The 65451-nt window shown below is 38.6% G+C and overlaps 5 protein-coding genes across 8 annotated transcripts in view; 3 read left to right on the forward strand and 2 right to left on the reverse strand.

The window, feature by feature from the left end:
* Positions 1 to 970: 970 nt before the first annotated feature.
* On the reverse strand, positions 971 to 20904 carry LOC116263382 (ABC transporter G family member 45-like). Of its 2 annotated transcripts, XM_031643106.2 has the most exons (22): positions 20795 to 20904; positions 17109 to 17319; positions 16874 to 16997; positions 15722 to 15813; positions 14686 to 14933; positions 14380 to 14456; positions 14229 to 14276; positions 13788 to 13878; positions 11868 to 12169; positions 10532 to 11124; positions 8584 to 8744; positions 7659 to 7762; positions 6689 to 6854; positions 6355 to 6533; positions 5836 to 6168; positions 4806 to 5096; positions 3809 to 3892; positions 3588 to 3721; positions 3258 to 3485; positions 2990 to 3161; positions 2659 to 2913; positions 971 to 1495 (listed from the first exon to the last, which is right to left on the reverse strand). In XM_031643106.2, exons 2-22 carry the CDS (start codon positions 17237 to 17239, stop codon positions 1226 to 1228), a joined length of 4083 nt encoding a protein of 1360 aa, XP_031498966.1. In that variant the 5' UTR covers positions 17240 to 17319; positions 20795 to 20904; the 3' UTR covers positions 971 to 1225. The 2 variants fall into 2 exon arrangements, with proteins under 2 accessions (XP_031498966.1, XP_031498967.1); XM_031643107.2 differs by lacking the exon at positions 20795 to 20904 and having other exon boundaries at positions 17109 to 17356.
* Positions 20905 to 36294: 15390 nt separating this feature from the next.
* Positions 36295 to 43197, forward strand: LOC116261723 (uncharacterized). 3 transcript variants are annotated; one of them, XM_031640541.2, is made up of 12 exons: positions 36295 to 36377; positions 37127 to 37253; positions 38998 to 39143; positions 39303 to 39359; positions 39472 to 39531; positions 39651 to 39719; positions 39810 to 39902; positions 40246 to 40350; positions 40493 to 40570; positions 41876 to 42004; positions 42448 to 42553; positions 42640 to 43197. In XM_031640541.2, the coding sequence occupies exons 3-12, from the start codon at positions 39039 to 39041 to the stop codon at positions 42828 to 42830; spliced, it is 993 nt and encodes a 330-aa protein (XP_031496401.1). In that variant the 5' UTR covers positions 36295 to 36377; positions 37127 to 37253; positions 38998 to 39038; the 3' UTR covers positions 42831 to 43197. The 3 variants fall into 3 exon arrangements, with proteins under 3 accessions (XP_031496401.1, XP_031496400.1, XP_031496402.1); XM_031640540.2 differs by lacking the exons at positions 36295 to 36377; positions 37127 to 37253 and adding an exon at positions 38087 to 38744; XM_031640542.2 differs by lacking the exons at positions 36295 to 36377; positions 37127 to 37253 and having other exon boundaries at positions 39122 to 39143; positions 39472 to 39533.
* Positions 43198 to 51771: 8574 nt separating this feature from the next.
* Positions 51772 to 57358, forward strand: LOC116263172 (DEAD-box ATP-dependent RNA helicase 7). Its single transcript, XM_031642794.2, has 14 exons — positions 51772 to 52450; positions 52662 to 52796; positions 53962 to 54102; positions 54230 to 54341; positions 54630 to 54700; positions 54842 to 54996; positions 55078 to 55189; positions 55377 to 55478; positions 55568 to 55628; positions 55702 to 55873; positions 55967 to 56063; positions 56261 to 56355; positions 56440 to 56573; positions 56669 to 57358. Exons 1-14 carry the CDS (start codon positions 51917 to 51919, stop codon positions 56980 to 56982), a joined length of 2235 nt encoding a protein of 744 aa, XP_031498654.1. The 5' UTR covers positions 51772 to 51916; the 3' UTR covers positions 56983 to 57358.
* Positions 57359 to 58973: 1615 nt separating this feature from the next.
* LOC116262355 (uncharacterized) lies at positions 58974 to 64825 on the forward strand. The gene is made up of 6 exons (XM_031641652.2): positions 58974 to 60845; positions 60977 to 61115; positions 61212 to 61359; positions 61435 to 61665; positions 62975 to 64230; positions 64310 to 64825. Exons 1-5 carry the CDS (start codon positions 59189 to 59191, stop codon positions 63290 to 63292), a joined length of 2493 nt encoding a protein of 830 aa, XP_031497512.1. The 5' UTR covers positions 58974 to 59188; the 3' UTR covers positions 63293 to 64230; positions 64310 to 64825.
* LOC116262356 (serine/threonine-protein kinase Aurora-2-like) overlaps positions 63753 to 65451 on the reverse strand; it is a 2278-nt gene continuing 579 nt past the window's right edge. The window contains exons 4-9 of the mRNA XM_031641655.2: positions 65341 to 65451; positions 65133 to 65228; positions 64950 to 65045; positions 64428 to 64642; positions 64281 to 64353; positions 63753 to 64147 (exon numbers count right to left, since the gene is read on the reverse strand). The exon at positions 65341 to 65451 is cut by the window's right edge and continues 36 nt beyond it. Coding sequence (XP_031497515.1) covers positions 64049 to 64147; positions 64281 to 64353; positions 64428 to 64642; positions 64950 to 65045; positions 65133 to 65228; positions 65341 to 65451 — 690 coding nt within the window. The 3' untranslated portion in view covers positions 63753 to 64048. The remainder of the gene's footprint in view (positions 64148 to 64280; positions 64354 to 64427; positions 64643 to 64949; positions 65046 to 65132; positions 65229 to 65340) is intronic.

Raw genomic sequence — 65451 nt, forward strand, 5'->3', positions numbered from 1 at the left:
CCAAAGGGGTGCAAGTTTTTCACTTCTTTTCCGAGAAATAAGGTTTTGTCAAAACTGGGTTGCCTTAATTCAATTTTGATGACACTCAAAAACTGGGTTGCCTTAAATTCTTCCCAGCGTCCCTGCGTTTTAATCCCACATAGCTGCTTCCATAACCATCATAGAGAGGCCAAGGGGACACAGGGCCTCCTTCCTTCAAGCGTCTCCTACTCCAGCCCTCTCCATCATTTATAAGGATTGATGGAGGAGTTGTTCTCACATAACGGATCCCTTTACTAATCCAGGACCCCAACATCCTTGCTTTTTCCAAAAAATCTCAAAGATACTCCATCTTATGCCTTCGATAAGTCCATCTTGAGATGCACAACCTATTAGATCATAGGCCAACAAAAAATTGGTCATGAATTTATCCATCCTTTAGTAGAAGCCCTTGGTTCCGGTCAGTTCTCCTTGCATGGATCCCTTGCATCCTAAGCACCATCACCTTCGAGATGGTTTTATAGATTAGATTGCATGAAGCAATGAGTCTAAAATACTCAAGTCTCTTCACAGTTAAACTTCGAAATCAGCATTACTAACATTTTTTCTAATCACTCCTCACATTTATTGGAAAAAGTAGTTCAAGAGTCCACTGAAACGAACTCCACTCTCCTGATCAAGACTGAAAGCGTATCTTCTAGTTTCACTATTATTAGCACCTGAATTACAAGCCAAATATGAGCAAATGCACCGACATCCTGACTCCCTTTCACTTCCCCAACAAAGTTTATAGCAGTCTGTCATCGGAATCAGTGAGGGATAATCCATTGACATTTCTTACTCTGATTATAAAGAAGAAGAATTTGTTCGTGTTAGGGGTCTGTCTCACATGTAAGAAAAAATTAGATAGTTTTAAACAAGAAATCTGAAACAAGATATGGAAAAGAATTCCTTCCATCTTTGCAGATATCCACCAGCAACAGTGCTCAAATTTACTAAATGGATATTGATGAATCAATTGAATCTTTACATTTGTACACATATGAAGGGCAGGAAATTACTAAAAATTTCCGGCGAAAAATGGGGATCACCATTAAGGCTTAATGACGGTGACTAACGAAGCAGAAATGCTCTTTCCAGATCTTCCTATGTACAGTGTGGCCGGAAACCAAAAATACATAACAGGGACCCCAACTATCATTTTAATACACTTGCGAACACAAGATTTAAGCACGATATTGGTGCCTCATCTCCTTTGGAAATTGAGGTACTTGATGCTGAAGGCAAAAACAAAGAGGAACGTAAAGATGGCTGCAAAATGAAGTCCAAGAATGGGAAAGATGAAATCGCCCTTCAATCCCAGGTAGTCCCCCATGAACTCTCTAGCTGTCTGCCCTTGCTGGTCAAACATCTGCACAATCTCTGGCCGATCTTTCAATTGGGTCACCATGAGGCCATAAACAGTCCATGCAGCAGGGTCCAACCAATAGTACCATCTGGTCCAGGAACGCATAATCTGCAGCACCAAAACTATCTCGTATTACTTCACCATGAACCAGTCATCTAACTCATCTTCCTTACAAACCGATAGGAGCATAATGAACTACTGAAACTAGGCTGATAAGTTAACTACTCACTCAGTTTTTATAGCATTTGATATACCAATTTTCCGGTGCTCAGAACACAAACTTTAGTATTTAATAATTCTTTCTACACAATTGAACTCAACTAAAAATAATGTTGGTACCATTGTCACATATATCGTGTATGAATTTCTCGAGTATAATATAGCAAAGTTATATATCTCAGGAAAATATTGGAAAATTAAAAAAAAATTTAAACATTTCAAAATCCTGAAAATTTATAAAAAAAAATAAAAAAACACATATCATACGTTGTATAATTGCGTTTTTTTATTTTCCGATGTTTTTTTAAAAAAGATGTGTCTAATTGCCATTTTATACGGCTGACTTATTTTTCACGTATTTAACGCGTTTTTTTAGATTAATACGTGTTTTCTGTTAGAGTAAGTCTCTTTAGTTCCCATGTAGAGTCTAACCTGAATATGTGAGTGAGCCATCTTATTTCGTCGTCAATATCTTCAAACAAAATATGCCTTGCCAAGATAAGGAGTCCTAACAAACAAGGTCCATCAGACGTCACAGGCTGGACCTTCATTTATCTCAGCAGGGGGAATTTTGTGATGTTTTGGAAAAGCAATTTTTTTTTTGTAGAAAATCTGACAATCATCAATGTTTTAAAAAACACAAACAATTCATAGAGCCAACAATAATAGAAAACTACAAAGAAACTGCTCATTGTAGCATACTAAAATTTGACCATTTTGGGAAAGGAGACCTTGATAATATCTAGGCAGGGAAATATTGTGTTAGAAAAGGGAACTTTCCTCGTGGAAAATTCAAGAAAACATTACAATTGAAAAACACAAAAACTATTAATACAGCTGAGAATAACAAGAAACTACAAGAAGCTGTTCATTACAGCATACTAAAAACATGATGATTTTAGGAAAGAAGACATAACATAAAAACTCCGTAAACGGTCACCTTTTTTTAATATTTGGTAAAACAACACAACATTGGTTAAATATGGGTAATATTTATGACATAAAGGTCAATACTTCCATTACACACAGGAAGAGGGAGAGAGATATCATACCGGCATGGGGATGAAGAAACCTGAGAAAAGGTTCCACAATACGAAGAAGAAGAAAGAGAGAGCTCCTGCCAACTCAAGGCTAGGCATACAAGATACCAGCATCATCCCAAGAAGAGTGAAGTATATGAAGCCCAAGAAGATGAAGGATATGAACCAACTAAACTTTATAAGTGTCCACTGGAACCCAACCATCGAGTATACAATAAAAGAAAAAAGTATCACTTGAACTATGATATAAGGGATCTCTGCGCCTACCTGCAAATCATTTCATGATCTGTAAAATTTTGCTGACAATGAGGACTGCATCTATATATGAAAAGTGCCTTGTTACCTGAGCAATGGCATAGGGCATGGCTGAGTACATCCCAGACGACCTTTCTCTATAAAAAACACTTCTCTCAAGCCACACAATCGGTTGGACTGAAGAGCAGTTGACGAACCCCAAGAACAGAGCAGATACATACAGTACGCCAAGTATGTCAAACAAATCCTGCTCTTTTTGTCTGCAAAAAGACAGTTAAGTTTGTGGTCATAGTCACATTCTTGTGTGTGTTTGTGTGTAAGTGTGTACGAGAGCGAGAGAGAGAGAGAGAGATTACAGCTTTAAACCAATGTTCCAAAACATGGTGCCAAAGAGAAGAGAAATGATAAGCGTGATAAGAATTCGGTTGAGGTTTTGTTCAGAGTTCCTCCAGTAAGACCACTGTTGTTTTAGGTAACAAGCAATGCATTGGGTCTTAAAACTCTGTGCATATTTTGATGTGAACTTAAGCTCTTCTGAACCTGGTGAAGCTAAGCTCAATTCCTGAATCAGTTGCATGTTTTCCCTGTGGAGTTCAAATTATCTAATAAGAACAAGATAATACTTTCTTAAAAAAACAAAGGAAAATGGTAGCTCAGATAAAGTCATTGCATATAATTGCCATTACTTGTGCAGAGAGGAATGGCAATAATGTTCAGAAAAATCTATTCCAAGATCAAATTCCATATCAGTAGATGTAACATCCAACATCCATGCAGCAGGATTGGATCCATTTCTCATACTGGGGACTCCTGGAATTGACTGCCAATAAATGTATACAAATTCAAAATAAGTAATCAAGTTTTAATCACGTAAACGAATTAGTATCTAAAATACAAATCTTCTTACTTCAAAATATTTAATCATATTCTGTGCTGAACTACCCAGAGGTCCGCTGTAAATGAGCTGCCCTCCTCTTTTCATAAGCAAGAGCTGTAAACATATGCAAAGAATGTTCTGAAAACCTAGTTCAAGAAATAAAATGAGAAATACATAAATGAAAACCTTGGGACTGACACAGACTGATTAATCCAATAAATGGAATGGCTTTTTCTTGAAGGAAATTTTCAAATGCATCTAAGGATATGGCAATGCTAAAAAATATAGGATCATTGCTTATTTTGTTAAAAATACATGCTTTTCACAGTTACCAAAAAGATCCATAAGCTTATTTTTAATCGTTAAATTAGTCAAAAGTACCATTTTACCCTCTACAAAATGACATGACAGTGTAACTATTGTAACACATCTAGGTTTCCTTGTATAAAGACAAAAAGGTTTCATGTACCTATTTAGATATTAACAAAAGAAATAATCAATTTGAAAATAGTTAGTCATGTATTAATATTATTGAATATAAACTATAAAGCTAAAGAGACTATTACAAATTAAGGACTTGAAATTTGTCATATTGAGTGTATTTTTAGTCTTTTTATCACATCAACCCCAGCTTAAGTTGGCAATAATCTAGGTTTATTGAGAGAAGGTTATTTATTATCAGTGGTGCAAAAATTTAGGTGTACCAAAAGGTTGGTTTTTTTTTTTTAATTATGACCAAGGATTTAGGCTTTCTGCTTAAGTTACCCTTTTTAATACATTTAAGAATTAAGAAATGACAATGGCCATCAGGCTGCCTCTAAATAGAAGCTGCCCAATTATCATTTGATGGCTCCGATCTGTCTATGTTGCCAAACTAATTTCCGAAATATGACACACTGTGCATGATTTCAAAAGTCCCAGCTGCAGGAATCTTTTCTTGATCCAAGGTCTTAGCAAATAAGACATCAAGGAGTTAACTGGCAAGCCTGCTTGCAGGCTTCAAGGAAATATGTATAACTTCATCTACCTCATCAAATGTTTCAAAAGTCTGTATGTTAGGTTGGTGAATCGTGCAAACGACTGTACGACCAGTATCAGCAGCTCTCCTAATTGCTCTCATGACAATGCTGGCTGCCGGTGTATCAAGCCCTGTTGTTGGTTCATCCATGAAGATTATGGAGGGATTAGCCACCAATTCCACGGCTATGGTAAGGCGCTTGCGTTGGTCGGTACTGAGACCAAATGCTCCAGAAACACCCACTAACGAACCCTTCATTCCCTTCAACTCCACTAACTCCATTACGTCATCCACGAACCTCTGCACCAAAACTAATACCTGTAAAGCTCATACTTACACTTTAATAATGTTAAGAGTTTTCTTGAATTAGTAGGGTGTGAAGGTTGGACAACCCAGCTAAACATGCACACAAGAAGAAAATGGATTCAATATTGAACCCAGACCAAATGAACTGAAAAATTAACAACTATATATTCTTAGCATGAAAGGAATCAGTTGGCTTCAGATCACAAAATGTTGTAATAAAATCTGCTTCAGATCACAAAATGTTGTAATAAAATCTTTCCTATCCATGACAGTGATCAATGGCTAATGTTATGGCCATCAACGGTTACGTCATTAGTGCTCCTATAGGAGTTCAGTCCCAATATCTTCATAAGATTGTGGTGTTGGGATCAATGTTCAGTACACATAGCCTTGTGCAATGAAAACTTCCTGAGGTTCTATTGCAATGCTCTTCATTTGGTAATGAAATGACGAAATGTATACATTCCAAATCAAGGATTTAGAAGCCACAAGTTTACTTGTACCACCACCCTTTCGTAATTGGTATCACAACTAAATTGGCATATTGTTGTCTATTATAACCTACAAACTCGAAAAATGCATGTATGGGAATGATAAGGTGTTCCATGTCGAGGTTTTTACTTACTGTCAACAGTGATTAGACTGAAATACCAAAATGCACACGAGAAACCAACAAAGTTTAACTCAGATGGACTGACGTCTGTCAAATCAAAATCTTAGTAGAGAGAATTACATTTTTAGTTTCAGATGTGACCTCCAAAGGCAGTCGAAGTGATGCAGAAAAAAGAAGGGATTCATGAACAGTAATGTAAGGAGAATGCAGATCATTCTGCTCGCAATAGCCAAAGACCCTGGAAAAAGTTTCTTGCTTCTTTGGATGGCCAGCAATGGAAACCTTTCCCTCTATGATTCCTCCAGTCTTTCTTCCTGCCAAAACATCCAATAATGTGGTCTTACCAGCACCAGTCTCTCCCATTAGTGCTGTAAGGGAACCAGGTCTGAAGGCACCGCTAACATTTTTCAACAACTGGAGCCTCTTCTCCCTTGATCCATATTTCCTCATTTCCTGATTTTGCAAAGATAAAAAAAATGCATACAGGAGGAAACACAGAAGCAGGTCAATTTAGATGCTGCTTGACTGTAACATCACACTGGATTCTGCTAATATTAGCGACCCTGTCCATCTTAAATGTTCTCAAATAACAATATGGCAACAGAAATTCAGAATTAGCCAATAAGTTAGAAAATGTACCGAAGGCATGTCGACGTAGTAGTCTATATTCTTGAAAACAAGAGTGAAATGTTGGACAGGTAACAACGTCTGCCACTCAGGGGATCCATTCATCAAGCATAAGGGGCTGGTACCATGTTGGGCATGCACTTTAACATTATCAGCCGTAGTTGCAAAATTTGCATGAGCCTTTTGTGGAGCTACAAGAACCATAAAATATTTATATTAAAATGGACCACAATATTTTGCCGATTCCTATTATGCAAGTGCACAGGACATGCACGTCATGTTCCAAATGCAAGCACTAATTTCCTTTGAAAAGTGAGATTTCCTAGGAAATGCCACAGGTTCTTACCCTTGAGATAGGTCAACGCAATTGCACTAAGCATGTTGAAGAACAGGCAGAAGCCACAGAGGGCTCCAATGCTGACCCAAAACAAATATGACTCTGTAAACATTCCTCTTATTTTGAGGAAAGTCTTGCCAATTGACTCTCCATCTGTGGCACTCAATGTAATTGGCTGCACAAGGTAGCATAATCATGTAAGACATCTTCAAATGCAGATGGAATTGGCTGTCACAATTAATATGGTAAGGTTGTTACTGGGCGGGACACTCCTCCCACTAGGGTACAGCCCCCCTCACTTAAACAACAAGATCTCAAGTTCAAGTTTGCAGTCAAATTATAAGCTAAGCAAATAAAAGTCCCAAACTAACCAGCATATTAAAAAGGGTAAGTGGAAATGGTCTGACATAAAAATATTCGAAAACAGTTAGGTTTGTTGAGTCAGGTTGCATGTCAACATTTCCCCCTTTTAGAAAAAAAATCTCTTTGTAGTTTAATCTATATTTTCCATTTTTTGTTTGTTTTATACTTTTAAAAACTAATTCATTTCTTTGCCAATACCTTTATAAGAAATGTAGTTAAAAATTTGTAATTTCATGCTTTTTATTTTTCTTTATTTTTGAATCTACAAGATCTTGAAAATTTTTTAGAAACAAATGCTGAATTTCTTTCCCAGAAATTTCCAAAAATGACCTTTTTTCCATTGCACACTCCTTTAGCCAAATCACTCATCTCATCCACCTTTCTCTCCTAGCAGCAGTTTTTTCTGCAACCTGGAGTATGCAGTCAAGGCTTAATCCTAATAAGCACCCAAGCTCAGCTTGTTCAACTTGTTTACTACCCTTGATTCCAGTAGTCATCCCATCCCCATACTCTGTTAGACAAGCAGGCTCATTAAATGTGCAAGAGACTCGAGCTGTGCAGTTTGTAATAATTTGCAGGTGATTTAACTGCAACAGAAAAAAAAAATACCCATTACCATGCTCCATCTTTCATCCAGGAACTCATTAACAGCTATGGCATTTTGAGCATATGTTGCAGGAGATGCCCAGAAACCCCAAATCCACCATGGATGGATATCATCTGACACATGATAGAGTTAAAAAGTGGAAGCTCAGTCTCTCCAAAAGATGCACAAAAACTTTGGATCAAAAATTAAATGTGAACTAACGTAATGAAAGAAGCACCAACTACAAAATATTTTATGGCTTGTGTCAAGTGCAGCAACCACAGTAAACATCAATCATGTTTGAAAGTTGCAAAATATATCTCCTTCGCTTAGAAATTTCTGGGATTGAGCCATGGGCAATAAGTCTGCTGTCAGGCTAGGCATCACATTTTCTGTGAAATGCTATGTAACATGGAATATTTAATAATGAGTCGACACGACTTGGGTGTGAGACTGTGACTGCGGGTGCAAGTGTAGCAGGTGTTTTTTCATTGAACCATTGATAGAAATTTTTTCATTGAATCATTGACAGAATCAGCTCGTTAATTGTTTAGTTTTTTTATAGAAAATTATATATACTTGTTGCACCCACACCCACATCCACAGTCTACACAAGATGAAATGTGATTGCATCCGATGTTCGAGTGTTATCTTTTTTTCTTTTCTTTTTTTTTTTCTTTTTTTTTTTGGTAGAAGTTGGTGAATAAGATCATGTAATATTAAGCATAAACAATTTTTTGTGTGCCATTGGCCATTCTCACATTCTCAGTGAGATGCAGAGATGTGGAATTTTACGGCAAACCCATGTCAAATATATAGCGGATTTTGGTCCTCTAGCCAAAATGAATCCTATTTTGGCCATTACCTTCAACAATATTAATGTTCAGTTACAAGTTACAACTAGTATGACCTGATCTGCTCTCAAAAACATCTTGGAAGGGAGAAAAGAACATACCTTTAGAAATAACAAAGCCACCAAGAACGAGAACTGTGACAAGGATGGCAGTAGCTATTATATTGGCCACAACTTGGGTCCTTGCAATTGCAGCAATGAAGCGATTAAGAGCAACAGAAGATTCTTGTATGCAACAACATGCCAAGAATAGCTGGAACAGCCTGCATGGAGTAACAAAAGACTCAGTAAGGTGCAAGGAAGATTCTGCAGAGAAAAGGGTGCTTGTTACCATGGCATTACACAAGACTATTTTAGAGTTTTTTGCTATCAAGTCCTGTTAGAGATTTCAAAATATCGGATTTAGATCTGATCTTAGACACACTGACACCTCGCTGATTGGGTTTGGTAAAGAAAGAAAATACAATTGGTTATAACTTTATAAGATTCAGAATGTACATGCATAATGCCATATAAATAGATTCTGCAGAGAAAAGGGTGCTTGTTACCATGGCATTACACAAGACTATTTTAGAGTTTTTTGCTATCAAGTCCTGTTAGAGATTTCAAAATATCGGATTTAGATCTGATCTTAGACACACTGACACCTCGCTGATTGGGTTTGGTAAAGAAAGAAAATACAATTGGTTATAACTTTATAAGATTCAGAATGTAAATGCATAATGCCATATAAATAGATACATGATTGATCATCCAACACCAGTAATATAAAATTACAGATAATTAGTTGATGCAATACTTGATGTAATAGTGATTCAGCATTATGTTTTCCTCATCCAACTGCTGACCTGAGTAGGCGACAGCTGATTAAGTCAGACTACTAATGCTTAAATCCATCCTATTCCTAACATTTATCTGCCTTCATTTTGTGGGAAAGGTGGGCCAACTTAAGCAGCACGCTGGCACTGGTTTTAGACAAGCATATAGGTCAGTTTGTCATTCTCCAAAGTGCCTTTAGAATTAAAAAAGTCCATATTAAAGGTGTGAAAGTTCACAATCTGGATCCTGGTGCTGCTGCTCGAATGACAACAGCAAGAGTTACACTAGACAAAGCAATATGCAAGGTTTTAAGAGGGAAAAAGAAAACCTCATGGGGTTTAGGCATAGTGAAGTCAGGACACGGCTGTTAAATGGGCAGTGGCAGTTTGAGGCTTTGAGCTCTATGGTCATTAGCTTTCTGCACAAGTGGAAGCATGTATAGGTGTTGGAGTATAAAGCATAATTTTTGTTTTATATGTTTCATAAGTTTCTGTAGAGCAAATTTTTGTGAGGCATATGCTAATTTTTTCATTAAGATAGTCTATTTTAAATAAGGAAATGTACATATTTCTTTATCTTGTTGCAAAAAGTGTAGGAAGACGTACTCCAAAGCACGTAAACTTCCTTGTGTTTTTGCTTATTTGTTTTTTATTGTTCTTTTCTTGTCAATTCCTAGTTCCTACCTAGTGATGGGGGAACTAGCCACAGGGTTTCACAACCCTGGGCAAGTGATTGCTCTCTTGACTTAGGTGTTGTTTTCTCATGTCAAAAACTTTTTCTAGTAAAAGGAAAAAAAAAATCACCTACAAATTTGTAGAAGTATGTAAACAGGTAAATGACTTCATGAAATCAAATGACAAAGCTGGACAGTAAACATATAAGGTAAAAAAATGTCTGACCACATACTACAAAATAGTGTAAAATTTGTAAGTCACTTTAATATTTGGACAGTCAAAATAACACAAAGTGCATCTTCTGAACCATTATGTTTATCATGATAGCAATATTTTATTGACAATGCAGTGGTAACACAAGGGTTTTCACTTTTATACATTATCCATATTGCTTCATTTTTTTAATGCTTACTTAGGGGAAACCGCCTTTAGCGTAAACCTCCAACCCATACCCTTGTGCGTCCAAGGTTCTGGCTTACTTCAGGGTTTGGGTGGACCTTTGCATTTTAGAAAACTGAAAAAAAAGTCATAAATGCATCATAAGAATATGAGTGTACCTGGTTGGAGAGCGAGAGAAACCAATAGAAAAGTAGGTTACCAGCACCCACATGGTAGATTCAAACAAAGTAATGGGTATGTGAAGAAATGCCGCTGGTAGTAAGAAAGCCCATCCCGGGTAAGACTGCAAATCTCTCTGCTTATAGAACACAGGCAGCCTCATGATCATCATGGTGAGTTCAACCACACCATTGAACATCAGCACTACTACACCAGCATAGATGGCGCCCAGCAACCTGGTAAGATCATCCTCAATCGACATCTCCTCCTTCCCCCGAGAGAAGGTTGCTGTTACAATAGCAGCCAACAGCAAGATTTGCACAGATTTGAATATGTATGCTGCACTGTTCCTCTTCAGCAGCAGCAGTTCCCTTGACAAACTTATCTTCAATTTGTCCCTCTTCCTTACAACTGGTGGCCCTGATTGCAAAGCCATCAGTTCTCCTTTACATGCAGATTTTTGTAGCTCAGCATAATGAAACTGATCCATATTGTATGACTTGAAGGACTTTGCAAATTCACGGCATATAACATGCTTGTAGCGTTGGTTCTTGCCAGTCCAGTATTGTGGCAGATGCATTCCAGAGGTCACCTAAAGAAGGCATTCAGCTTGTCTTAGCGGTCATCTTAAGTTTGCATAGAATTACACTATATAATTCGAACTACTTTCAGTTCAGGATGTAGTTACATAAGAAAAACACATTTCACCATTCGAAGAAAGCATCTGCTTCCTAGCTTTGCAAGTGGTGAACGATACCACCAGTCCTTCAGAGTTAGCATATGTATGCATGCATATGTGTGTTTGTGTGTGTGTGTGTGTGCAGAGTAGCAATTAATACAAGTCTCAAGCAAAGGGAAAGATTTCCAGGTATTCATATCACACACGATTCCATCACCTTGTCCACAACAAAGCATCAATTCAGGATCGATACCAATTCTTTTCTAGCAGACGATACTTGATGGTCAGAAATATGCAAATGAGTATTGACCACAAGCATTATCGTGGGCCTCAAAGCATGGACGCAAAAGCACATGATGGTGTGTCCGCTAGGAATTAAACCTGATGTCGTGTTTTTTATGTGAAAACACATTCCTTAGTCATGAAGTTTCAGCAGAGAACATACTTGTCCTTTTTTAACTCTTGAAATGCATGCTCTCAGTTCACAATTGCCTGCTTGCAAGCCCCAATTTTTACTAATGGCCTATGCTGATCACATATGCAGAATCCGACTGATTAGTGTGATCTACCAAAAACTAATAAAAGGAAAATATGACATGTAAATTGACCCCAAAGGTTAGCTTGGACGTGAAAAAAAAAAGGCTAGAAGAGTGTACCTCTAAGAGGAAATCAGGCACGTTCTTTTGAAGGGGGCACTCGAATCCCATGGACTCAAAAAAATCGAGGGCCTTCTCCCTTGGACCTTGGTACATGATCTTCCCTTCGCCTAAGAGTATGATGTCGTCAAAGAGCTCAAAAGTTTCCGGCGATGGTTGCAGCAGTGTGACCACCACCGTTGTATCCATGAGATGAGCCATCTCCCTGAGAAAACCGACAATCTTATACGTTGTGGAACTGTCCAAACCGTTCGATATCTCGTCCATGAAGAAGGCTCTGGCAGGGCCAACCAACATCTCCCCTGAAATGAAGCACAACATTTTTTTTAATACCATTTTCCTACGGACTCTCAACCCCTATAGCCTCCGGAAAACCCTAGAATCACGACCCACAGGTTTACTACGAAACAGGGTCTCCTACAGCTGAATGCAAACACAAAGATGCGGAACAGCCAATGTAAGTCCTGATGACAAATTCAACTCCAATCTCAACACCCTAAATCCTAGAAAACCGTCAACAGATAGCCATCATCGTGAAACTTTTCCTCGCTCCCCTTTTCCCTCGAGGTTGAGAGCGCCATGCCCTCCTCCCTCGAGAAAACCTCACGGCGAGGAAGAGTCTGAGACAGTCTCTACCCCCCCCCCCCACCATTAGATTGTGCAAAGCGGCTTTCGCCCCTCCACCATCGCATCTGACATCAGACAAAAGACGGCCCTACCGACGCCCCATCCACTCCAATAACCGTTTAGTTCCCTTTCTATACCCTTCTTCAAGAACGCGTCCTAGATATACCTCCCCGAACCTCCAGTCTTTCGCCGTGGTCCCGATTCCGAAGCACGAACTCGCTCGAACGGCTACGAAATCCGCCATGGCCGCCCGAATCACCAGTCTGATCCGCCCGCTCTTCAAGCAGAAGAAGCGCGGGCTTTTGCAACGGGCTCCTGCAGCCCTTGGTAGGTGGAGGAGGCGGGAAAGAAGGAGAGCGAAAGTCAGCTGGTTCGACCGTTGGACTCTCTGCGGGACCTCGACCATAACTCGTAGTTTTATAAAGTACAACGCCGTTTCACCAAAATCTGGACTTCCTTGTATACGCTGATGCCAGAACCCGTCCCAAGAACACAGTAACATGTTTGCAAATGGATTTGAATGCGCCAATTGTACAAAAGTTGAAGGGGTCTCGTGTTTGGGTGACACTTCAGAATCAGGTTTTAAATCAAGCTTAAATCAGGTTTTTGAAAGTTTTAAATCAAAGCTTAAATCAGGTTTTTAGAGTATTTGGGCGCCATCTAAACTAGGCTTGAAGAAAACCCAGTTTTCACAAAACATTGTTTTATAAAAGGAAGTAAAAAAACCTGGTTCTTTACTTTCGATTAACATTCAAACAAAAAAAAAAAAAGTTTTTGAAACTCATTAAAAAAAACTTAATTTCCTAGAACTTAGTTTTTGCAAAACTGGGTTAGAGGAGGGTGTCATCCAAACGCCCCCTAAATTGTTTTAGGTATTAAGTGTGCCCCCGTTCTATGTTTAGGATTTCTTTTATAGTCTCGGACTTAAGATTTATCTGTATAATCTTTTAGTATTCTAAAATATAATTTTAGGATGATCTTATTGAAATTGAGGGTGTGGTTATTTTGTTTTGCCCCTTTACCATTGGGCATTGGAGGTGGATCAACTTACGGACTTGTGCTGCCAATTGCTCACATGAGCCAACGGAATTTAATCTACTTATATATTGCTTCCTCTACATAATTTAGTTTATTACATATTGGTGCCCCTTAAATATAAAAGTTTTCTTTTATTAATATCCCTTAACTACAAATTTCTATTCTCAAACTAGCTCTTATACATTGCCTGAGCCTTTCCTTGTAATGTTTGGAGAGAAAAAAAACAAGAAAAGGCAGAAGCAAAGGATTTGGTACCAATGCTAAGGCGCTTTATCTGGCCTCCTGAGATCCCTCTTCTCATGTGGTCACCTACGATTGTATGTGCACAAGTAGAGAGGCCAAGCATCTGAAACAAATCATAAGCATCAATCAGTGCATTGTGAGCATAAAAATTCTCTGAAACTAACAAGCTCCTCACATGCTAATAAGCCACAATTCCAGGCCGCTTATGTAATAAAAACTACGTTTATCGAGAACATTGAAAATCAAAAGTGGTCGTTTGGCAACAGCAGCGCACTGTTACAGTTACTGTCTGGTAAGCATATTCCAAAAAATGTAATAGATTCATGAAATACTAATAAGTTTAGTGTTTCATGAATCTGCCCCATTCTTTAAAACACATTGATGAGATAGCAATAATATGTTACTATTGCCAAACGGCCTCAAAGTCACACGGTTAAATGCAAAAATGGCTACCTCGATCATGTAATGCGTGACTACGTCCCTTCCATTTGCTTCGGCAGCCTGCACAAGTTCACATCACAATATAAATATAAAGCTGATTGTGGCTCATTAGATGCTGCAAGTGCAAAGGAATAATTGCGATATTAAACGCAAAAATATTTACCTTAATAAGATTATCAATTGTGGGATCAGGTCTGGCCCCCGTTTCTTTTTCTCTTATTGAAATTTCATGGAGAATTTCTTCAAACAGACAGTCAGAAACATGGGCAGTGAGCAATTTTGCTTCTCTCTCAAAATTTTACAAAGAATGAAAGTTATATCCTACTTGTTTGTCTCGATAAAATGCAAAGAAAAAAAACTTCAAAATCTCAAGATTAATACACTATATATATTGACATGCTACATGTAGATTAATTCAGTAGATCGATCAAGGAAATTAAGCTGGGAATTTGGTCCCCCAGATACTGACCAGAAAGTGTGCAGGCACCACCAAACAAACCGTGCGAGAAGTCGAGCGTCTCGCTGACGGTGAGCTCGGCCTGGTGACAGTCATACTGGCCCACGTATGCGCTTGCCTGCTTCGGCACCGACCCGTTCACATCCGAACCGTTGTATGTCACCCTCCCTTTGACCTTCACACCTGGTTCCAGCTTTCCAGCCAGTGCTCGAAGTAGGGTTGTCTTTCCTGAACCAGGCCGTCCCAGGACAAGAACCATCCTGACAACACGGACAGACCATATGATATGAGCATAAAGTCCGGGTTAGAATATGTTTGGATCTTAACCTTCCTAAATGAATGCGGAGAACATGATTGAAAGATTGGCTGATCAGATCCAGAATGAGCTCAATGGAACAAGAAAGCATTAACTGAATCTGAATCAAGTGCTTATCTCATACATGCCATGGGGTTGTATTCTCTGTTAGATCTGGATTAGATCATTTTCGGATTTGAATCCGATTAATGGAACCGGATTGGATTTACTGGCTGGCAGGCCAGGGCCTGTCAGGTCCAGGACCAAGACGAGGGAACAGCGCCCAAATTAAGGGGTGCAAACAGGTTGGAGACCTACCACTGAGATTTTGGTGACATGGGTCCAGATCTGACTGAGGAAAGCCAAAACCTGATCCAGATCTGGGTCTTAGTGGATACCTCCAACAAAAGAAGAATACCATCCACAGGACCTGTGAGGAAAATACAGACCAGACCCGGACCATGCCTCGCAAAATAATGTTGTTTTATCCCTTCATATTGGAAAAAGTATGCATATCTTAATCAGACAGAGCTAATGCAGGACCTGGATCTAATTTGAAATTTTATAAACCGTGTCCTATCTATTAACTAGACCTATATAAACCTGACCAGATCAATACTTAATCCAACCACCTATTATACCAAGAGAGCTAGTACTGGATCTGATGTTACTTGGTTCTGGATCTGACGTTATTTGGTACCCATGGGATATTTGTGTTCTGGATCCTGTCAGCCTGGGTCCAGGAAGTCATACCGAGATGGCTTGATGCTGCCTGATAAGTCGTCCAAGAGTTTCACAGTCCTCCTCTTGTCCCCAAAAATTTGAACGCAGCTCATCAGCTTTTCCTGCAAACGCATGAAAATTCTCATGTGAACTCATCATAATACATAAAAAATGCTCCACAAGGGCAGATAAGAGCTCTGTCCATCCGTCTAGGTCATCTGGTTAAGACCTTCAGGTTGAAGGTCGTCAATAGTTCTTCAATATTTGTCAATAACGTGGCGCGAACAAGTTTTCATATTTATTGGTTCTCATATTCTAAAACTTATATGTGCACATAATCTAAGTAAGAAGAAGTTTAAACTAAACAATGAAACTGGTACCATAAACACTGGATCACATATAAATTCAAAACCAAGTATAAATGTCATTCAAGTCAAATTTGGATGGCCCAACTTCCATTTCATGTATGCAGGAAGAGTATTTTATTATACCGTCTGGTTAAGAGCTGAAGCTCTCACCCTTTTAGGATACCAGTCCTATTCTTGGTGCCTCGAAGTAACGTTTCTACTATGTTTCATATTGATATCCACTTTTTAAAGCATAGAGAGTTGATGTCATATAGCCAACCCTCTTGGAAATGGATTGCACAACTTCTTGACAAAGGCCAATTGAAATTGTAATGCAGTTATCTCACACCACCTTAATTTCCTTTAAAATTATATGAACTGGAGTGGAATAAATTAACAACCACTTTTGGTTAACAACCAGAAGGCTCCATTACTGCTTCCAACATTCAGAGTCAAAGAAAACTTGCAACTGGAGCCACCATTATTGTATGTGGCCTTTCACACCTAATTTTACAATAAAACTTGGCTGCCCTCCAGCTGCAGGAACGTTAGAAATTTGGACAAATGGAAGAAAATCCAGATCTCAATAATAGAAGTGTTTCTCTCATGCTTACATACTCAATAACAGTCTGCCTAACCTCGACCCCACAGAAAAATAACATTTATGTGGCGCGGACCAGTCATGCTTGAAAAGTCATTCCTACTTGGTTACAACTTCTCTCATTATGTTGATCTCAGGGTGGATCATCAGCACGACAAATACTTGTGGAGTCAAGAGATGCCGATTAATGAGAGCTGACAATGATGATGAAGCTAATAAACCTACTAAAAGTACCTGCATAAAGTTAACTGTAGTATTCCAGAGATTGGGAAGAGCTCTTCTTCCTGCATCATGTTCCTGAGCTTCCACAGTGAGCTCCTCAAATCGAATTTCGATCTTCGGCAGAGCAATATCCAGACTACCAAGAAGAGAAAAGATGAGAAGATATTAGTTTTTGAAGTAAAAAAAATGCAGAATTTCCAGTTGCTGTAAGATGCTGAACATTGCAGAGAACTCATGATCGTTTTACCTATCCAGCCGAGACCTCAGCCTAGCAAGGAACTGTGCTTGGTCCTCCTCCTGCAACATTCCACCTCCACATTCTTCGTCACGGAAGCGTTCGTCGTCGAAAATCTCAGGCTTGGTTATGTTGTGAGCCATCACTAGACCTTACTGGTGAAAGATACTGTGCTCTCTATACGAGTTGATATGGTAGAGCACCAATGTGCTATTTATAGAGCCTGCAGGTCAAGGGTAGGAGCGATGCGGTCTGAGATTCTCTCTTTGTGGCAAGTCTCACAAACGCGTTGAGAATGCATTTCCGAGCATTAAAAGCCACTGAACATGAGTTCAATTAGCTGGTGGATACTTAGTGGGAGTCATTTTCCCACGAAACTGAGTGTTTCTTGTGCTAACTGCATGTGAGTGTTTATTATGCTAAATGATGTGGATATATTGCTTTAAAAGGTTGTTTGGTAGTTAAAACACTACTTCTAGTGTCATAATTTTACCACAATTTTTCAAATAAATTCTTAAAATGCTACTACCAAACAACTCCTAAACCTACAATTATGAAATTATAAAAACTTAATTTCTTTTTTTCCTATTTACATTTCTCGTATAAAAAATTTGAAAAGAATATTGAAAGAAAGGAGAATTCAGACTCTCAGCGATGACGCCGGGCCCATAATCAATGTTGATGGTGCTATATCAACTTTTTAGCTGTCTCATCCGGGCAGATTAAATACTTCCTCTACAGACCAAAAAGGCGAAAATGCGAAAAAGCAAAAGTCAAAATTGCCCCTCAAGTGGCCACGTGGTGATTACACGAAAACTTCATTTGTTAATTAAATGTAAAGGATAGTTCTAACTATAAGTGGGTATATATATCAAAAAAAATATTACGGTATTCGATTGAACAAAAAAAAATACTGTCATCTACAGTAAACGAAAGGGAGACATTCTCAAAAGATAGTGATATCATGAGGGCTTAGTGATGTTAGCGAGAGAGAGAGAGAGAGAGGGAGAGAAAAGAAGAGAAGAACCCTAGCTTCTTGTTTTCTGGATAGAAATTCTCCCGCATATATTTTCTGAAATCTTTTGCCTATCGTGGAGTAAGCTCCAGTCCGGTAGGAGAAATAAACGACGAATATATTCAATATGAATAACTTAAAGAAAAAATCAGAACTTCTATCATAGATAATGAAAGGAAATATATGAGCTTGTCATCATAAGGCAGGAGATTATTAACTTCGGAAGGTATTTCCACAATGATGACGTTTGTCACGTCTAGCTAGCTGTAAAACAGAGCCACATAACGTGGCTCACATGCGCGCGATTGTTCAAGTTGGAGAAGGTCAAGAATTCAACAATGAGTTCCTTTAACTTATCTGACATGCATTGAAGCCACTTCTTTTTTTCATAGCTCCATCAATTCTGGGTTTAACAAAAACTAAGAAAAAAAGAGACAAAAAAGCCCATAAAATGAGAATTCATTGATCAAAATAGAGTGACGAGAAGTCACCAGAGAACAAAAAAGTCCACCAAAAAAGGGAAAATAAAATAAACGACCAAACAAATATAAAACAAAGATAAGAGAGAGAGATGAGAAGGAGAGAGAAAATAAGGTGGGAAAAGGGGGGGGAGAAGCTAATCTAGAGACAAACGCAAACGTTGACCAAGAGCCCAAGACTCAGTGCGAGATGCACATCAGCCTTGATCAAGTAGCTAATTCAGTTTACAAAAGCAGTTGCGTTTCTGAGCACCTTGTTGTTGCATTCCTTTCAAATCCACCACCAGAAAATAATAAGCCACAATCGGCAGGCATACCGCCAAAGTTGAGAATGAAAGGGTGAAAAGAAAGAGCAAGCGAACAGAAGGAAGATCAAGCAAGAGCTGCGACAAAGTAGGCCAGACCTTAGAAAAGATATGGCAAAAGTAGTTGAAAGATATGGCAAAAGTAGTGGCAACAAGTGAAAATGTAGATGTATGACAAAGCAGCTAAGCAACAAAAGACTCATTGGTTAGCAAAATAAAGGTCAAGGCACTCGAGATGGTCAAAGGTATTGTGTAACCAGTGAGAAGAAGCTAAGCAAAAGTAAAAGTATGTGACGAGGGACCTACAAACCAGAGAGCTCGATTGATAAGCCAACAGGTGGATGAAATGAGGCAAAATAGCATGTGGTAGTGGTGAAAGAGTAAAAAGAAACAATAATAACCATTGAGGGGAACTGGATGGGGAAGGTGGGCAAGGTAAAGGAAAAAAGAAATGACATCAATAATGCATGGAAGGGAAGGACATGAATATCATACTTGGAATAGAAGAAGGCAAATAAAGGAGAATCCAAGTTAGTCAAACTTCACAACCATAAGACCACAAAGCCAAACTGCTATGGCAAAGGTGAGGAATCCCAACACCCCGGACGAGTAACCACAGTCCATCACACAAACAATTGAAAGGGCGGCATCCACCTCAAAGAAACCAACCGAGGATGCGATCTAGCCTACGAAAGATGGCAGCAGGGGCAGTGGTGGAGCGAGAAATTTTTAACTGAGGGGCACTCTAAGTTTGAATGTCAAATTTTAAGGGGCACTCATACATTAAAAAAAAAAAAAAAACTGAAAAGCTAATGAAGTTTGTATATCTAAATAATGTAAATTTAGAGGGCTAGTGTGGGCAATTGTCCAGACCAGCTACAACATGGCTCTGCCACTGAGCAGGGGGCTTGTACAAGGCAAGAGCATAAACAGGGATGGAAACCACACAATCTTGCGAAAGTGATCTTGCCACGCAGAGAAAGCAATTTGCTCTGCCGACCTTGCAGGCAAGCCAACAAGCGTTAGAAGACCTAGATAATCAAATGAAAGGCTAGAAGACTTGCAGTCAAGACAAGCCTTTGCGAAAATGATGGTAGCTGAATCCCCAAAAAATGACAGATAGCCGACACTTGGCAGGGTTGATGGAAAGACCAGAAGCTAACTCAAAAACCTCCTGGCAATCTGCTGCCGAGAAGCAACTCCAAAGACCATGAAGGTCATCAGCATATTGGAAGACAGAAGTGTGGCCCCTAATGCGCCACTTGTGAACCAGATTATGAAGAGACAGATGGCGATCGGCGTCCAATTGACAGAGAAAGGGGAGGACTTAAGCTGAGAAGACTCATTGTTCTAAGCGTCTATGCTAGAAAATTTATCTCCCAAGAATGAATAGTCTGCTTCCTAATGACATGAAGCTTACGTAAGAGCCTAAATACAGCCCAACTCCCAGTGACAGGCCAACTTCACCAGCGGGGGATGGCAGAGACAAAACTCTGAACAAAATTACAAAACAGAAAAGGAGAAGAAGAAGAAGAAGAAGAAGAAGAAGAAGATATATGATGTTGTACAACAACAATAGAGTACTTTTGTTTGATAATAGATAAACCGCGGTCCAAAAAGAAACTTGAGTGCGTTGACCTGACGAGAGAGAGAGATAGAGGAAGATCCTGTACTACAAAAAATAGAGTAATTTTGCATGATAAAAGATAAACCATGCTTCGATAAGAAACTTGAATGCATTGATTCGACCTTTTCATACATTTGGTTGCCTACACAGCAGTTAGTTTCCACTCATGATCATCCATGTGGTAGCCGTAACGTCCCCTCCAATTTCTGCTAGCTATATTCTCCCTTATATCATAGAAAAAGCAAAGGAGAAGGAAAAGAAGAAACCCTTACCACCATGGAAGCTAACCCAAGAAGATCAACTACAAATCAGAATACAACTCATGAGCTTATCCATCAAGCAGAAAACCATGCAGAGAGCATTGCCGGCTTCTTTTCATTTTTCCCTCAACGTTCTAAGAGTTTCTCCTCTCCTATTTATAGGGTTTATGAAGTCGATTCTCCTACGGTGGCTGCTCACACGAACCTCCACAAATCATTAGTGTAGGCCAATTTTTGAAGTCTAGGCTTTGGTTAGTTAGATCAAAGACTTCTTCAGTTGCAAAGATTAAAAAAGAACCTAAACTCAATTACTATTGGGCTTTCTTTTAACGTAATCCATGTGGTTAACCTTCCAAATTAAGCATGTATTATATATGTTTCGGATCCACATTAGCCATTTTGGCATTTGACTAATGAATCATGTTGATTAGAGTCTTGCAACTTGGTATCCTTTAGCCACGCAATATATCTGCCGAGTCCAGTCCGAACCAGATATAGACGCCACCCATATTCTTAAGGTCCAATTCCAGAAATAAATATCATTCATTGGACTTTTGGGTAGGAACCAGTAGGGGGCATGTGATATTTGCCTTCAATTTGATGGCAGATTGAGATTTGGAAGAAAGGGATCAACATCAAGAGTGTCAATGTGTCTCGGGTCTGGTGCAACATGATCGGACCCATACCTAATCTGGTAATTGAGTCCACTGGTGCAAAAACAGAAGAGAGACCCGAAGAAATGTGTGTGGACGTCACCTGTCGTTTTTTTCTATTTATCGTAGACCTGAAATCAACAATGCCAAAATCTAATCTTTGTTTAGATGGTGGGTCCAACAAAATGTAGATTTCAGATCAACATCGAATATGAATATCCTATTTGTTCAATTGGTAAACCAGCCTATGTCTCGGTCAGGAAATTTTACTTGAAATATAAAAAAAAAATTACTGTATGTGAAAAACTAATAGAAAATTCGGATGCAGTAATAACAAGGAAGGTAAGACCCAAGATCCAGATGGATTTAAATCTGGTATCCGTCTTTTAGGCAGATCTGGATCTGGACCCAATTTTGGTAGGGTCTGACCCAATTTTGGTAGGGTCTGACCCACTTGCACCCTTAGTCAACAGCGAGGGTCAGGTGGTTTGATTGGATGTTATGTGAAAACAAATTGAAGTCCTTCCTCTATGACCAAGTAATAGCCACTAGTCTGTTGCATTTATTTCCGCCAGTCATTGCACAAATATTGGGGGCAGGTAAGAGGTCTCTGTATGATGTCATAAGTAGCTGTTGTTGAATTAGTAGGATGAGTATTTCACCATACTGTGCAACAAGAGAGTCAAAGCCTCCATCCTTTCTCCCATCCCCGGGGTTGTAAATAATAGTTGTTGATTTTTTCGAGCATGCATTGCGAACTCGAGAGAAATGTGCTTTGGTGATTGGATATGATAGAGAAATAAACACATAGAGCAAGATGTACGCAGCGGTCACCACGCTCATTCGAATAACTAATCAGATTTTTGTTCATCTAAAGCACTGGAGCAATCAAATATTTGATTAACAGGACATCGACTTAAATTTGGCTTCAGATGCATACAAATCAATTCCAAACATGTTTTCTCATAATAATTGAGTGTTTGTTTTCAGTAAGAACATCATTTATGAAAAATCTGATTTCAATTGGGTATTTTGCATTCAGTTTTGATTTCCTCACTAAGTATGATTATGAAGACGAGTTTGGGGTTCGGGTTCAAACTTCATTGGACTAGATTTCGTTCTCTTATAGTGTTGATCAAGTTGGTCAAGTGGGCTTGACTGATGGTGGTTCAAGCTGCTTAGAAAGCTCAAGCTCGTCGGCACGCTTGATGATACAGGCTGTTTGCATCCGAGTTCAATCTGAATAGTTCAACAAGCTGGATCACGTAGTCTAACCTATCCAGTTAACCATCAAATTTAGTCCAGTACTGGATTTTGCAAATCCAAATTTGAATTCAGTCAAACCAAACCCAATTTAATATTTTCAGATTCTGTCTTAGCTAATTCACAGAGTCTGAACCCAAAATTTGAATAGAATCAATTCAGAATAGGTTTGTTAATCAAGTTTGATAATAATATGCTTAGATTTGCTTGAAAATGTGATCCACTTACATCCCTCATACGGTTTCTTGTGAATTAGTTCAAGCTTAACCTGGCCCATATTTGACATGATTGCATAAGAACAATCCATAGCAACCAACTACGGTGTCCAAGTCAAGGGCAATCTTGTGTCAAATTAAGTTTTGTTCAAATCCGTACAGCTTAGAGCCAAAGGGGTGCGGGTTAATGACCGTAGATGGTTCATTCAATTTTTATGTTACAGATTATTTATTGCTTCATGGAAAATGTTCACTTGACTATTTTAAGCTTGTTTTTGGCTTCTGTAACGGGGATTTAACGAGAGGTTCAAACCACCTCCTTCTTCCATCCGTATGGTCCAGGGCTATTTCGAGGCCTGGGTGATCTTATGGTTACATTTGTCGACTAGAGTGTATCCTCTACCATTGTTTGCAGTCCAAATAAATATCATCAATGGAAACCAAACTGATGACTGGACTCTCACAGACCTGCCAACCAATCAACTACTCCACATCTCACGGGACTTATGAAGTGTTTTTTTGAAGTTCTAAAGTAGGCTGGGCAAGCCCAGACATGCACAAAGAGGAGGTGCTTAATTGCCTTATTTTTCAACAACATGGGCCACATTGAGGCACCAAATGGTCGTCATCGCGTCATTATGCCTTTAATAAGTTTGTGGCGACCGTCGCTAAATCATATGGTTGATGGTAGTAAAAAATAAACCATGGAAGTGTAGATTATATATGGGTTCCAATTCAAACATGCACCCATACATTATTAGAAACTACAGGTACTAAATTGCTGGTAAATGAGCCAATCGAATCGAGCCTGACATATTTATGCGCTTCTCAGGGTTGAAGCTCATAAGAGATGAGCTCGAACTCAGCTTTTCTTCTATGAAATGTTACTTCATTTTCAGATTTTAAAAAAAAAGTTTAAATGCAAATTCAGATTAAAAAACGAATTTATAGGTAAGCAGGAGGTTCACAACTCACTATTCAAGACGACCCAAAATCCCCTCATTCCCCTTGGTACCGGAATATTCGGTTGGATTGAAACTTAAGCGGGGTACAGGATTCATCTCCTCCTTGAATCGCTCAAAGGTCTCGGCAGCAAAGCCGAGGGCTTCCTCATGGGTGGCCACATCTGCGACCAACCTATTCACCGTCTCTTCCAGGTTTCCCTGGTCATGGGCCGGACTCGTCTCTTCTGGATGGGCCGGCTCCTTGCCTTTGGCACCCCGCAAATTATATTGTGACATGACGTTCTCCTCAACAGCAGTAAGTCGGCGTGACGCTCTACACCGACTCCCCGATCGCTTGCCCAGATTGAACCGAGTTATGCCCTTCAACTAAAATGTGACGATCCACCCAATTTCATAACAGAAAGGTTCTGTCTAAAAGCCCGCTGGGATAAAACCTTGGGTACGTTTTTCTTCTCTTTACTGACGCTCCCTCCTGTCGGTCGTCGAATTAATTGATAGTAAAAAAACAGTTTGTTTTGAACCGCATTTTGACAATTTACTGTCAGCAGTTCTAGTGGATTTTCATTCGTCGAGAGAAGAAAAAGATTTGGTCTCACTAAATTCAACGGTTAGATAAGATAAAATTTCGACACCGACATTTTTATATGACAAGCAATCGAAGAGACCGTGACCATTTAAAGGGCCCACTGCGGGTGAGTTTCGCAATCGCACACAGTTTGATAACGAAAGGGTTCAAAGTAAAAGATATGGCAGTTAAAGACAACGCTTTCAGTATAACAAGGTAAGAAGCCGGCAGAAGCTATCAGTTTTTATAACATTAAAAACGTAAAGTGGGGAAGATAGGTAAGGCGTGCTGCTCCAATTACTCAAAGAACATCGTCCAGAGCTGGACAACTTGAAAGCCTCTGCATTTCGACTTCGCCCTCAGTTTTAATTGAGGGAATCACAATTCATATATATATATATATATATATATATATATATATGTGTGTGTGTGAGAGAGAGAGAGAGGTCTGCGTTAGCAAATCATTGAGTTAATAGAGTTAAAAGGAACTAGACACGCTTAACATAGACGAATGTATCGTCGAATCGAGCTCCAGCTTGTCCTGTTGAGCTCAACACAAGTTTGAGCTTGAGTTTTCTAAGTAGAATCGAGCTTGAACTGGCTCAATTTGAGCTCGAGTCAGGCTCTTGTGGAGCCCAAGCCACGGTTTCTTGCTACAGAATGCATCATTTGTGACAGTTTCTAACGTTATAAATTTTTTTTAAAAAAAAACTCATCATTAAGCCAAAATATAGGTGAATTTCATGGTCAGATAGGTTTGCTGCACAAAAAAAAAACATTAGTAAAAGATGGCGGGCCGAACTGTTTATGAACTAGACAATTTATGTATATATATACTTGGTGGACCCAGGGATGGAGCCAAGATAGGTCCGCTTGGGCCCCACCTCAAAAAAAAAAAATTACATGTAAATTTTAAAAAAAAATAATTTGTTCTATATAAAAATTTTGAAAATTGATATTTCTTCCTTAGTCAAAATTTAGAAACTTTAATTCGCCCCACCTCATGAAAAATTTTTAACTCTGCCCCGAGTAAACCCATATTTGTGAAAGCAAATTAATTTGCTGATGTGAGCTTGGGGCCATCACATTGTATGGCATTAGAATTGTAAAGCTGCAACATTGCAAGACCGGTCAGCCAGCAATGTCTTTTTCGTTCTTATATGCTTAATTAATTGTCAAGTATGCACATAAAGTTGATCAACTTGAAGAACGTAGACTCTTGAGGATTTTTTTTTTTTAAATCCACATGGACTTGAAAATGGAAAAAGAATAGTATTATTACTAACCACTAGCACACTTCAGTTGAAATCTTGGAAGGCTTGGTTTTGAAGTTGACTGGAAGTGTGCGAAAAGTTCAATATACGTGGAGCACATTTGGAAACTAAGCGCAAGTTGGACCTTGAGTGAAAATTTTCCACCAGAAAGGTCAAGCTATAAAGTAAAGGTTTGACATAATGCGTGTATGTATTGAATAGTTATTTTCAAATTGATTGCATCTCATCTAGAGGCATCCTGAGTCTCAATTATATGGATTCAAGGTTCAAACTTGAGGCTTGAAAGTTTGGCTAATATGTTGACCTGCCAATGCCTCAGGAAAATGGGTCCGACCCATTTTCATACATACTTTTATGATGTGAAAATTACTTATTATCGAAGATCTTTTGCCAAGGTCGTGTCCAATATGTAAATGAGAAAAATTACTGTAAATGAGAAAAATTACTTTGATGTTCGGATATAAAATCTGAACCAAAAATCCAATGCTCCCTAGCTAAAGGAAAATTGTGCGGCAAAGTTTCAAATTGTATGGCATTTTGCAATCTGATGCGCAGCTTATGCAAAAGCAAATAGTTTAGGTTTGGTTGCGGCAGAGCGAAATATAATAAATGAAAGAAGCAAAATTGAGGACTTAATTAAAACGAATGACAATGCAAGAAATTGTTATATATGACGATCAAAACTGGCTAAGCTAGTCCCAATTTTGCTTCTAGACTAGCCAGAACTTGACTAGTATTTGGGCTTCCAGCCATTTCATTTCCTTGTAACTTTTTTAATCTTTTCAAAATTCCACTTGTTATTAGAATTTCTCTTCTAATTTTCTTCAACATGCTTTCAAACGTTTTGAGAAGTTGTTCATGATCAAGAAATTGCTTCCTTAGCCTGGGGCTTGAGGGTTAGGCCGAGGCCATGGGCACAGACCCTCTGGGCTAGCTCGAGCTGACTTTGAATGAGACCTGGCTCAGCCCAGCCCTAGCCAAGTCTAAGTGGAGAGTCCATATTCTTAAAAAAAAAATGTGTGGGCCAAACTTGGCCTACAGACATATATGTAAACTTTTACATTGAAAGAGGTAAAAAAATATTTTTTATATACACAAAAAATATCATCACAATTTCAAGAGGGCTTATGGTCTCTGATTTATACCTAGGTGTTCCCACCGTTGTTGACTTGAGCCGAGTCTTAATAAAACTCGAACAAGACATCCGACAAAAGTGGAATAATGGAATCAAGTTTCAGCAAAGAGATGCAGACGCACATCGAGCCGAGACGTTGGCTTAAAACATCCAGGAAAATTGTGGTCAGTAGGAGTGTGACCTTTCCCCAGGTATATTAATTGATCAGGACACAAGTTCACCTAAGTTACTATATTAACATTTCAAAGAATGAGTTCCGTGGAACATAGGACTACACCTCCCTATGCCCTGCATGAGTACTCACGAAGTTACCAAGTCTACTTGATCCAAAAACTTGGTGCTTCTTCTTCTTCTCACCAAACAGTATGACATTTATTGAAAAGAAAGCTTGTGAGTAAAGAAAACTATCTTTCTATTATCTATGTACATGTGTATGGCAATAAGAAGTACAGCTAAGGATCTCGAGGGCGTCCGTGCAATGGATGGAATGGGGCTGGCAGGTGGTCGGTATCCGTTTTAAATTTTTGGAGAACCAACTTCATCGACTGCGAAAGGGAAGGGGAACCGATATGTTAGTTGTAGCATTTATAAGAAAGGATTCATGCTTCTTGTTGAGCGGTAAGATAAAATATTCCTTCTACTCACTCAACACAACAACTAGACTTAAAAAGAGTATGTCTAAAACGAGAATAGGATTAGTCGTGGACCCTGAACGGAGCTTTTGGAGAAAATGATATTGGCTCATAATCCCAAAAAATGAATTTGTTCACTATAAAAATTTCAAAAAATATAGCTGTTTGCTACAAAAAAAAAATAAAGCCTATCAAAATTTTGAAAAAAAAAAATCTAAATGGCTCGACCCACAAAGAAAAAAGAATGATGAGTCCACCTTTGAGATCTGAACCCATCAATGAAAATACCATGACACCATGTCCAACTACCTAGCAATTTGATCCCTTTCAAATCTTGAATGAAAGGTTGCTTCAAATGTCCAACTCTACTGAATGAATCTTCCCCAGAAACGGGTAAAGTAAGTTTCAGCGAGTTCCATCTACCTGCCAAAAGTGGACAAGTGTCCTATGTCTTATAAGGCATGTTTGCATGTCCAATTAAGGTTTTAAAAATGTAGATGCAAAAAGTTCTGGATTTTCATGGATATGACTAAAAGTCTAGAAAAAATCGTACACTACTGAGCCTGGATAGTATCTTCACGATTGTGATTGATGTACTACGCAAGCACCCTAACTTCTCGGACGACTTATTGTCCAAGCGAACAAACTATTAGTTGGAGTTGGAGTTGGAGTTAATTAATTGTGATAACGGGTCTAAAAATGTCACTAATATGGATAATTTTGAGTGCATTAGTTAGTTTCTAGCTAGATCTAATGATATTAATACATCATTAATTATATCCAAATTAGTTAGAATTTTCATTATTATTTAAAATGCATGTATGGCTGTATATTTTTACACTTGATGCGAAAGTTTCTTTGTAAAAAACAGGTGTATTTTCAACAATACCAAAAAGTTGGCCATTTGAAAATTTTCCAGGAAAACTATGTGTTCTATCTTTGATAATTTAGTAATAATATAAAAATCAGAATAAATTTGTACCAGTACTGTTACGAGTGTCAACCCTATCGAAAGAGGGCGATGTGAAAGGTGCCAAATTGAAGAGACAATATCAAGTCTCCATTCTCGATCATCTTATTTTTTATCAATTGCTTTTTCACATGGGAATTCGTTTTCCATGGAAAAATTTTCCCTTAATTTTTGCCTACCATTGAACCAAAGAGTAGCATGATCATTTCATTTCTAATCCGGCGCAGAATATGCTAATCAAACAACTTTGGTGCTATAAGTATAGGAAGAATGAAGTTATCCTTCCTCTGTTGCATTTGTCCCAGTGCCCTTGACGGTTTAAAGAAATTGGACAAAGTCGGACTTCTTCTGCTGCGACTTTTTTTTCCTTCATACTTTTAAGCTCGTGTCAAGAATTTCGCCAGCATTTGTTGCCATTTGCATGACAAAAGTTAATATTCATCTGCAGTTAAACTTTTGAAGGCATCAAACACGCCCCAAACATGGAATTGGCAGCTACAAATTTTTTAATACAAAAAGATTTGTCATGCTGCCATTTTTCAGAAACAAAGTAAAAAAACTTGGATAGTATATTGATGCTGAGTTAGTGTAGATCAAAACCAGTCTATATCAGTAACATTTAAAGTTTGGCATGAACAGGTCATTCTTGTCTCCTATTGGATTTTCACGCTGAAGTTAGGCAGATGCTTACTAGATTATGCTAAGAGACGCATTTACTGACTCCTGTGAAGGTTATCAGAAACTTAATCTCCACCAGCTAAGTCTATGGAGCTTTTATTGACTTGGTGAGAATTATTGCATCCATAAAGATTTCTAATGGCTAAAATATGTTTTATTGACCAGATACCTTACAAAAAGAAGCTCAAATGTTTCAATGAGTAACCAAAAAAAAGATTGCTTATTGAATTAACAATTTAACAAAATTACTATATATGAAAATTTTAAAACTTCTTGCATGGTGCCGAAATGTAGAATCATTATTTTTCTTAATTTTTGTGGTTGCCAACTTAGAGTTTTGTTTTATATATCTCATACTAAGACCACTGGCAGAGGCATGCTTAGGCTGGTGTGTGCAATTGCCCACACCAGCTGACAAAAAAAAATATTTCTATATTGATACTTTCCCAACTTTTTATTTGTTTTTATGAGTGCCCCTTAAGATTAAAAAAAGAAAATTAAAGTAGTTGGTTGTCCTGGTTCATAGTTTTTTTTTTTTTTGCTGAAACCGAAATTTAGGATCCCCCAGGCTAGGGGCTTCAGCGTAGCGTCGGAGTGGGTCGGGTCATTTAAGTAACGATCTCACACTGCAAAGGCCTCATATTTGATGATATGTAGAAATATGTTTCGTGTGCCTACAATGTGAATGAGGCGACAAAAGGCATCAAATCGATATTGATAAGTAGGAGGATGCACGGCAATAGTACCTTGATGTTCATGTGACTGCACCTACTCCACGACTACTAAACATTTTACGAAATGTCTGCAATTGAGAAGTTTGACAATGCCTTAGAAAATGAGAGATGTCAACGAGCTTCCTTAGACAACAATAATTCAAAATAGCTACACTTCCAGCATTTAACCTCTCGTGTGCCTAGGGCGCTAGATCGAAGAAAAAGGAGCTCTAGGCAGGCTGGTGGCACAAAATGTACATGCGTTTTTTTTTTTTTTTTTCTGAACAATTCCATGTGTGTGCCACCATATTTTCCACAAACCAACGCGTTGGGGCACCTTAAAATTGCAATGTTTTAATGATATAAAAGTTGTTTCTTGTGTATGTTCCAGCTACTTTCTTTGCTTGTTTCTGCATGTTTTCTGAGCTCCTACTGATGGTACATTGAGATGCTGCCTATATAATGATACTGTGGCCAATCCTTTAATTCTGGAAATTATTGGATACACTTGTTACTAGTTGTTTTGATTGGAAATTGTAATTGCTATCAACGTTGTCGGTGAAACATTTGATGTAGCGGGAGTTTTTCTTTCTATTGATTCCAAATCTATTGTCTGACACCAACATTTGTCATTACAGTTCTCGCAGCATTGACGTAGAAATATAATGAAGCAAATGCAAGGGATGATGCGAAGCTATTGTTACTGTTGGTGTGATGAAAATTTGATTGTTTTAGAATTCCATACTTGAACTGCATAAATAAAAAAGTTTGCATGAAAAGACATGCGAATCATATATTTTTGTTAGTATATGATAGATCTGCTTACCTATTCACTTGCTGGATGTTCTTTCTCCTGGCAGTTGATCTTTCACTTCTTGGAGATGTGGCTATGGACCTGACGGTTAATAGAATTGAAGGTCGTTTCATGGTGATTGCTTGGTGCTTGATCTTAGACACCATAATTCCATTCATTATTTTTTAAAGACCTATGTTGTATTCAAAATATATTAAGAAACTTATCTATGTTTGTTTCCATTATGGGGCTATTCAAGGTTTTGCATTTGGTGGCGAAGGGAAAGGAAGGGCTTCCAGAAAGAGTTGGTCAACCAGACTGCAAGGTAGTGAATATGGTGATAAAGAAACTCAAAGAGGTTAATGCAAATGAGGTTTACACTGAAAGCTTGTTGGAACAGCTTACACTTACTGAGATGTAGTGACTGCTGTAGAGCAGCAGACTTTGTTTAAGTTATGTTGTATCATTGAGCTTTTGGGGCCTCGACTGTTTAATTCATGCACCTTATATAGAAATAGGAGCAAATGGTTGTGTCCATCAATTGTACAGACGATACAAGAATAGATCATAATACTAATAGATTTGTATCTATTTCTGTGCTCGTCTCTATTTGTATCCATCAAAATATTGATAGTTTATCTAGCATTAATTTTGTACTACATCTCTATTTGTAGAATGTAAGGGAGCTTTTCCCAACAGGCTTATAAGGGGGCTTCTTTTTTTTTTTTCCAAAAAAATAAAAAATAAAGAAGGTTGTAGAGGTTAAAGTACCAGTGAACATATTCACCGGTATACTTGTGCGTATTCAAATCAAGTGCGATGGCTAGAGGCATGGAGAATTAATTGTAAATTCCCACCATCCATAATCGTCAGGAAAGGTAATAGCATTCCCTATGGCTGGCGATTGAGAACGCTCATGCCCACAAGGCTATTGGCAAAAGTTCTGCCGACGGTTTTATGGATTTCTGCTGACGGCTTTAGCCGTGGGCAGAACACAAGATCGCTATAGTGCTGGCCTGGTTTGCTGCGAGTACCAACCAAGCTTGAACTAGTGCGAAGTCGATCTGAAGTTCGAAGCATCGACCTTGTTCCAACAAGGACGGACACATACACTTTTACTTTTCAATATTCTTCATTTTCTTAGAGGTAAAATTGTTATTGAAAAAATGTTCTTTTACATACAGTTTTGTCCTTATAGGGGATTTTTTTTTTGCTCTGCTAATTGAGTTTAATCTGATGGATAGTCGGATTGAATCTGATTCAAGCTTGAACACACCCAACATTTTCTTGCCCGAGGCACTGCTAGGCAAGGCAGCTGGTTGTTTCAATGGCTAAAAAATTCAGGGTAAGTCGTCCTGAAAAGTCTGCATTTTGACTTTAATGCAAATTGTTGGGTAGGGATTGTCATTGGTCGAGAGGAATTTAATAATTAGTTCTTTTCGTGGATGCTCGCCGAGGGGCATTTTGATATTTTCATAAAAATAACTTTTCCCCGGCGCTTTCGTATGGAGACATTTTTTAGAGTTGGGTAGCACGTCAAAATTTACACACCCCTATCTCTGGCAAACAAAAAAAGTGGTGGGGGCCTGCATGGGTCCTGGCCCTACATAAAAAAAAAAAAAAAAAAATTAAAATTTACATGTAGAAAATTTTACTTGTTCGACCTGTGTCAAGATCAAAGTTCAAAAAATGTGAGGTCCATTTGAGAATTAAGCGCACGTTTTGCATCTTGAGTGAAAATTTTCCACACACAAAAAATGGTCAATCTAAAATAAAGTTTTGATGGAAGTAATGTATTGAATTGACATTGCTAAATTGGCTACATCTTCTACGGCCATACAAAAGTCATGTTTTTTTTCCGCTGCAATACAAAGTCAAGTTGATTTCAGCTTTCTACACCGCACCTAGTCTCACCATGGATTCAAGTTTCAAACTTGAGGCTCCAAAGTCTGCCTCAGATGTTGATTTGTGATGGCTCATACTGAGGCTGACCCATTTTGAAATGTACGTTTCCTTGTGATGTGGAAATGGGTCGCGCGCTTAGTGGGTCCTGTTCCAATTTGCCGGGCTCGGACCCAGAAGGGTTTAAAAGATCCCTAGTCCAAAGCTACGTCGAAGAGGTGGTTCAACTCTCCTGCCCTGCTTCTATAGCAGCTGCATTGTTAGTTATGGCAAATCATGTACAGTAAATGACAAAGACCAGATTACGGTTTGACATTAGATAGTTCAAGTACAAAACTAATTTGGAATGTTCAATTAAATTAAAAAGTATATATGAGTTCGTATATGTGTGTGTGTAGCATGCGTGCGCGCGGGTGTGTGTGTGTGTGGGTAGCTGGGTGGTGATCAAATATTGGTAAAGATTGGCACCAAGCGTACATCATTCTCCTTTCTTTCAATGTTTCACTTTCTTTTTCTATTAGGATTTTGCCTCCAGTTTTCTTCAATATGCTTTGAAACAGGTGAAGTGTTTTTACAAAAAGAGGGTTATAAATTTACATTATTTACATGTAGATACTGTATGGGTTTTTTATTTTTTATTTTTACATATGAGTGCTCCATAAAATTTACAATTTATCTTTATCCAAAAAAAAAAAAATTATAGCTCCACCACTGCTTGGCCTCGTGTCGTTTCAGTGTTGGTTAGACCAGAGTTTCGAAAAAACTCTCATCGATGATTGACTGCGTCGAGTTGGTCCAAAAGGTTTGGGGATTGATCTTTTTTCTCGTCAAAAGGCACGACGACATTTAGTTGGAAGGGAAGTTTTCCTAGAAAATAAAGCCAAATCGTGGAACATCATTGTCTTTCTACACAAATTCTACCAAAACGGTGAGACAAAAAATGCAACATCATTGTCTTTCTCTTTCAGGTTGAAAGAGGACTCTCTAAGTTTCAAGAAGCTCCATCTACTTGGCTATCCGGTTGGATTTAGAGACCTTGGAGTTGAAAAGAGGACAAGAGTTTGTACTCCATTTTTTGTCTCCAAGGGCGCGTTTGGTTGCCCAACTTTTTTTTTTTTGAAAATCTGAATGCAAGGATTCTACATGAGAGGGTGTCATACGTCGGGTGCCCAACACAGGCTCTGATTCCTTTTTTCTTTTTTTTTTAAGGCAAGGTAGTTTTGGAAATTTTTAAGGAAAAATGTGTCTACTGATAAAAAAAATCATTGGGATTTAAACTTTCCAATCTTAAATCCGACCTTTTTAAAAGCAAAAAGGTAAAATAAGGATCTTAAGTCTGATCTAAGACCCTTAATTTAATCAATCATGAACCCTTTTACTAAATTGGCAAAAATATGTCAAGTCATATCCGTATTAGATCGATGGATTTCAAATTCAGAGTAATCCAACACCTCCTTAGCGAAAATAGTTTTCTTTTTCTTTTCAATTTATTTTCTAACATAGACATTTTGAAAAATGAGGGCTTAACATCTTCAGTTCAGTATGTGACCAAAACCTTAAGTCCGATGGAGAAGAGGTCAGACCTCAAATCATTGGATCTGATATCCCAGTGATCTTTGAGAGGTAAACAAACATCTCCTTTTAGGATATTGTTCTTTTGAGGCTTCTGAGCTTATCCATTATTTTCCTTATGAGGGAGTTTTTCATCAATAAAAACGACATGAGATGCATCTGTAGTAAATCCCAAACATCTTATGAGATCGATTACCATGTAATACGTGACTAGCAATTGGAGGTATGAACTGTGGGAAGTTAATGGAGTATGGAAGGGAAAAGAATTAGTTACATTGGTTTAATAGTTTTTTATGCAAAAATCATTGAGAAATGAGGTCCTTGCAGAATTATGTGCATTATTTGCCTGAATCTAAGGCTGAACACGAACGGAGTATAGCGCGAGCTTGACTTGGCTCAAAAAACTCGAGCTTGAGCTCAGCTCGAACTCCAGTCGAGCTCGACTCGACTATACAAAATTGAGCTTCAAATCGACTCGCTTAACCCATTTAACTCATTTAGGCGTTAACTCGTGTAAGCATTAACTCGTTTAACTCATGTAAGTGTTAACTTATGTAACTCACGTAAGCGTTAATTCGTGTAACTCATAAAAATTTATTTTTACCCTCAAAGTTAAAATCGATGATCCAGTGAACCGGTTTTGGCAACATTATATAGAGTACAAGTGCAAGTTGAGTTCCTAAAACTCGAGCTCGACTTGTTTATCGTTTTGAGTACATTTATAAGCTCAAACTCGGATCGTTTATAAATGAGTCGAGCACAAGCTGAGTTTTTTCGAGCGAGTTCGAGTCGAGCTCGAGTTGACTCAGCTCATTGTGCTACACTACCTAAATCATGCGTAGATATGATATTCACCTCTACGAAAGTGCTTTCAGTGAGTGAGAGGTTAACAATCTCCAAAGGCCTTTTATTTCTCTTGCTTCAAGAGACTTTGGTGGGATCGGTGTTGTTATAGGATTAAATATTTTTGTATATCCAAATCCGAATATGATCTGATGTCATTTATTAAATCTAAATCCAATCTGATTTCTTAATCGGATATTAAATTTTCTTTCCTTATCCAATTTTTTCGGATCGGATCGATCAAATATCTGATTCAAATTAGATATATTGACATCCCTAGCAGCCTAACACCAGTGGCAATCCATGTTCGTAAATCCATTTCATTAGAATAGCAAATTCCAATTCGACAACCACCTCCCCTTTCCCAATTGTTTTTTTACAAGAGAATTCATTTTCCATAGAAAAGTTACTCCTCATGCCTACCATTAAACTAAAGAGTTAGCCTACCATATCCAATGGGCGGGATTGGTATAAATGTTAGGGTAGAGGCTGGGAGTGGTAGGCAGCTAATTTATGTTTTAAACTCTCGTTTCATCAACTTTTTGTACTGTAAAAAGTGAGGCACTAATATGCAAGTTGAAACATAATTGATGTATCATATCAAAGCACCTTCTCAACATTAAAGGGATAAGATAAGGAGAAAGAAAAGAGCTTCGTCCTTCACTCGGATGATAAGAATAACCTCCCACTCACCCGAAAGACTAGCCAGACCATTTCATTTGTAATCAAACATTGAAATTTCTTAATCAAACCAACTTATTGCCCTATAAGTTTAGACTGAACGAAGCCACCCTTTCTCTGTGATGCTTGTTCTCAAAGGAACAGTGGAGGGAAAGAAAAGCCACATCCCTTCATGTGCGGCTTTTTTTTTTCTTCAATTTTTAAGCAAAAAGGTATGCGCCATGGTGGAATTATCTTTAAATAATTTCACCTTCATATGCACAATTTTTTTTCTTCTTTTTTACCATTGTTTGTGGTCTTTGTGTATGACAAGAATGATACTCATAGTCATCTGCAGCTAAGCTTGCTCAAGGCATGGAACATGCTCTAAATATGGAATCAGAAACTACAGATTTTGAATACAAAAAGTTTCTCATTTTATCATTTTTTCAAACAAAAAATAAAACTACTTAGTCTATTTGGTGTTGGTGTAGAATCTTTCTCATTCTATCATTTTTTTCGAACAAAAAATAGAACTACACAGATAGTCTATTTGGTGTTAGCGTAGATTGTTTTTGATTCTATCATTTTTCATAGCAAAAAGAAAAACACTTAAGATGGTCTATTCGGTATTGGGCCAGTTTTAGAGCAAAGTCCAGTCCATATCTGTACCAAATCGCGGAGATACTATCCAGGCCACAGCAGCGGTGCCAAGCTCACGGCGGCGTTCGAGCTCTTCCTCCGTGTATCTTCCGCCCGCAAGTAAGGATCTCTCTCTCTCTCCCTGCTGGTCAGGAGGTCCCTGTGACCAACGACGACCTGGAAATGTGGACACAGGATGGTTTTTTAGAAATCTTTCACTCCATTCTTCTGTGTTCAAGCATAGAGTGCGGAGTGGGCGGCATGGTTTAAGATTTATGAGTGATTTAGCATAAAAAACACAAACATAAATGGTATTTCGTCGCCGAAAAAATCAAACTTTCACCAGTTTTGGCCGTTTCCGAAACCGATGGAAGACTGCTTCATTTTTTTACTGAAAAAATGTTTTTTCGGTCGGATGTGATGGGGTTTTTATTTAAAACGTTTTAGGATCCTGTTGATAGGGATTTTAAATGAAAAATACAATCTCAAACTATCTACATTTGCTCGAATTTGAATCAAAACTCGTCGTCGGCTGTGTTCTTCTACTTTCCGGGGTGGAATTGCGGGTTCAATGCAAAATCCCGATTTTATGTTTGGAGTGATGGGGTCTTTTGCTTCCAATAGTGATGAGGAGTCGAAAACTATAGATTTTGAATACAAAAAGTTTCTCATTTTATCATTTTTTCAAACAAAAAATAAAACTACTTAGTCTATTTAGTGTTGGTGTAGATTCTTTCTCATTCTATCACTTTTTCGAACAAAAACTAGAACTACTTAGATAGTCTATTTGGTGTTAGCGTAGATTGTTTCTCATTCTATCATTTTTCAGAACAAAAATCAAAACAGTTAAGATGGTCTATTCGGTATAGGGCCAGTTTTAGAGCAAAGTCCAGTCCATATCGGTACCAAATCCCGGAGATACTATCTGGGCCACAGCAGCGGTGCCAACCTCGCAGCGGCGTTCGAGCTCTTCCTTCGTGTATCTTCTGCCCGGAAGTAAGGATCTCTCTCTCTCTCTCCCTGCTAGTGAGGAGGTCCCTGTGACCAACGGCGGCGGCCTGGAAATATGGACACAGGATGGTTTTTTAGAAATCTTTCACTCCATTCTTCTGTGTTCAAGCATAGAGTGCGGAGTGGGCGGCATGGTTTAAGATTTATGAGTGATTTAGCATAAAAAACACAAACATAAATGGTATTTCGTCGCCGAAAAAATCAAACTTTCACCAGTTTTGGCCGTTTCCGAAACCGATGGAAGACTGCTTCATTTTTTGACTGAAAAAATGTTTTTTAGGTCGGATGTGATGGGGTTTTTATTTAAAACGTTCTAGGATCCTGTTGATAAGGATTTTAAATGAAAAATACGATCTCAAACTACCCCCATTTGCTCAAATTTGAATCAAAACTCGCCGTCGGCTGTGTTCTACTTTCGAGCGGGGAATTACGGGTTCAATGCAAAATCTGGATTTTATGTTTGGAGTGATGGGGTCTTTTGCTTCCAATAGTAATGAGGTCTTTCCAATAGTTTTGGCATCGAGTTTGTATGAATTTAAATGAAAAAATCGATCAAAAGCATCAATATTCGAGCAGGTTTTGAATCAAAACATGAAGGCCGTTTCCGTGGGACGTCTTTTCTTAAAGCCAGCATTTCTTCTTTTGTGAATGAAAATTATACGAAAATCCTGCTTATTCTATGAAAAGTGCCTGTTTTCTCTTGTTTCTGGGGATTTTTTTTTCTGTTTATTTGAATGCTGTGTTAGAACTCTTGGATTTGAAGCTTTTTTTGCATTATTGCTGCTGGCGTTTTCGTCATTCTCGACAGGGTTAGACGTTCTTCCGAGTTTGAAGAACGTGTCTGGTGATGGAACCATGGGGTTTAGTATCATTAAGGACTTGACTAATAGACTGAGGCTAAACGTGCTAGTAGTGACTTTTCTTTTACATTGATAACAGTTAACCTACGTGTGCTCAAACAGACCTAACCTCAAAATGTAAGCTATAACAAAGACCATGTTCATGAAATAAATCTGTAGAAAAGATCAATAACAAGAACCTTTCTGCGCATCTGAACAATAGATATGTTCCCTGTCTTTTCCTTTTTCCTCTCACTTTGTACTTATAATTTGAACGTTCTCTTGCTTATGAATTACATGTTTCCTTCTTTGAGTGCTTATTTTTTTATTACCCATACTAACGGTATATAAATTCCAAACGTAACTATTTTTCTCCCCTTCCCCTTGCTCACTCGTCAAACACCCAAAACTTCTCCACTCATTGTCTTTAGGGTTATCAAACATGCCTTGATTCTGGTACTGGATGAAATTTCCTTTCTTCCACCCTCTCCTAGGCGAACTTTCTCGGAAGTCTTTCCTCTCCAAAATAGGAAGTGCAATCAAACACTGCCGCTAGTGTTTCTACCGCCAGCGGTGGTCGTTCTTCATCCCTGGCCTCCCCATTCCATCACTGGGTGCTTCCTCATATCCGACGCATGTAATCTCTCTCTCTTTCTCTCGTTTTGCTTGTTTTAGACATGAAGCCATATGAACCAGATGCACCTTAGCGATATGCAGTTCTATATGCAGACAAGTTTTCCTATTAAATTGCAGTCTTCAGATTTCTATGACAACAATCCGGAATGTGCTTGCAACTTTCGGGATTTCATGATCTTGGGCCGCAATTTCTGTTAGGATTATGACTGATAAGCAACTCATTTGATATAAGTTTCATGATTTTGCTTGCACAGAGCTCAAACGGAATTTGGGGAGTTTTTCTATTTCTATTGATATGATGGGTTCAAAAGAACAGCTGGCTGCTCCTCTTCAACAGCTTCCTCCTGTTGATTTCTGTTGTGTCTATGGGTCCTCCCTTCTTCCTTCAACACAAGACAAGGTATTACCTCTTTTTATTGGACTAGTACTTCTCTTTACTCACTTTTTGATTTCCATATTCCATTTGTGTGTGTGCCTGGAATGTTCCTTTTCTTTATTTTTTATTTTTTTTATTTATTTAGATTTTGATACCAAAATGTCCTTTTTTTGTCACAAGCAGAAGCCCATGGTTGACTACATTTTAGGAGTATCTGATCCTGAAGAATGGCATCTTAAGGTAAAGGGCTCTCTTCTTTGATCTTTCTGTTTTTCTCTTCTTGTGTCTTTGCTTGGTCTCCCATCATGAGTTTGGCATCTTCTATTGATAATTCTTATTTTCATGATCTCAGAATCTGCAGAAGAATAAAGACCATTATGCATCCTGGACGGCATTTCTTGGTCCAAGAACAGTGTAATTTTTCTAATTTCCATATTAGTTATTCCTTTTGCCTGATTAGTCATCGTGCTATAAAATGTAGTGTTAGACTGGGTTTAGAAGTTCCATTGCTAATTTTTGTTGCTTATCTAGATCACACAAATTGCTGAGCAGATTGGTGTTGGAGTTCATTTTAATCCATTTGTTCAATGGAAGGACAAGGTTTGTCATGTATTTCAGCATTTTCTATTATTGTTATGTGGAATTTTATATCTTAAAAGAGTAGAGTGAATCATTAGTTACTTCATGCAGGTGCTTAAGTATGGAGTTATCCGAATGCATGATTTGGTTAATGATGTTCTCAAATGGGAGAAGTTTTATGTGAGTGGCCGTCTGCAAAAACCGGTATGTTCAACATGAATATTTCAACTGCCAATCATAGCTTTTGTTGATAGCCTGAGTGGATTAATGGATCTTATAGCAAGTTTGCACTACCAATGACTGGTTACCGGGCACTGATTCTTTGGTGGTTTTGTGTTTGGTATTACTGTTATTGCTCCAGTTTTTGACAATGTTTAGATATACTTTAACATTTCATTTAAAGGTGTTTGTCTTCCAATGAAGTTCCATTATGTCTGGTTCTGCTAGAGTGTTAGCATGGTCAATTTTCTCATAGTGTTTACTACACATTTCTTGGTTACCTGTTGAGCTTGAATAGCTTGCTATAATCATACTCTTATTTCTATAGGTTTGTATTCTTGTGGACACTATGGATGTGGCAGAATTAAATTTGGCAAATCTGAAAGCTGCTACTTCTGCTGCTCTGCTCCTATTGCCCTCTGAATTTTCTGAGGTTTTGCTACCTATCAAAGCTTCATAGTTCTTTATATAAATTATAAAAGTGGATTTCTAGCTTGAGTGCTTTAAGAAAAAACATGTGCTTTTGTATGTGGGTTGGAATCTGTACTTATATTCTTTTTACTTGACAACTGCAGGAAGATTTGTATGCCAAAATTTGTAGCCTTTCATACATGGGTGATCTGAGGATGCTATTTGCAGAGGACAAGAATAAGGTCAGGAAACTCATTACTGGTTATGTATCATTTTCTTGAACTTCAGTTTGCTCTACCAGCTGGAAGTTAATGGTGAAGAATGATGTCTTTTGAGTTGATAAGTGCTGGCATCAGATCTAACATGTTGTTGCTTGGAGGATTTGATCTAGCAGAGCTGCAGAGTTCAAAAAGCAAGTATATGAAGTTTTTCATGGACTGGCAAACTGTAGGAAATGAGCTTTAGATTGAAGGAGGGCCTCACTTTCTATGCTTTTGCTTTTGGACATTGCCTGATGTTCAATGATATGTGGAGGACAGAATTGGAGTTGAAATTTTCAACGTCTTGTTCTGAATTTTAGCATCAGGCTGCATCTTTTCTGCTATAATAGCACTACAGTAGAATAGAAAATTGCAGAAGCATTGTTCCCAGTTAACTGAGCATACAGTGATGATTTTGTTAGAAAACATGCTCTGAACATAATTATCTATGTGTGGTAAACCAAAATACCTTTAAGAAATTTCTTCCAAATATGTACTCAAGCATACATATAGATTTTGTTGTTCATTCCCATTACCTTATTTTGTGCTTCTGAAACTTCAAGTCCTTGCAGCATAACGATTCCGAAATATAAAAATGAAGATTCACGTAGCATATGATTAAAATTGTTGGTCAAATCGTAAATAAGTGCAATATATGTAGAGATACACAATTGATAAATCTGAAATCCAAAGCAACAATTCTTAGATATACTAGGTTTCCTGGTGCTTGAATTGTCTTCATATTGCTTTTACAAATGAGTTCTTCCCTCCACCTAGATTCTAGTGTTATCCAAAGCAGAGTCACAAATATTGCTGATACTTTCAGAATCGCAATAAAAATGCTCACCAAGCACAAGTGAAACTAGAAAATAAGATAATATTATATGTTTTTGCGAAAATTTCAGCTAAATCATTTTTTAATATGTTTACACTTTTTTCGGTGTCCTTGCGAATATAATAATTATTCTAAGTTTTTATCAGTGTTCTTATAAGAAATTTACCAAAAAAACTTATTTTCCTTATATTTTTATTATTTTATGTATTTTATTTTTTATTCTCAAGGCTTTCTCAATAAAAACAAACTTTCCCATGAATACCCAAGAAAAACCTGTCCAGTAAAACCCAAGCACAATATTTTCGACAGTTTGATTATGACCCAAAGGCTATAACGCTATACTGCATGAGTAACTGTAGAAGTTAGGAGTTCTTGTGTGCCCCTTGGATCCTTGGCAGCTAATCTGGGTTTTTTGCTCAGTCTTCCCATGTTCTGATTTGGTTCTATGGCAGGTAAAAAATATCGTTGGAGGAAGATTTGACTCATTTCGGTCATTGTACATGCCAACTTTGAAGGAATATGCAGTTGATGGATTGTTGACACTACCTTCCTCTAATGACTCTGGTGGAACTATCATGCAGGTTTGTTTTTAGTTATTATTATTATTATTTTTATGTGATACTTTCTGCAAAACCATTGTGCAGGTTTTAAAAAATTTTGGACTGTAAGTGATGATTCATTTTGTTGGCTTCCTTGTACTTCTGTCATGTATTAACCAGCTGCGGTGCATATGCTGGTGGCAGCAAGCACTTTGAATGTGTTTTGCTTAAAATCTAGGAAAATTGGTAGGCTGGGTTCCCCACCCAGTCTTAATTCCGCATGGACGGGTTGGGTTACCGATTGATCTATGTATGAAGAGGGAGGGAGAGTGTGTGTGCGTGTCTGTAAAAAGAGACACAGAGGGAGGTATTTGACCTGCATGATCTGGATGAGCTTTGGTTTCATGGCTGTTTTGAATCTTTGATAAATGCTTTTTACTACTTGAGTCTTTGTTATTTCATCATAACGATCTTGTGGATCTTAGGACCATGGCTTGTCTGCAACTCGCTCCCTTGTTTTTTCGCTTCCTCAAAGTCTTAGAAGACACATGGGTGCAAAGTTAGGGGAGAAGCATAGATTGAGTCCAACAGGTAAATGAATGCTATTTCTATTCTTGATGGCCCATACAGTTGCGACTATGCTGTGAACCCAAAGCTCTTTGTTCTTGTGATGACAGGGAGGGTGATACACGAAGTCATAGTTCCTTCCAGAGCGGAGGCTTCTAAGTGCATGCAGAAAATATTGAGACGGCAGGTGATGGTTTCAAGTGCCAGACAGGCAGTGGCCGGGGTTTTGAGTGCTGGTGGAATGAATGCAGCACGCTATCTTGCAAACAAGATGTCCAAGGCATGGAAATCTCGGGTTTGATGTCTGTTAACATCTTCTGTGTTCTGCGTCCAAATTTTGTTCATGATATCAGGAGACCATCTGTGCTAGTATCTCCCCAACCAGCCGGACTACTCATCTAGCATACACGCTTTGTAAACGCACCTTTCCTTTTCTAGTTTTTGTTTATCTGGGGTGAGTTTTCCTTTTCAACGCTCTATTGGTAGACTTTCACATAGCTGTTTGACTTCTCAATGAACTGCACTGTTCCTCCTTTTTTTATTTTTAGTCGTCATTCCCTAAATGTTCTAAATGGCAGCAGCCAGCAATCTAAAACATCTATCCTTAGATCTCATTGTGCTTCCTTTCCTTCACTGAGTTCAAGGATTTTGATTGTCAATTGTGCTCACTTTCGACCTGATCGTTCTGATGATATGAAAAATAACTTATAACCAGTGAGTTTTAATTTGTGATATTTTTTGGCAGTCTTCATTTTATGAGAAACAATTTCATGAACCTTGAATGTAGCAGATCGATTATGATAGCAATTCCATTAACTATGCCTTTATGATCTTCTTCAAGACGTTCGATATTCTCACTTCTGCTTCAGATATCACTTTCCTGCTCTACTCATCTGGCTTGCTGATAACTACGCCACGGATATCCGATCCTGATAAGGATTGGAGCTTAGATCAGCTTGTTGTCGAAAAATATGAAAAAGGACTCCATTATGTATTGGGGTCTTCCAATTTGAGCCGGATCAAACATAATTTGATGACCAATCTAGCGGTGTTTTACTATGGGTGCCTATGGAATGGCTTTGAATGGATAGCTGAGTATTTGAAATTGACGTAGATGATGATACCATCCACATGGATTGGACCTGGATTTAGACGCTCGACTCATTTTCAAATTCAAATTGGACATGGGTTCCTAGATTGGAAGCGGATCAGGGGTAACCTTAGAGAAACCTCAGCTACTTTTACTTGTTTGACCAAATTCAGCATAATCTGTATGGTTTTTGAGCCCATCAACTGAGCTTAATCGTCCAGGATCGCCAAATAGGTTGTAAAACAAATCTGGCTCATTTGCAAGCCTGGATGGAACTTTCGCTGATGGACCTAAACTCGGTATATAAAAATAAGAAGCAAACATGGTCAAAGAACCATGAACCAACCCAAGCTAACATGCAGGGTCCATCTATAGATCCTAACCCAAATTTCATGGTATCGGGTGACTACAAATTAAAAAAAATATTGCAAACGAACAATTACTAAATTAGTATTGACCAAGGTTTGTAGTGCAGCAATGGTTTATGATGGCTGGATGACCGAAAGGATGGATGGCCAGCGTGTGTGAGACATATATGAAGAGAGAATTATATATATATAACCAAAGAGTCATCCAACCATTTATTTAATCAGGACTGTTTATGTAAAACAAATGAATCATAGAAAGAAAAACAAAGAGAAGAAATGTAAACAAATGCTAAACGATAAAAATACATCACATTTTTCTCTTTGTTTTCTTTTAACAATTCATCATGTTGAATTGGACGTCCAAATTAGATGACCGAGTGACTCTAAAAACATAAGCATCTTTATTATATATATATATATATATATATATATATATATATATATTTATTTATTTATTTATTGAAAACTTCAGATTCGATGATACTTGAGATCTCTACTGTTAAAAATTTTAATTGCCACAAAGTGTGGATGTCATATTAGTTTGGAAAGTGGGATTCAAGACTATAAAACCCACCCATGATTTGTGCATATTTAATTAGTTATTAGTAGATCTAGGGGTGCACAACGAGTCGAGTTACTCGAACTCGACTCGTTTAACTCGACTCGTTAGTGTAAACGAGCTGCTTCATTAGTTAAACGAGTCGAGCTCGAGTTCACGAGTCAACTCGTTTAACTAATCGAGTCGAGCTCGAGTTCACTTTGCGAACTCGTTAAAGCTCGACTCGGCTCGATTAACATACCGGTTTTAAAAAAACCGGTTCACTAGTCACGACTCACTTTGCAAACGGGAAAGGGTTTTTTTTGGTTCTAGGGTTTATTAACTTTGTTTTCGTTCTCCCGCTCTCTCTCCGACTCCGACTCTCCCTCTCTGGCCGCTCGGCTCTCGGCCTCTCGCCTCCTTCTCCGCCTGTGCTCCAGCCTCCCGCCCTGCTTCACTGTGCTTCTTCTCCGCAGTCCGCCCGCCTGTGCTCTGCGCTTTGGTTTCCCTGCGAGGTAGCGTCAGTGTACTCGCCGCGGCCGCTTTCGTCTTTGGAAACGCGGAGGCGAAGGAGCGCCTCCCTCCCGAGCTTACCCCACGCAACATCGTGCTCTATCAGCCTTCTGCAACAAGGTTAAAGGTGAACCCACAGAATTTTACTTCTCTTACACTGTTCCGGTAGATTTTTTATGTGCACCGATTTTGCATAACGTTGGAACGTATAGTTGGCTTGTTAAGTTGAGTAGCAGAGGAAAGAAACATCGCCTGTGTGTTGTGAAAAATTTTAATGTTTCTTGCGATTACACATACCATGACACGTTGGTTTTAAGTTGATCGTTCTTGATGTTCTTTTAGTGTGTTTGTTTATTTGTTTTGGGTGTTTTAATGTGATATTTCAAAACTAATGCTGATATTCATGACATTGGTTTTTATCCCTCTCTGTGAAACTGTTGCTTGATTGTTTTTCCTGTCATGGATTTTGTTGTGTTACCTACAGTTTGATTATTTACAAATAGAAAGAATTAGTATGCCATTTTCTTTTTGCAGAAAAGGGCCTCAAAACTCTTACAAATTTGTAGCATATGATGGTATTTCAATCATGTTTTTCGTTGCAAATCTGATGCCCTTTTTAATTGGGGTTGGGAAGTGTTCATGCTATTTGAGGAATTTATATTTTGTTATTGGAACTTATTTTATGTATTCAGTAGATTTTTTTTTTGTAACTTTATACAATTTAAATTTTATGATTGGATGTTCTCCTCACTGGATTTTTCTTTCCTTCTTGTTTCTTTGTGCATTTGCGCTTGCACGTGATTTTTTTAGGCAATGGGAGGTTTTCCACAATGATCTTTATCTCTGCTAGCAGGGACTGCGGATGATCTTCTAACCATTCCCTCGTTGCTAATTGTCATCCTGAGGGTGTGCACTTGACTGCCAGTGAACTTAAGATGTGTTCACATGCCTTTGGCTGCTAGCTGACTTGAAACTCTTTCCTTATCAGGGAGAGTCAAACCTGAACTTCCTAGTTTGTGTATGAAATAAATCCAGATATTAGAAACACAAAAACCATTAGCAGCAGCTTATGGACACTATTGTTGAAGGACTTTCCACCATGAAGTGATTTAATGGTTTTGAGTCTTTTGACAATAACATAGTTGCAAATTTTTTATTGCATTTCTAATTCCAATAGGTATTTGATTGAGAACTTGCGAGTTATTAAATTTTCCTTGTAGTATAGGGTACTGGTTCATCATTTTTGTTTCAAGTTCCTTTTTCTTTGTTTTGGGTAGATGGTCATTTATAACAATTTCAATTAATTATTTTTTTGAATTCATTTATAAATTGTCTTCATGTAAATTGTAAAGTTTGTCTTTAGAATGATGTTTAAAATTCTGAGGTTTGGTTTTTATTTTGGTTATAGTGGATACCTCAAGACTGTATTATCCTGGACTGGCAAATTTCCCAAGTCTGCTAGGCTAATGTGGTATGTAGTTTGAGTCGAGATCCAACTAATTTTGGTTTACATAACATCATTTAGATAAAGAAAAAAAACTTTGGTTAGTTTTTTTGCCAAACTTGTTGTTACATAGTAAATGGGGGGAAAAGATTCTCATCGAAAGAAAAAATGGAACTCCACTACCTGCAAGACCAGTAAAAGCTTTGCGGCTGCTTTTATAAATATACTTAGATTCTTGTTTACAGTCACACTAGTTCAGTTTATATGTCTGTCACAATATTTCAGTTTATGTCTTATGCTTTCAGATAACATACCATTTGCTTCCATGTTGCATGATTGTGATCATGTGAGCAGAATAGAATGAGATTCTAGTCTACCCACCTCAGGTATCTCATTATGATGATTGAACAATCTTCTTGTTTGATTAGACGTAACTGGTAATATGCTTGTTGATGAGTAATTTCTTTTCATGTTCAAATAGGAGAATAGCTTGAGCAGGAGGGAAAATTACTATTTTGAAGAATGACAAATTTAGGAAGCTCGAGCATTAATAAGGGCAAACAAGTATGTGATTCGAAACCGAGTTCAGATGATGTCCCAATCGGAGTACATTCCTCTAATGAAACTCCTATAGATTCGCAAGATCCTGACTATGAAGGAGTTTCAATAGATGCTCATGAAGTACGTATAAGTGGTGCAAAACGGTCAACGTCAAAGGAATGATTTTGACGAGGTTGTTATAAATGGTATCAAAAAAGGAAAATGTAAATACTGCAGTGCACTATTTTCGATAAGTGGAGGAGGCTCTACATCATCAATGAGAAGACACAAATGTTTGACACGTTGTGCTAACAAAAAGCAAACGACTTTAAGTTTTAAATCTGGGACTACTTCAGATGTCACGAAGAAGCTTATGGAAATTGGTTCCAACATTGATGCTCAAGCAATAAGAGAGTTAATTGCAAAACTAGTGGCAACCGGAGAACATGTTTTTTTCATAGTGGATAATTGTTGGTTTAGGTTCATTCTTAGGCTTGGTTTTCCTAATTGGGTGCCAGTTTCAAGAACGACAGTTAAGAGAGATGTCATGAAATTATATAAAGATGAAAAGAAAAAATTGCTTCTTGTCTTCAAGGGTGTTGAGAAGATTGCTTTGACTACAGATATGTGGACATCAAACCAACAACTTGGATATTTGGCATTAACAGCACATTTCATTGATAAAGATTGGAAGATGCAACAACGTATCATCAACTTTACCGAAGTTGAGCCACCTCATATTGGGTTAGTTTTAGCAAATGTAATTGCTAAACATCTTGCAGAGTGGGAGATTAAAAAGAAAATAATATCTATTACAGTTGACAACGCTTCATCAAATGATGTTCTTGTCAGAAAATTAAAAGAAAACATGGAAAAGAGTGGCATCAACTTGTATCATGGAGGTAAATTTTTTCATGTGCGATGTTGTGCACATATTTTGAATATAATGGTACAAGATGGATTGAGTGCCATTAAGGATGAAATCATTAGCATTAGAGAGACAGTTAAATATATCAAAGTTTCACCTTCAAGACTCCATGGTTTTGCAGCTGCAGCTAGAGAGTTGGATCTTTCAACGTCAAAGAAGTTAGTGTTAGATGTACCAACTCGATGAAATTCAACATATTTTATGTTGGAAAGAGCTCTTTTATATAAAGATGCTTTTGCAAGATATAGTATGGAAGACCCAGGTTTGGTATGGTTGCTTGGACCCGAGCATTGGGAAAAAATTGCAGTGATATGTGGTTTTCTTCGAGTTTTTTATTCAGTGTCGACCCTATTTTCTGGGTCATCTTATGCAACAACAAACTTATATTTTCTTGAAATTTGGAGAGTTCAAGCAATATTGCAGGAAAAAGTTGAAAGTGAAGGTGGGTTTATGAAGGCAATGGCAGTGAAAATGAAGGACAAATTTGATAAATATTGGAAATCCTGTAACTTGATCATGATTATTGCATCCATATTAGATCCACGCATGAAACTCACATTATCAGAACTTGTCTTTTCAAGAATTTACCAATCAAGATAAGAAAGGGAAGAACAAATGCAAATGGTAAAACAATCTTTACAAGATGTATATCAAAGTTACATTCAAAGAAATGAAGTGGATGTCAATATTTCTACTGCTTCAACTAATTCCTCTAGTATTCAAAGTCGAGAGAGTCAAGACACCCTACAATGTGGAATAGATCTATTTTTTAACTTGTTAGGTAAAGCTGAGAATGTTGCTTTTCAGGTCACCAAATCTGAGATAGACACATATTTGGAGGACGGATTGATTAAGCATGATAATAATGGTGATGCTTTTTCTTTCAATCTTTTGCAATGGTGGAAGGATAAGGAATCTAAGTATCGAATTCTTTCACAAATGGCACGTGATTTGTTGTCAATTCCAATAACTTCTGTTGCTTCAGAAAGAGCTTTCAGTACAGGAGGTCGAATTGTTAATGATAGTCGTAGTTCATTGGTGTCAAAAACAGTTGAAGCTTTGGTTTGTTTGGGTAATTGGGTAAAAAATGATGGTGATCCAATGCATGAAGTTGTAACACAAGTAAGTATATTTTGAATAAATTGTATTCATTAAATATTTTGTGAATCATTTGTTAATTGACTATATGTATTTCTTTCAGGTTGAGGATGAATCAAGTGAATATATATCATTAGAATGATTCAAGTTGCCTCTTGGTAATGCCTTTTTTTTTATTGTTTTGTTTTCTTCTTTTTCTTGATCTAATGTGATTCTAGTGTCTGTTTCAGTTGCCTCTTGTAGTTTTTCTTAATCTTTTTCTGTGTACGGTTTTATTCATTTGCTTATTGTTCTAGTGTCTGTTTCAGATGGAAAACTTCTTTCTTCATTTGCTTTCAGGTTTTATTCATTTGATCTAATGTGATTCAAAAGGGTATGTTAATCGAGCCTTTAACAAGCTCCAAAAGGATGGGCCACCTGAATTCCAGATAATATTCTGAACACAGATTGTGTACTGAATTCACAATTTGCATTCAGTTTTGCTCCTTTTTTTTCTTATTGCTTAGTGAATGGTGGAAGACTGGAAGTACATAGCATTTGAACCCATCGTGTTTTATGCAAGTAGTCACATATGTAAATGTCGTAACACGGTAACAGGTTGCCAAAATTCTTTACCCGTCCAACTGGTTTGAATTTAACCTTTATTGTTTTCTGAACTTCATTCTTTTGATTGGTCAGGCTGCAATGATCAACCATGCAAAATACAAATGAGGTATGAAATCAAGGTCGATAAATGTTGGATTGTCTGCATGTCTTCGATAAACCCCATATTGGTTTGCATTTCTGATAAGAATGTGATTCATGTAGGAATGATCTTTCTTCAATCCTTTTTATTCATACTATCCAATTCTGCACGCTTATTGATTCCTATTTGCTATTTAGGTGGATCCGAGGTACAGGAGTACATCACCATATTTTTTATTTTTATCTTTTATTTTATCCCGTAACCGAGAAATGAATTGCTCTTGTGATGTGATCCTAGCATGACAGACTTAGTCGCCTCCTACCATTACTTTTGAATTTTGTTTTATTTTGTTCACTTTTTGCATGACTTTCGCTTTCTTGCCTTTTTTTTCGCGTGATTTCTGGGTAAGGGTTACAGTCTTTGGTCCCACGATGCTTTGTTGATAGAAGGCTTGCTACGTCCCAAGTTGAAGGCTTGCTATACAGTTTGAATTGGAATTTTTATAACTTGCCATATAGTTTTACAATTATCCTTGTACTTTTATGTTTGTGGTTGTTTTCCGGTGAATTTCTACGGTTTCTGTCAATAACGTGCTATGGAAGAGTGGTTAACCTTTTAGAGGTGTGTGCGAGTTTTATTGGTGTCAATGAATTTGTAAGCAATTTGACTGACATAGGTTTGGTTTTTCTGTGTTTTCACAGGTTGCATTTTAGAAGTCTCTGCTGGTTGTGTTATTCTGAATCTCTGATGGAGACATATAGATGTGGATGCTAATTTGGTGTGCAGTTCTTGTGGAGATGGGCTGTTTGGAAACTTGGTTTAACCATTGAAATGGACTTGGTTCCAGGAGATCAGTGGCCAAAAACGGACTGGGTTGGCTTTGTCAAGCGTTTGTGACTTCTGTTTAGGCGCTGATTGTTTATGCTATTACTTTTAAAATGAACACAACAATGGCTACTATGGGCACCATTCATTCTGTTTTGCTTGTATGTTTGCAGTCATTGCTTGTATGTATAATGTATCACGAACTTGAAATTTTCCACTATGCGTCTATGCCCCTCAGATTGTTCTTGCTGAGATCTCGAACTTGATACAGTCATTGCTTGTATGTATAATGTATTCTAAAAATTGTTGACAATCTGAACATAATTAATGCCAGGTGGTTTTATATATCTTTTTGATGAAACTGTTAGCAGTAATACAATTGGTTTGATTCAGTAAACGAGTTAAACGAGTCGAGCTCTACTATTGGTTTAATTCTTAAACGTTAAACGAGTTAAACGAGTCAAGCTCGACTAAACGAGTTAAACGAGTTGAGCTCGACTATTAAACAATTAAACATTAAACGAGTTAAACGAGCCGAGCTCGAGCTCGACTATGTATAGTCGAGTTGAGTTCGAGCTCGTGTTAGGAACTCGACTCGAGTTCGAGTTCGAGTTCGAGCTCAAGTATTTTGAGCCGAGTCGAGCTCGAGCCGAGCTGGGCGAGCTCGAGCTCGACTCGGCTCGTGTGCAGCCCTAAGTAGATCAAAGACATTCCGGAACAGGAACCGTGTGCTCATTGCAACAGATTTTGATTTTTAGAACACGTTCATACAACACTTTAGTTTTTTAAATTTAGTGAGGTTGCAATTGATAACTTCAGATATAGATCTGAAGTTGCATAAAAAAGTGATCCCAAGTCGCATAAAATGTGATTTGAGAATGTCTTAATATTCTTACAAATCCATAGTGAAACAAATACAACCTTATCAAATACTGTGTTTTAAAAAAAAAATGCAGCATTCCTGCTATTAATCAATCGCTCCCTAAAATCTACAGTGTGTAGAGGGTCCTACATAGGATCAAATTTTAGATATCAGATCTGAAGCACTGATCGCGGATCACAGATCATGGTTCGGATATGATAAGGTGTATAACATTTGGATTTTGGTTCAGATAGTGAAAGATCCGGATTGCATGAGATCCGTTCTCAATTGACTCCGCAGGACGAGACAGAAAAGGAACCGAGGAGCAAGGAGCGGCGGACGCGTATAAGAGTGAAGACTAGGGTTTGCCGCCTTTGCTCCGGCCTCTCTCCCCTGCCGCCGCTTAGCCATCGCCTTCATCACTTCGTCGGCGGAGGAGGGGCGAGCTCGAGCCCTAGATTCTTTGACCCCCTTGCTCGCTATTTATCAGCCTCCAATGCCTGCCCTCAGGGTCTCGGATCCTTTCTTTTCTTCCGGCTCTTTGGAGATGAAGGAAGAGAAGAAGATGAAGAAGAAGGTGGAAGGTCTTCCCGAAACCGTAGCTCCGTTGGATATGGCGGATTTGGCGAAGAAGAAGAAGAAGAAGAACAAGGAGGAAGCTTTAGAACGTGAGGGCGGGGACTTGGAGACGAAGAAGAAAACGAAGAAGGAGAGCAAGAAGAGGAAGGTTGCTGAGGAGGACGACGACGGAGAGACGAGTACCGATCGGGGAGAGGATACGGTGGCTAGGAAGGAGCCGAAGAAGATGAAACTCGGAGAGAGGAGTTCCAGCGATGAGGAGAGCGAGGTGGTTGTGGACGGGGATGGAGAGGAGGATAACCCGAACGCAGTCTCGAATTTCCGCATCTCCTCTGCGTTGAGGGAGAGGCTCAAGTCCAAGGGAATTGAGTCGCTTTTCCCCATCCAGGCGATGACCTTCGATACCATATTTGACGGATCGGATTTGGTCGGTCGTGCCAAAACGGGGCAGGTAACGATCACTTCGTCTGTGATTCATTGTCCTCGGTTCACTTAGAGTTTCCGAGTTATTGTGTCATTGTCTGGCCGTTGATTTTTCTTTTAGATAATTTAAACACGGAGAAACAATATTAATGAATAATAAAAAGGAGGAATACCTCAACAAATGGGATTATGATCTTCTATTAATCCAGCTGAGTATATGTCATCTTGTCCTTTTTAAGGGGAAAACCTTAGCGTTTGTGTTGCCCATCTTGGAGTCTTTAATCAATGGGCAAAACAAGGCATCGAGGAAGACAGGGTATGGAAGATCGCCAAGCGTCTTGGTTCTTGCGCCGACAAGGGAGTTGGCGAAACAGGTAACCTTCAACGTGAATGCTTACATGTTTAGTTCTTTTGAGGTCTGACAGGGAACGTATTCCTTTTGAAGCATTTATGCATTTGCTTGTGAGCGCTGTCATAGATTAGCTTCTAGCTGTTAATAAATAGAAACGCTTTTTTGATACGGTATGCGTATTTTGTGCGTGAGCAAATCATAGTTGCACGCCTGGCTTGAAATAGATTCTTCAAGCGTGCCAATGTCCAGCAACCTTCCTGTGCTTGTGTTTAGGTGTGAATGCAATCCAATGCATCGTTCCGTGAAAAATAACTTTAATATCTGATTGCAGGCAGACATCACAGAAAACTGGTGTTCGCTTTTCTTCCTTAAACTGGCATGGTGAAGGTCATATGTGATTGTCTGTGTCTTTGCATATTAACATTTGCATCACGCATACGGACAGAATATTAAAGAACGATAGGTGTTCTATCTCTCTAACATTTGCATCACGCATACGGACAGAATATTAAATAACGATAGGTGTTCTATCTCTCTCTCTCTCTATATATACATACATATATATATCGCTTTCTATGTCAAACGCATGCGATATTAAAGAAAAGGTTTTCCCTTGAACTGGCATGATGAAGGTGACATGCTTATCCAGTGCACATAGTTTCTAGCGCATTGAAATGAAAGTGTTAGACAGGTTATTTGCATACAGGATCAAATGATTGTGCATGGTTACTGGGTCACCAGCGCTTTCCTCGTTTAACTCATCCTACTCTCGAGTCGTTTTATAATAGGTGTGTATTATGAGGGGTTTCTTGTTCTATCCAACTGATAAGCATAACTACGACAGAACATTTTTCATCTCTTATACCCTTTCTTTATTTTTGTCTACTTGTTGTGCTTGATCGTCTTTAGGTAATATTTCATTATCCTTGCTTTTCCTTGGAATCTGTAGAAGTCCTTCATACAAGCATGCAAAGTATGTGTTTCAGTCCATGCATGAGACCTCTGCAGGAAACACACGAATCCTTTGATTGTAGTGATATATGAATCCCATTATTAAGACCTTCTCGTTTTATAATCTGCGTACCTTGGTTTAGTCATACATGAATCCCGTCCTTGAGACTATGATGTGAATATTTTGGTTCAGTGATATATAAATCCCATTACTAATATCTTGTCGATGTGTACAGGTACATGCAGACTTTGAGTTTTATGGTCAGGCTATGGGTTTAATGTCTTGTTGCCTGTATGGAGGATCTCCTTACCACCCTCAAGAATTTGCACTTAAAAGAGGTGTTGACATAGTTGTTGGAACCCCTGGGCGCATGAAGGTACTTATCTTTCTAATTGTTATTATGTATTTGACGTTCAAATTCTTTTAAAAATGCAAGTTGGTTGCCTAACATGTTTTCTGCTTTCAATTTGTTGGTGTGTCAATATCATCTATGCCTGATACAGGATCACATTGAGAGACAAAATATTGACTTGAGATCACTAAAATTCCGAGTTCTTGATGAGGCTGATGAGATGTTGAACATGGGGTTTGTTGACGATGTGGAAAACATTCTTGGTAAGTGGTTATTTGCTGGTATTCTTTCTGTTAATTCATCAGAGAAATTCTTTGCAGCATGTCTATGTTTTCATGAGAATGTAATGGTTGCTTCTAGTTATCAACGTGTGTTCCATTTTTTGATACCATCGCGCATTCCTGTGACTTCCCAACTTTATATGTCTTCCATCTTTTTTAACAAGAATCAAACCCCATATTCATCTCAGCCATGTCAAGAACTTGTGATCAAACCCCATGTTCACCTGCATCTCATTTGATCTTCCAAACTTGATATGTCCTCCATTACAGGAAAGGTTGAAGATCTGAGCAAAGTACAAACCCTTCTTTTTAGTGCCACAATGCCTGACTGGGTGAAGAAGGTACTGTTTACTGTTGACCTTTTTATATGTCTATAGATGAGGAATTCTTTGGATATTGCATAGAATTTTGTCTTGTACTTTGAGCTATTATTGTCCTGTCTCTTCCTCTGATGGGTTGATGTGAATTTTGTGTTATAATAGATTGCTTCTAGATTTTTGAAACCAGACAAGCAGACAGCAGATCTTGTTGGTGATGATAAGATGAAGGCGAGTACAAATGTTCGTCACATAGTTCTCCCCTGCTTTCATTCTGCACGTCAACAAATTATTCCTGATATTATACGCTGTTATAGCAGGTAAGTTTTTAAGAGTATTTTCTGCCAAGGTGTATCATTTTGGGATTCCTATGTTTTATTATTTGGTTGGTTCTGATGCAGTGGAGGGCGTACTATTGTCTTCACTGAGACAAAGAATTCTGCGTCAGAGCTTGCTGGATTGTTACCTGGGGCGAGGGCTCTCCATGGTGATATACAACAAGCAACACGCGAAGTGAGCTTCCTTTTTTTTTGTATTCACATTATTGAATGCTTGCGCACAATTAAAAATAAGAGTTTTTTTTTTTTTAATTATCTCTTCTGGTGAATATTTTAGATATTGCTCTTTTATATTTTAGCTTTTTGGTTTTCTATTTTGTGTCAGTGGAAGACTAACTTGATTTTTTCTTTTTGTCTTTCAGGTTACACTTGCTGGATTCCGTTCAGGAAAATTCATGGTTCTTGTTGCAACAGATGTGGCAGCTAGGGGCTTGGACATCAATGATGTGCAGTTGATTGTTCAGGTATTCTTAGTTGTCTTTGCTAACGTAATTATTGGAAGTGCAATGGAAGTTGTCTTCCTTTTCTGTACTAAAAGCTGTCCATGTCGCAGTGTGAACCACCCCGTGATGTTGAAACTTATATTCATCGATCTGGACGGACTGGGAGAGCTGGTATGATCTACTGATGACCATTTTGGTTATAAAATTTTAATTTATTTGCAGCTGATGGGAAAACATGTTTCAGGGAATACTGGAGTTGCTGTGATGCTTTATGACCGAAAAAAATCTTATATGATCCCTCAAATAGAGAAAGTGGCTGGTGTGAACTTCGAGCGCATTTCTGCTCCACAGCCGGCTGATATTGCTAAGGCCTCCGGTTCGGCAGCTGCTGAAACAGTCTCCAACATCTCTGATAGGCATGCTTGTGTTAGAGTTGATGCTATTGATAAATAATTTTCTAATACGTTATAAATTTCTAATTGGAGTTTTTTTTGTCTTGTTAACCACAGTGTAATCCCAGTGTTTCAAGCAAACGCACAAGAGCTTTTGAATAGCAGTGGTCTTTCTGCTGTGGACATTGTTGCCAAAGCTTTGGCAAAGATAGCTGTAAGTCCTTTTATGAAGTTCAGACAAGATTGTATTATGTAGCATGCCTTTTACATGTTCCATATAGTGGGAGAGAGTAGATGAAGAAGGTCTTGCAGTTGTGTCGTCTGACTGTGTTGCACCATTTAGTTTTCACATTTCATTTCTCTCGACTCAGTGGATTGTCATTTACATGCACTACATCTATTATATTTCAGGGCTATACTGAAATAAAGAGCAGATCCTTGCTAACTTGCCAGGATAATTACGTGACCATGCTTCTTCAGGCTGGAAGAACCATGTACACCCATACGTACGTTTTTCTGTTTATCATATTATATAATACTCGTGAGTTGCTCTATGTTATGCAATCTAATGCCAAGTGTGACGTTTATAGTTATGCATACGGAATCTTGAGGCGGTTTTTGCCGGAAGAGAAGGTTATTGGGTTCAGAGGCCTCTCTCTCACTGCAGATGGTCAGGGCGCTGTATTTGACGTGCCGAAGGAAGACGTCGACTTGGTTTTAGCAGGTGCGTCCTCTTGATTTTTGAATTCAAATTGTCACCGAAACAAACTTTCATGATTAATGCTAAGAATCATTTGATCAATTTTGTTCTATGCGCAGGTCAGGAGAATGCGGATATGGTCTCCGTGGAGGTGCTGGATACTTTGCCACCTCTTGAAGATGCCGGCAGTAAAGGCCAAGGAAGAGGTGGAGATGGATGGCGAGGGAGAGGGCGGGACAGTTTTGGCGGCAGTGGCGGCGGCTTCTCCAATCGTAGCAATGGTGGTTTCTCCAGTCGTAGTGGTGGTGGTTTCTCTAGTCGTGGTGGAAGAGGTGGTGGTGGTTTCTCCAGCAGGAGTAACCGTGGGAGTGGTGGCTTTCAACGCCGGCCAGGAAGCGGTGGAGGCAGGGGTGGTTACGCCTCTCGCAGGTAGTTCACAGGTAGTTGAGATAAGCTTTGGAGCTTTCGGTGTTGAGATCTGGTTTAGTTTGCTGAGTGATAGGTAGGTTAGACCGCTATATAATTGCATGGAGGCAACTCCCGCGGCGATATGTGTAATGTGATGAGGTGTTACTGTCATCATTATTTTTATTTTTTTGGGCTTTCTTTTGGCAATATTGATTTTTTGGAGTAATTCATATCCAAGGCAAATTATGTCTAATTTTTGGTCACCCCTGATGGGATTTAGCTTTTTGCTAAAATAGCGCTGGGATACTTGTGTGGGCCTTTCTAAGAATGAGGCGTACTTGTGTCTTTTTGTAATAAGCTTTTTTTTCCATGTTATGAAGGCGGAACCGAAAGTTTGCAAATGGTGGTCTGCTGAAATTTTCCGACCTTTCCTCTGGGTCACTAGTCCCCCGTTTGATCACCGTTCCATATTTACCTTCAAAGATGAACTTGTTGTCGTAAACACCGGGTTTTTTGGTTCCTAAGCGATTGAAATTTGAGCTTCGAAGGCGTGTTTCTCAAAAGCGTGGTTGGCATCAATTAGACGTCGGTTATCGAAGTGGAATTTTTCTGGGCGTGTGCTTGATTCTTGAAAAATCGGATCTGGGTTTGGCTAGTGCAAGATCCAACATTTGCATGCAATTCGGTTGAAGCTTTCCCGAATGTCAATCTCAAACTGTTTTGGTATTTGCCCAATATGGTCGAATCGGAGCCGAATTATAAACTCAAATTTGTATCGGCATTGCAATTCGGTTGAATCTCTGTCGAACTTATTGAGAAATTGCACGTCAAATCCGTCCTCAAATAATCTTGATCTGATTTGCTGTTGGACTTGGGCCCATAGTTAATTCTCAGCCTTAGTTTTGGCAACCCTACTGTTCTGTGGGTCTCAGATTTTACACTAAGCTGAGCAAATTAAGGACGGCAGTGACTATCCGGAAAGGAGGGACAAAGATGAACCAATTACAGTCGCCGTTTTCTAGGCGATTTGGCTTTGAAATTCATTGGTAAACTTTTTTGAATAGAATTTTCACAACATATAAACTCCTTCGTAAGCAGCTAATCAAGAATTACTTTCTGGTTGAGTAGGAGGTTAATAATATATGTTTGGTTGAATTAAGATGTCGCGATCCCAATACTCATAGGAATCAAACTAATGATGGCGCTTTCTATACCATTATTTGTTCCATAATAAACTATGCTACATCCTTTGGGTTAATAACAGATAATGTTATTGCTGTTATGTTATTTCTGCTGTTTTCATAAAATCTTAGTAGCTGAAAATGATTAATTCATTTTAAGAGGTTTATGCAGTACAATTTTGTACATTATAAATGTCACTGGTCTTAAACCTGATTAGGGAGATCTTAAGCTTCATCGAGTCATTAATTTTCTTAGCATAAACATCACATTTGTACAATTTGTTTTGTGGAACATATTCAATAATGCACACCGTTTACGACAATTATTAACTACCAACATTTTTTCTTGTTGTCTACCCATGAACAGCATAGCAACTGTAGTAATTTTTAAGAGTTCCAATCCTTGGGCAGTTATTGTATTTACTGTTTCTACAAGGTAGCCCTTAGAGCTGATATTGTTTTTTCTAGTTTCAAGATAATTTTACATATGAAAAGGAAAATCTTTTTAACCAATGATGTTTCCTCGACTCATGTTTTTTTAGTCAGTCTTCTCGTAATTTCTTTTTTTTTTTTAGATATGATCTTGAAAGGTAGAGAAGGTGAGTGTACGTCATATGTGAAATGTTTGAAAAAGCAGTTTTAAACATAATAAAAGTCATGTTAGGAATATTTGAATAATTTTAGCGGTGATTTAAAATTTCTAAAAGCTAGACAATACCTATAAATATGTTGTGTGTCAAAAGATGTATTTATAAATTTCTCAAAAATTTTAAATGCGACGAATTTCTTTAAGAAAAGCTGTAAATGATACGTCTCAGCTTCACCGAGAGCCGCCCGCCCTTGTGTGGAGAAAAGTCGGCTTTGTAGGAAATTGGGTTGGGTGGTTTTGTTCTTGACGGCAAAACGGTGGACCTGAACAAATTTTTTGAGCAGAGAACACGCTCGCGGCTTCGTGGCCGAGACAGTCGGTTCACCATCTCCTTGGGGTGGGGGAGTCCTGAAGAATTGTCGTTAGAGTCTTCCTGCTTCTTCCGATCTGCTTCTTCAACTATGCAATCCCTCAACCCAGTCTTCGTAGAGGATTGGCTTGAAATATGCTGCCAGAACAGCAGTAGTCGCCTCTCAGTATCATCGCCAGCAGCGCCACCATCATCTGCTACAGAAATCATTCAAGCATGGTCCCAGATCAGAAATTGCCTTCAAGAGAAGAACTTTCAACCCCAGCATCTTCTCCCATTCCGAACGCTCGTGAGCTCTCGATTCTCACTTCGCGTGGCAGACTCGCAGGCCAGACTCCTCCTTTCCGCCCTTTCCTTCTCTTTCCCACCTGAATTAGCACCAGATTTCTGCTCTCTCATTCTAAGACTCCTCTACATCTGGGCGAGAAAATCCGTTCACGGTAATGTCTCTCTGCTTGAGTCTGCCGTCTCTTCTGCCTGTGATCTTTTTTGCCATTCTGGATATAAGGGGAAGTTTGTGGGAGAAGGGATTCTGTTTTTGGGTGCGGTATCTGCAGTACCCATATTGCCGGAGAGCTCGAGGAAGCTCTGCTTGGAGATGGTTCTGAAGCTGTTGGATGAACAAGGGAGTGGACATGTCGGGGGTACTACGGAGGTTTTAAGTGGAATTGGGTACTCTCTTTTTTCTTCCCAGATGTACGAATTTGATAAGATTATTAATTGGTTTCTTAATGTGTGGGATAGTTCGTGTGTTTTTTGTGCTTGTGTGTCTCACGGGCTCATGATTTTTCATCTAATGGAGTGGTTGGCTTCTCGTTGCATTTCGTCTGGTTTCTGGGAGAAGATTGAATTGTTACTGGCCCGAATGGGTGAGAAAACTCGTGGTGGAGACGATGGCGTGGTGCCATCTGGAGTCCAATTTACTTTGATCATGTCAGCGGGTGGAGTTCTGAGGGGCTTGAATAGGGGCAATGGAGGTAAGGATATTGTTAGTCGATTGAGAAAATCAGCAGACAATGTAATTGATACAATAATAAGCTGCATCATTGTTCAAAGCCTTGGGAGGAATCCAGCAGGAGAATTTGATTACTTTGATCATGGTAGCAGTTCCACTGTTCTTCGCTGTATTGCCTTGTGCTTGTGCCGTACGGGGCCGATATCATTTCGTGCAAACGTGCTAACATGCCTCGTGCTGGCGTTGTTGCATGAGGTTTTTCCTTTGATTTATTTCTACGGCCAAATTGTGACCAACTCTTCGGAGAGTTTGGCAGCGGTTGTTGCACACTTGGAGAGCATTCTGTTCAAAGAGGCAGGAACCTTGACGAGGATATTGTGCAATTTGTATGTTCTGGCAAATGAAGAACAAAAATCGCTAGTGGAGAATTGTATCTGGAACTACTGCGATAAAGTCTATTCCAAACAAAGGCGATTTGCATATACATTTGGAGAAAAGAGTGAATTGCTGAAAGGGTTGGAGAAGATTGGAGAATCTGCATTCCTTATGATTGTTATCTTTGCATCGACTGCGACAAAACACAAAGCTAGCACACAACCTACCGGTGAAATCCAGTTGGGCCTTTCATGGAGGACGCTTTCTGCCTTCTCATGCATAGAGTATTTCCGCAGGGTGAGGATTTCGGAATATGCTGAAACGGTCAGGCGCTCAGTATTGTGCATTAAGGATGACACATCTGCTTGTTCCTCTCTTGTTGAAATGCTGCCTTCGTATGCCGAAATTACCCGACAAGGTATTTTTGTCCAACACATCATGTCCTACTTAGAATGACTAACTGCTATTTGTGTCTACATTGTGAATGAAAATTTCCATCTAGTATCGGGCCAACCTATATGGTAAACCTTATTGGTGTCTGTTTTGTAGGTTGGAATATGAACTACGTTTGGTTTAAGGATGAGGTGCAGACTGCCCGTATTCTTTTCTATTTACGGGTTCTTCCACCATGTGCAGAGAAAATTCCCACAAGTTTGATTCAGAAAATCCTTGCACCTATGGTGTTTTTGTATCCTTAGTTACCATTTTGTTGTTAATTGCTTGTCTAACTTCAGAATTTTATCACCAGCAATACTCTGCTTTTATGCTTCTTAATGTTATTAAGATACATGCATCATCCTGAGGGGAAGGTGGCTAGAGCTTCACATTCACTATTTTTGGCTTTTATGTCTTCTGGAAAAGATGCCTTCGATGATCACAGAACCTTGTTGAAAGAGCAACTGGCTTTCTATTACATGCAAAGAGCATTAGAGGTAAGGAGTTAGTCAGGCTTTTGTGTATTTATTACATAACAGCACTAGATTGACATTCATATCCTCTGGAAATAGGGATATCCAGGGGTGACCCCTTTTGAGGGTATGGCATCTGGTGTCGTTACCTTGATCCGCAATCTCCCTGCTGGATGTCCAGGCATATTTTATTGCGTAAATAGCATCATTGAGAAAGCAAGGATTATGAGTCAGGGTAATGAACCAACTGAAAATCAGCAAGAGTGTTCAGAGCCTTGCAAGAAACTGCTAGAATTCCTGCCCCGACTTATTCTCCTGGTGGATATACAGGTAAATGCTTATGGACTTTTCTGCTTACACTTTTTTTTATTTTAAATTGTTATTGTGATTTTACTATATTTGTTAATTTGTCAAAATCATAATTTTATTATTTAAGAAGTCTCTTACATGTAGATGTTGCTTGAGCATCCCAAAAGGAAAAAAATCTGATAGACCAGGTGTAGACATCCCAAAAGCTCGTTACTTTTTCCTGTTGTGAATACTAACCATGCTTTTTCTTGAGTATGTGACATATACCTGCAGATCAATGTGCGCATATGCATATAAATATGGAGTTTCTTGTCCCTGTAGTTTATTTTATTGTTGTTTTTTTGTTAATTTCTATAATGGATGAGTTAGTTGGAGTTACGGGTCACTGGTCTTCAAAATTGACGATGCATCTAGTCATGTTCTTTTACTTGGGCTGGAAACAAGATAGCATCTTATTTTTCGAATTGGATGGCTACATGTTTAGTAAAACTGTATGGTTAAGAAGAGAGAGTTGAAATCTTATGTGCATATTAGGTTTTATAAAATCATCAACATCAATGGTATAACATAGCCATCTCATATTGAAAAAAAAAAGGATAGGGGTTGGGGGAGACTGTGTTGTCAAAGTATGACATCAAAGAGAAAAGTCTTATGTATTGAAGAAACAAAATATCAATATTTCGTACCTGGTATGTAAGAAACTTGAAAGAATGTAGGACATGCAATATCATGTGTCCGTTTTGTGAACTCCTGTATGCAGAAAATGTGAACCATCTCTATCGTTGAGCGGTGTTGGTGTCTAAAACTAAAAGTGTTGAAGGTTGGCACCTTCACCTTCTAGAAGCATGAAATTTGCAGAGTATAAAAGACTTCTATCTTGCATGTTAAATTAATCCATTTCACGGATCATCCTAACTGATTATATTTTTCCTTTTGTTATATATTTTCATATATATAGATCAGGGAGACAACCAATATGCCATATGCCAGATATGTCAGGCTGTAGGATTGCAAAAACCAGTTTAACAAGGGGCCCTATTTAGTGAGGCTTTTCATTATGTAACTGCAAAGTACCGATGGCCTAGTTATTCCAAGAAATCAGTTACCACATTGTCTCGTAACTCATGTTTTTTTTTGCCATGAAAATTCATAGGGCTTTGGCTTTCCTGATTTTACTGTGAAATAATTCCACAGCAAGGAATTGCACAATTATAAAATTTGAGAAGTTTAAGCCCTTCAAATGGTTGATTTTTCGGCCCTACATGTTGGACCTTTTACCTAATTTATGCACCTACCGGTACTTTTTGTGTTTGACTTATTATTTACACAGGTACTACCGGGGTTATTGAAGCTCTTGGCGCAGCTCATTGTACATTTAAGGGGACATCCCTTGACCATAGTACTCGATGGTATTTACGCTCTTGTGGCAGAATCTGATGATGTTACAAGAAAGCCCCTTTTGGTTTCGTGGGTGCACTCAGTTACTTATCTCTCTTCTCAAGCTGGAAAAAATAACAGCAGTAATAGCCACACAAATATTTTGGTGGGCAAGGGCCTAGATGTTGGAGATGGTTCTTCACAAACTGCAGGCATTTCTCCCCCAAACAAGACGTGGGGGAGTTATTTCTTTCCTGGTTCCAGACTCTAGAATACTGACACTAGCTGATGGTGGACTATAAATACTTTTGGTTGCAAAAATTTTAGCTGGTATACAGTATACACCTGCATTAAACATGAGATTGGGCAATAGGGCTAAGTCAAGTTAATTATTGTCATCAGCAAAAGGGGTCAGGCCCATCCATCTGGATACTACCTTTCTGGATAAGTTTGTTTTGCCTCAAACAACACGCTTGAGAGTCTTAACTCTTAAGCTTGCTGATTAGTAGAGCAATCTACTTCCTAGGCAATGGGCTACACAGCTTTAGGATGTTGTCTGTGTTATTAATGTATATGATTAGCTGTAGAGCTGCAGCAGAATTAAATATTTGAAGATGGTTATGCATCGCAGCAACTTGTGTAGCAAAATTTTATTTTATGCTGACAAGAAGAACCACTTGTTAGATACCATCAAAATATTTGGCCAAAGCAACTGAGCATTGACATGAAAATGACATAGAGAAGCTCATCCAATAACAATTCTCACGAGCAGCAGAGAATATGAGAGTCTCAAATTGTTCTTCGGGTCAGAGATTTACAGGAATTGGTCACTTTGGTGACAAATGAGCAGAAGGGCTGATACAAATTGCAGTCGTCTTCTGAATTCAGAGGGTAGTTGCACTCAGAGAGCTGAAATCCTTGTTGCAATAAGGGGAGAAGCCAAATAGCAATTAAACCTGCCAATCTGCCTTCAGAATTCTTGCGGGCCATATACCTCCCATAGCAAATACTTCATCTACTTTCTTGTCTAGGCGCATGAGCTGGTGGAATCAGCATTTTGAGCAATCCATGGGTGCTCGAGAATTTTTTGTAGTGATAGCCGCTTTGAAGAGTCCTTGACCAAGAGCTGCACAAGGAATTCTAAAATGAGCACAAAAAAATCATGCAAGTGATTTTGCTCTACAAATTAAGTCTGTTTTTGTCATGCATGTAAGTGATTTTTCCGTGCAAATTAAGTCTGTGTTTGTGGATAGACTCACGCGACTGATAAGGTCCTTGGCTTCTGCAGATATTGCTGGGGTGGAAGGGAAGCTAAGATCAACCCTCAGAATCCTGCAAAACAATGTCTTCACTCAAGTCAAGATTTGCAAACCTACTTCCTTGGGGAGCGGGTTAAGAGACTTAACCTCCTGAAGGTATCCGACTGGCTTTCAGCTTCGAAAGGTGGTACACCGTACAGGAATTCATAGCAGAGTATGCCCAAACACCAATTATCAACAGTGTGATCATGTAATCTGTTTTCCACCATTTCCGGTGGTAGATAATCCAGAGTCCCGCACATGGTTTGCCGTTTTGTTTTGGAGTGAACGGACCAACCAAAATCAGCGATTTTCAGCTGACCCTGTCAACAATACGTTATCGCTATTAAGGCATAAAAAACTGGAATGTCCAAGCCGCATCCCACAAATATTATGTTACTGTATTCCCAATCTTACAAACAAGCGTGATTCGCTTGTTTCAATTACACTGAATTTATGTACTGAGCGCTTCCTGCAATGTTATTGTTCTTGGACTTTTTTGTTCATGGTCATGTGGACAACGCGGTGCATTATGTGGTGTTTAAAAGAAACCCAATAGGCATAAAGTTTTCAATCGTCTAGTTTCATACACCATAAAGTTGGTTTGTGGGTAAGGAGAGGATTTGTTACCTGCAAGTCAACCAGTATGTTTTCCGGTTTGATGTCACGATGAGTTACATGCTTCTCATGGCAGTACGCCAACGCTTGCGCAAGGCATGATACGTACTGCACCCACAAAATCCTAATCTGCGTAAGAGTGAAAGATGAATCAAGAAGCAATGCACAGGGCTTAACAATCTGAAGCAACCGTACAGTGGCAGCCCGCTTCTCCGGTAGGTATCGTACTCTCTGCAACTCCTTGTAAAGCTCACCTCTAGCGGCATATTCAAGAATCAAGAATATACGTTCCTGAACGCGTGAACAATAACAGAATGAGAGGAAAAAAAAAAACTGGTCAATTTGGTGTGAGGAATTTTTGTTTTCCATCCAGGACCATCAAAAAGAGGAGGTCTGCACTGACCTCGTCGTGGAAATACCCAAACAACCGCAGAATATTCGGGTGGCGAAGAAGGCTCTGTATCTCAATCTCTCGTCTTAATTGGTGTTCGAGCTGGTGTTTCCGAAGCTGTGC

Source organism: Nymphaea colorata, chromosome 10 (assembly GCF_008831285.2).
Source record: "Nymphaea colorata isolate Beijing-Zhang1983 chromosome 10, ASM883128v2, whole genome shotgun sequence".
Taxonomy (NCBI): domain Eukaryota; kingdom Viridiplantae; phylum Streptophyta; class Magnoliopsida; order Nymphaeales; family Nymphaeaceae; genus Nymphaea; species Nymphaea colorata.

What these genes read in the sequence shown, in the direction of transcription:
- LOC116263382 (XM_031643106.2), bottom strand. Translation starts at nt 17,239, where the DNA reads ATGGCTCACAACATAACCAAGCCTGAGATTTTCGACGACGAACGCTTC. An exon ending in CTGAGGTCTCGGCTGGATAG is followed by an intron (nt 16,998 to 17,108) that starts GTAAAACGATCA and finishes TCTTCTTGGTAG; the next exon opens with TCTGGATATTGCTCTGCCGA. An exon ending in TGCCCTATGCCATTGCTCAG is followed by an intron (nt 2,914 to 2,989) that starts GTAACAAGGCAC and finishes AATGATTTGCAG; the next exon opens with GTAGGCGCAGAGATCCCTTA.
- LOC116261723 (XM_031640541.2), top strand. Translation starts at nt 39,039, where the DNA reads ATGATGGGTTCAAAAGAACAGCTGGCTGCTCCTCTTCAACAGCTTCCT. An exon ending in TTGTTCAATGGAAGGACAAG is followed by an intron (nt 39,720 to 39,809) that starts GTTTGTCATGTA and finishes TACTTCATGCAG; the next exon opens with GTGCTTAAGTATGGAGTTAT. An exon ending in GCATAGATTGAGTCCAACAG is followed by an intron (nt 42,554 to 42,639) that starts GTAAATGAATGC and finishes TTGTGATGACAG; the next exon opens with GGAGGGTGATACACGAAGTC.
- LOC116263172 (XM_031642794.2), top strand. Translation starts at nt 51,917, where the DNA reads ATGCCTGCCCTCAGGGTCTCGGATCCTTTCTTTTCTTCCGGCTCTTTG. An exon ending in TACAACAAGCAACACGCGAA is followed by an intron (nt 55,190 to 55,376) that starts GTGAGCTTCCTT and finishes TTTGTCTTTCAG; the next exon opens with GTTACACTTGCTGGATTCCG. An exon ending in AAGCTTTGGCAAAGATAGCT is followed by an intron (nt 56,064 to 56,260) that starts GTAAGTCCTTTT and finishes ATTATATTTCAG; the next exon opens with GGCTATACTGAAATAAAGAG.
- LOC116262355 (XM_031641652.2), top strand. Translation starts at nt 59,189, where the DNA reads ATGCAATCCCTCAACCCAGTCTTCGTAGAGGATTGGCTTGAAATATGC. An exon ending in ACATGCAAAGAGCATTAGAG is followed by an intron (nt 61,360 to 61,434) that starts GTAAGGAGTTAG and finishes CTCTGGAAATAG; the next exon opens with GGATATCCAGGGGTGACCCC. An exon ending in TTCTCCTGGTGGATATACAG is followed by an intron (nt 61,666 to 62,974) that starts GTAAATGCTTAT and finishes TTATTTACACAG; the next exon opens with GTACTACCGGGGTTATTGAA.